Consider the following 72,089-nt stretch of genomic DNA (forward strand, 5'->3'; position numbering starts at 1 on the left):
TACCAAGCATTTATAGAATTAATTCCTGTTCTGAAACTGTTCCAAAAAATAGAAATTTAAGGAAAACTTCCAAACTCATTTTATGAGACCAGCATTACCTTGATCCCAAAACCAAAGACCCCATCAAAAAAGAGAACTACAGACAAATCCTTGTTCACATCACAACACAGATGCAAATATTCTCACCAAAATACTAGCCAATAGGATCTAACAGTACATTAAAAGGATTATTTACCACTACCAAGTGGGATTTATTCCTGGGCTGCAAGTTTGGTTCAGCATCCACAAATCAATCAATGTTATACAATACATTAATAAAGGAAAGAACAAGAACCATGTGATACTCTCAATAGATGCTGAAAAAAAAAGCATTTGACAAAGTACAGCATCGTTTCTTGATCAAAGTGTAGGGACAGAGAGTACGTACCTCAATATCATTAAAGCCATCTATGATAAACCTACCACGAATATCATTCTCAATGCAGAAAAATTGAGAACTTTTCCCCTAAAGTCAGGAACATGGCAGGGATGTCCATTATCACCACTGCTATTTAACATAGTACTAGAAGTCCTAGCCTAAGCAATCAGACAACAAAAATAAATTAAAGGCATCCAAATCAGCAAAGAAGAAGTCAAACTCTCACTCTTTGTAGATGATAACAACAGTATATGTGGAAAACCCAAAAGACTCCATTCCAAATACACTAGAACTTGTACGGAAATTCAGTAAAGTGTCAGGATATAAAATCAAAGCACAGAAATCAGTTGCATTTCTTTACACCAACAATAAGACAAAAGAAAGAGAAATTAAGGAGTCAATCCCATTTACAATTGCACCCAAAACCATAAGATACCTAGGAATAAATCTAATCAAAGAGGCAAAGAATCTATACTCAGAAAACTATAAAGTACTCATGAAAGAAATTAAGGAAGACACACAAAAAAATGGAAAAATGTTCCATGCTCATGGATTGGAAGAACAAATATTGTGAAAATGTCTATGCTACCTAAAGCAATCTACACATTTAATGCAATCCCTATCAAAATACCATCTATTTTTTTTTCAAAGAAATGGAACAAATAATCCTGAAATTTATATGGAACCAGAAAAGACATTGAAGAGCCAGAATAATGTTGAAAAAGAAAGCCAAAGTTGGTGGCATCACAACTCCAGACTTCAAGCTCTATTACATAGCTGTCATCATCAAGACAGTATGGTATTGGCACAAAAGCAGACACATAGATATGTGAGAGCCCAGAACTACAACTCTACAGTCAACTAATCTTTGACAAAGCAGGAAAGAATATCCAATGGAAAAAAGACAGTCTCTTCAACAAATGGTGTTGGGAAAATTGGACAGCCACATGTAGAAAAATGAAATTGGACCATTTCCTTACACCTCACATGAAAATAGACTCCAAATGGATGAAGGACCTCAATGTGAGAAGGGAATCCATCAAAATCCTTGAGGAGAACACAGGCAGCAACCTCTTTGACCTCAGCCACAGCAACTTCTTCCTAGAAACATCGCCAAAGGCAAGGGAAGCAAGGGCAAAAATGAACTATTGGGACTTCATCAAGTTCAAAAGCTTTTGCGCAGCAAAGGAAACAGTCAACAAAACCAAAAGACAACTGACAGAATGGGAGAAGATATTCACAAACGACATATCAGATAAAGGGCTAGTATCCAAAATCTATAAAGAACTTACCAAATTCCACAGCCAAAGAACAAATAATCCAATCTAGAAATGGGCAGAGGACATGAATAGACATTTCTGCAAAGAAGACATCCAGATGGCCAACAGACACATGAAAAAAGCTCCACATCACTCGGCATCAGGGAAATACAAATCAAAACCACAATGAGATATCACCTCACACCAGTCAGAATGGCTAAAATTAACAAGTCAGGAAATGACAGATGCTGGTGAGGATGTGCAGAAAGGGGAACCTCCCTACATGCTGGTAGGAATGCAAGCTGGTGCAACCACTCTGGAAAACAGCATGGAGGTTCCTCAAAACATTGAGAATAGAGCTACCCTATGACCTAGCAATTGCACTACTGGGTATTTACCCTAAAGATACAGATGTAGTGATCCAAAAGGGCACGTGCACCTGAATGCTCATAGCAGCAATGTCCACAATAGCCAAACTATGGAAAGAACCTAGACGTCCATCAACAGAAGAATGGATAAAGAAGAGGTGCTATCTATCTATCTATAGATAGATAGATATGTACATGTATGTGTGTGTGTGTGTGTGTGTGTGTGTGTGTATGTATGTATGTATACATACAGTGGAATACTATGCAACCATCAAAAGAAATAAAATCTTGTTATTTGCGACAATGTGGATGGAACTAGAGGGTATTATGCTTAGCGAAATAAGTCAATCAGAGAAAGACAATTATCATATGATCTCTCTGATATGAGGAATTTGAGAAGCAATGTGGGGGGTTTGGGGGCAGGTAAAAAAAAGGAAACCAAATAGTATTGGGAGGGAGACAAACCATAAGAGACTCAATCTCACAAAACAAACTGAGGGTTTCTGGGGGTGGAGGGTAGGGAGAGGGTGGTTGGGTTATGAACATTGGGGAAGGTATGTGCTATGGTGAGTACTGTGAAGTGTGTAAGCCTGATGATTCACAAACCTGTACCCCTGGGGCTAATAATACATTATATGTTAATTAAAAATATGATTATCCACTTAAAAAAATGAATCACTAATACCATCTTAGCTCAAATAGCAGAACACAGATTTCAGGAATGTCTGGGAGGCTCAGTTAAGCATCATGGTTAATTCATGGGTTGATTCATGGGTTGTGAGACCAAACTCTCAGGCTCCACACTCAGCAGGGAGTCTGTTGAGATTCTCTCCCTCTCCCTCTGTGCCCCCTCCCAAATAATAAAAAAATAATTTTTTTAAAAAAAGGAGAAAGAGGGGCGCCTGGGTGGCTCAGTGGATTAAGCTGCTGCCTTCGGCTCAGGTCATGATTTTTGGGTGCTGGGATCGAGCCCCGCATCGGGCTCTCTGCTCCGCGGGGAGCCTGCTTCCTCCTCTCTCTCTGCCTGCCTCTCTGCCTACTTGTGATCTCTCTCTCTGTCAAATAAATAAATAAATAAATAAATAAAATAAAATCTTTAAAAATCTTAAAAAAAAAAAAGGAGAAAGAACACAGACTTCTGTCTGGGAACTTAATCATCTTACTAATGAATGGAGGCTACCCAGGCAGAATTTAAATATGCAATTCTCTTTTCTTCAGCACACACAAATATATTCCCATGATCTTATAATGACATTTCCCTAATAGTTTTACTATTAGATATTCAATCCAAGATGAACTCAGGAGAGAAAATAAGTCTATGGGAATGCTGCACATTCTGCTAGCCTCTTCCAGAGTCCCAGGCATATATTTTTCAGTGCCTCCCTAAGCTGGAGAGTCTTTCAGTCTTGGACTCCAACTCTCCTCTGCTTTATTCCCCTGGAGAGGAACCTTCAATGTATCTGTTTATAGATGAGTTTCTCCAGGACCTAATTATGTCTAACTGTTTTTCTAATCATTCTAATCAAATTAAAAAAGTGTTCTTTTATTCTATTGACCCACCAGAATAGAATAGTTAGTTTGGGTCAGAGGTGGAAAACCTTTGAAATAATATACTTCTGTCAAAACATCATAAATAAATAAATAAATAAATAAATAAATAAATAAATAATAACATCATAAACACATATGTCATCTAAAATTTTGGAAAAAGGAAAAATACCTAAAGTTTTCTGAAATACATTTATGTTTTGTAGTTCTATATTTAATTACAGATCACACTGAAAGTCTGAACAATACCATGTGAGGCAGGTAGACTAATAGCACCCAACAACCAACATCTAACAACAACCAACAAACATCCTAATTTTCAGAACCTAGGAATACATTATGTTATGTGGCAATGGGGAATAGAGGTAACAGATGGAATTGAATCAAGGTTCCTAGTCAGCCGACCTTAAAATAAGGAGATAATTTTCAGATTATGTGAGTGGTACCAACATAATCACAAAAGCCTTTAAATGTGAAAGATGGAAGCTGGAGTCAAATGCAAGAATGAGACACTGTGAGGAGGACTCATTCTGTTGCTGGCTTAGAAGATGGAGGATGAGGGTCATAAGCCAATGAGTGCAGACATCTTCTAAGAGCTGGAGAAAACAAGGATCTCCTCTGGAGCCTTCAGAAAGGAGTGCAGTGCTGCTGACAAATTGATTTTAGCCTAGTAAGACCATCATTAGACTTCTGAGACACAAAAATACAAGATAAATTTCTGTTGTTTTAAACCACTAAGTTTGTGGCAATTTGTCAGAACAATGGTGGGAAAACTAGTATGCCATGATAACTAAATCTATAAAGTAAAACCTATTTTGAGAAATATTTAAAAATACTAATTTTTCAAGCTCTCTGTTAGTTTTCCAGAATATTAATGAAATCATTTTCCATAGTATGAATTGCAAGAATATTGTTGCTGTTTTTCTTGATTTCCCCATACCCTCTTCCCCCTCTCCCCCCTCTTCCCCCTCTCCCCCTCACAATGTTATTGTCAGTTGTAATTTAAGGTTAAGTTGAAAGACCACAAAATGGAAAGCTGTTATAAGTGGTTCTCTCAAATTTCCTGGACTTTAGGAAGCAGAACATGTGACTGCTTTATGGTTTGACCTAGTTAATTCTCCCTCATTGGTAGCCTCTGAATTCTTTATTATGAACATACAAGGTAATAACCACTTTATATTTTTTCATTGTTAATAGATTATGAGTCAAAGTAAAAGACAAATTCTTATGCATTAAAACTTCTCTTACAATGAAAAAAAAAAAACTTTTTCAAGCCCATTTTTTTAAAATCATTTTCTTCATCCTGTGTTTTGCAGTGATTTTTGGAGGAGGGGCTATTTTAGTTTTTTGTCTTTCAATTTTGGTTAGGCTAAGAACTCAACCTTAAGCAAATCAAATGCAGTCAAATGCTCTACCCTTAAGCAAATCAAATGTAAGAAAATAAATCAAGGTTAAAAAGAGCTCATTAGACACATGTCACCAAAAACAATTGGTAAATACTTTTTTTTTTCCCTTTTTCTTCCTAGTGTTAATTGTGCATTTAACTTGTCTTCTAACCCGGGTTATATCTTTGAAAAATATATGTAGACTTCTCAAGTCTCAAATGTCAGGGCAAAGAGCCAAATTATCATCTCTGGTTAAAACATTTACTTAAAACTAAAGTATAGTCTTGGGCATAAAAGACAAAAATTAATTTGCTCATTTAATCAAAATAAGAAATGTCAAGGCCTTCTTGAAAAAAAACATTATTTTTCCATAACCAAGAAATAATGAATACGTTGTCATTTTACACACTGCAGAGCTCAACTGTAAGTGTGAGGTGTGTGATCTTGGTTGGTACAGCAGTGTCAGTCTGGCAGGAGACCATTGGGGAATGGTACCACAGGAACAAGTTCCATGACTGGGCAGGGACAACCCACTGCTGTATCCCTGGCACCTACAGGGCTGATGCACAGGTGAATGGTTGCCATCTATTGAAGGAGGAGCAAGTTATCAGCAGGCTGAGTGAGATGCTACAGGCAGTTAAGGCTGGTCGGGACAGGAGACAGTGCAGGGGATAGAACAGCAGGGCTGGCATGGGTAAGGAACAAGCAACATTTCAAACATCCAGACAAATCTTCAAGCTTAAAGAGCTTGGCAGAAAAAATGGTATTAGAATTTGATTGTGTTCAATTTGAAGCCCAGAAAAGAATTGGAACAGAAATGTTCAACCTGTATTTGTAAATGAGGATGAGGGGTTCCAACCATAGGTAATATCAATATGGAAGTGAGAATTAAAGCCATAGCAAGACAATCCTTCAGAAAGAGAACATGGGGGTGGGCAGGAGGAGATGAAGCTTCCTTGCTAACAAGGTGAACCAACCCTACAATAAAAAGAGAGAAGGCAGGAATAAGCCCGGAGAGGAAAAAGCAAGACCCAGGCAATGGTATGCATTTCTGAGAGAACAGCACATTTTCCTGAAGTGTTCTCAGGAATTTCTCTTGGTTTTCATGCTTTGGGGAGTGCTAACCAGAAGTTGAAACTAATTATATTCCTTTCTCTGAGGTTTCTGAGACAGCACACGTTTTGTATTTGCAAAGTAAAACCACAGATGTCAGAAAATGTGAATGGTAAGGTGGAAATGGTCCCCACTCCACCTTTTATCCACACCTTTCTTTTTCAGATGAATTTTTTTGCTTTCATATGAGAGATCTTAACATATTAATAGCTTCCTCAAAGATGTTCTTGAATATGCACAAGTTTTCAAGAATTTGAAGAGAAAGACATAGATATGCCTGTGAAAAATTTAGAATGTAATGAGATTTAATGCAGTTTATGACAAGAAAAATTTTGGGAAGCATTATGCATCTATACCTTAATCACACAGACATACATGTGCTGAATAGAGACAGTGCAAAGAGACAGTTTGGGGCTGTGATCAAGAAGTACCACCGTGTTTTTCAAAATGACTTCTCCCACACTGTTTCAAGAGGTTATTCTTCTACGGTGTGTTTGTTCTATAATTCTGAAATCTATTTTCTTTCTTGTCAACTGTTTATCTGTCTCAGATTTCACTATATTACAACATTTTTGTTTCATGCATTTGAATTCATCTTTATTACATGACAAATATTTACAGATTTTTTAACAGCCTCAGTAAATATGGCCCTTAAAAGGACAAAGCAAGAACTCAAACATTATATTTATTATACATACACACATACAGCTCCGTTGACTTTGAAAATTAGCTTCAACTCCTCACCTGTAGTATAGATCTCAAGTAATCTCATTGGACACTGCCACCATGAAGTCATCTTTAGACATTTCTAAATCTTATTATCAAAAGCAGAAAAAGAATAAAGGAAGGAAAGTCGGAGTTCTGTAAGTAATAAATGCACAGCAATGTTTATCTATACAATTGAAATATGAAGGCAATCCTCTTCCAGGCACCCTCTTAGAACACCAAGATTAGAAAGCCCTAAAACCCAAAACTCAAATAATAAGAGACAGTGCTTCCTACTAGCCACACTGTTCTGACCTCTGCCCCTAATACCTTTGCTAAAAGATTTCACCAATCTGGCCCCATATTGAGAGCCCAGGATTTGGACAAGGTATACCTGGAGCTATGGCTTCACCAACCATTGACTGTGCAACTTGGGTTGGCCACGTCACCCCTGTCCATGTACGTGTAAGACAGTTTACACACAGCCTGGAACATTGTCAGTGCTTAAAGAAAGTTAGTCATCCATAGCAATACAGTAAAAATAATTCTCCTAAAGGCATTCTTAGTAAATGTTCTGCGTGTGAAGAAGAGATAGATGTGTTTCAGTAACAGCATTGCCTTTCCTCTGAGTTTCTGGCCCTCTAAGGAGCCCAGCTTCAGCAACATCAAAGGCCACTAACATTCATGCCCCCAGAATCATGGGCCAGGTAAAAATACTGAGTCCTCAGTTATGAAGCCACATGGGCAAAGCCCTCTGTAGTCACACCAGCCCTTGGAGAAGAGTGACCTTGGGTCCTGGTCTTCCCACCGATACTGCTCAGCCATTGTATTTCCTGAAGGACATGAGAGTACTCTAACATTCTTGGTGAGTGCTGCTAGGTTTCTGAGGTCTCTTATCCTACCAGGACATGACCACAAAATCTTCATAGCTCTGCAAATTCTGGCTCTTTTACACCCGATAAGAACCTCTCAGCTACTTCTCCTTCTGGTGTCTCTGAGGAGATGCCACATGCTTGGCACCAAAAACCTGGTGCTAGGTTTAAGAAAAAATGGAGAGCAGCTTCACATGTCCAAATTCCAGGCAAGATGAATATGGCAGGTGCTACAGTTAAGCCAGAGATATTGAAAAAGAGTTTAAGTAATGGAAGAACCCAGCAGTAGCATTAAAACTCAAAAGGATGATATTTCTTATCCTCTGCATATGATGTCTTCAAAGAATAAATATATTAACCTAACCTAAAGGATGTATAATACAACAAAAATAAAAATACCAAAAAAATTATAATTGCATATAATTATATGTTTTGGATACTATCCTGAGAGACTTATAGACATTTTATTTTTCACAACAACCCAATGAAGCAGGTATTATTTTTAATTTTACAGCTGAGAAAGCTGAGGCTGAAAGAATGGGGTAATTTGCCCAAGAATACAGCTAGGAAGTCACAGAGTTAAAATTCACATCTAGGATGTCAGTAGGGTCTGTGGCCTTACTCTGCCAGAATGTGATATGATGGCCTCTCCCCTGGAATTTTCATATAAGTGAATAAGACTAAACACTTCACTAGTGAAAAATTACATCAAGAAGCATGAGGAAGGAAAAATGGGATTGTCGGCTCAAACTTACCTGATTCCCATAGACCATTCATGAATACAGACTCATCCATCACCCAACTAAATCCAAATGTGGCTATTTACTCTTTGGTGCTAACCACAGTTTTGCACTGGAAATTTTCTGATACAGATTGAAAGAAATGCAATCCTAGAATGAGAAGAGAGAGGAGCCTGTCCCTGGTTTACCTGAGTGTCAAAGGGTCAAGTTCAGAGTTCCAGAAGCAAAACACGGGCCCAAGGGTAATAAGAATTTAGGCTGGCCGTGCTGGATGGAACCAGGGAGATGCAGACCACAACCTAATATATTGTGAATCTGAAATTAGAGCAATGCACTCTGACCCACAGGTCAAAGGTCAAAGTCAAACTTCACTTAGCTGTACAAAGACAAAATTTTGTTTTTAAAATATATACTTAGTTTGCTAGTTTTTTAGTCAACCAGTATTAAATCCATATACATTCAAAACATACTAAAACTTTGATAAGACTTGTGAAACTACCTCTTCATATAGACAGCAAGTAACAATGAATGAGCATGACCCTTGTTGTTGAATAGATATAGTTTGAGTCCCAGAGCTGCTACTTGCCAATTTTGTGACACCCAAGTTACTTACTTCACTCAGTCTGCCCCTGTACTAACAAGAAGATTGACAATACCTGCCTGTAAAAGTGAGACTGAAAGAGATGACACATATGGTTATGTCCGGGCCACAGTGCTCAGACATATGTGCTCCTTTTCCCCTACTCACCCAATCTGAAACCAGATTGACCATGTGTCTGGCTCAAGTCCATGTACCCAACGTCAAAACAAAAGCAGCCTCCCAGCATGAAACCCTGAGACTTAAATGCTGCACAATCTACTCCAACCTGGTGCTATGGAATCCCACCCCGACATACTTAGATGTCGTAAGTTCTTGTGGTTCCATGTGCTTGGCTAAACCCACCTCAGTCTATAACTACCTCCTTCATTATAATTTAAGAAACTGGCATTTAATAAGCACCAACACTAGCCAAACTGTTATTAAGACTGAATCACTAGAAACCTTTGTTTTCCACAATTTGGAGTTTGGATGGGAAGAGTCCAGCATAAAGATACTCAGTGCACCAGGGTTTAGCCCAGAGGGATGTTTTTTCCATCTGAAAATTGAGGGCAAACTATCTGACTGTTTTAAAAGCTAAAAATAAATACAGCTTACTGGTTGCAAACACTCTTTGTGGTAATACAACTCCAAGACATTTTAGTCTGAAAACAAGTTACATTTGGCATGCAGTTAGGCCATAAAAGGGTCTAATTGCTTTTTCAATTTTAAATAACAAAATAAAAAACAGACACAAAGTATTCTGATTAATAAATTAACAGCTATACAGTTAATTCTCATGCATTTTAATAAGGAAATTAATAACTTAGATGGAGCCTAAGAGATGATCTCTTCAGCCACAGAAAATTACCCAACCAACCACAGTATTTTACCAAACATTTCAGAAATCAACATGTGGCATTTACTCAAATGACTGTTCAAGTCAGGAGAGAAATTAGATTGAGATCCTACACAGGGCTCTCTATTCAATGCTACACAAAATAAATTGAACAAATGGTTTCTGTCTACTAGAAGCTTACCAAGGAAGAAGGAAGAGATTTAAAACATGGATTAACAAATGTAAATTAAATAGTTGGACATTGTAAGTGTCTAAGCTAGTATATAACATTTGCTTAACCTTGAAGTCAGAGATCCAGCCGACACTAGCTTCACCATTCCATGTGCACTAAACCACCCAAGGGGCTGGCAGCACCCACCACTGCCCTACTCTTCCTTCCCTCCCTCCATGGGACCCAGAGCTGCCAGAGCAGTAACTCTTCACGGCAGCTACCCTCTCCCCCATCAGACTTAGCCCCGGCTGTCCTGACACACTATTTCAGCAGCACTGCACAGCCTTGGCCCAGCACACAGCCCACCACCAATTGCACTTGGTGCTCCCCACTGGCACCTAACTCAGCCTCAGTTGTCCTGCACTTCCCACCCCCTCCACGTGCCCACCCACCTCACTACATGTGACCAGCTTCCCACACTGGGGGAAGAGATGGGGTTGCTCTGAGTAGCCCTCCTGATGCCCCCAGAGACCTGGCATCTTCTCTTGGCCACCTTGTGCTAATAGAATACCTGACATTGTTCTGTAGTTAGTGATAAGTCAATGCTTACCAAAGCCTTGTGCTAGACAGAGGTGGCAGAGGCTTTGGCCTCCATGGTAAGACTTCTGGTAATGAATACAGGTGCCTAGTGCTCAAGACCTCAAGACTCAGTAAACCTAGAAGATCATTTCTACCAATAACACCCATACACATAGACACTCACATATGCACACACACCACACATACACTTTCACATACATGCACACATACACACACATCCCAAAAACTTCATGATCCCTCCTCACTTATCCCATCTAGCCCAGCAAACTTCTGCACTAAGTTCACAAATAACCCTCTAGGTCCTTAAGGGTTGTATCTATATCAATCACTCCTCAGTTCCTGCCACATGCATATTCACTGAAGTTTCTTCCTGGCTTTAAGGAGAAGACAGAACCATGAAATGAGCAGCATCTTTACTTTTAAAAAAAGTAAAGAATCAAAGTCAATTTCTCCTAATTGTGAGAAAATAAATACTTCAGCACTTTCAGAAACTACTCACATTCTTTCACTGATACATTCCTGATGCATTCTTTGAAAATAATAACACAAAAGTAAATTTATAATGCAAATTGGTGTATGATTTTGCCAAATTGACTATTTTAGGGTATGATATTGCCAAATAACTATTAAGATGACTTTTGTAGTTTATCTTACTTACAGTTTATAAAACACTTTCGCACACATCATCCCATTGACCTTCACAAAAGTTCTGTACTATACATAGAATAAGTATTATAATTTCCATTTTTCAGATTCAGAAGCAGAAGCTCAGAGTGGAGTTGGGATAAGAATCCCAGCATAGGGGCGCCTGGGTGGCTCAGTGGGTTAAAGCCTCTGCCTTCGGCTTGGGTCATGATCTCAGGGTCCTGGGATCGAGCCCCACATCAGGCTCTCTGCTCAAGCTGGGAGCCTACTTCCTCCTCTCTCTCTCCGCCTGCCTCTCTGCCTACTTGTGGTCTCTGTCTGTCAAATAAATAAATAAAAATCTTTATTAAAAAAAATAAAGAGGGGTGCCTGGGTGGCTCAGAGGGTTAAAGCCTCTGCCTTGGGCTCAGGTCATGATCCCAGGGTCCTGGGATTGAGACCCGATTCAGGCTCTCTGCTCCGTGGGGAGCCTGCTTCCTCCTCTCTCTCTGCCTGCCTCTCTGCCTGCCTCTCTGCCTGCCTCTCTGCCTAGTTGTGATTTCTCTCTGTCAAATAAATAAAAAAATATATTAAAAAAAAAAAAGAATCCCAGCATAGCCAACTCAGATCAAGGCTATTTCCTCTATATACTCATAAATCTTTTCTGTTGTACCTTAAAACAAAAATATAGTTCATGTCAAAAGAGCAAAGTTAAAAAAAAATCCAAAAGTCCGAAATAATTCTGGAATCTGATGTCCATACTTATTTAATTTATGATAAAAATGGACTTCTCCCACTTGAAAAAGTGATTGCTTGAATGAGAATCTGCATAATTAATAAGCTCAATAATCTTAGTCATTAAAACACTAGCAAAAGCTTGATACAGAAAAATGTCAGCATGAGTAAAGACAGGTCAACTGACCCATTCACCATAAATACTTTGACTATATAATCATTTTCCATCAGCTGCTCAAAACCACTTTCAAAACTTGGCAGGGGTCAGGGAGGAGACATGACAACTCAGCATATTGTAGAATTGCTTTATGAAAATAAATTTTGTCTATGGTTATGTTATGAACTGCATGTTTATCTCTTCCAAAATTCATATGTTGAAGTCCAAATTCATAATGCAATATCAGGAGTTGGGGACTTTGGGAGGTAATTATGTCTTGAAGTTGGACCCCTCATGAATGGGATCAATGCCCTTATAGGAAAAGATACAAGATCATATCTCATTGTGGTTTTGATTTGCATTTCCCTAATGATTAGTGGTAAGAAGGTAGAGTGGTGCAATCACTGTGGAAAACAATATGGACATTCCTCAAAAATTAAAAATAAGGACACCTGGGTGGTGCAGTCTGTCCAGCTCTTGGTTTCAACTCAGGTTGTGATCTTGGGGGTTGTGGAATCAAGTCCGACATCAGTCCCCACATTCATCATGGACTCTGCATAAGATTCCCTCTCCCTCTTTGTCTTCCCCACCTCCTATAAATAAATAATAAATAATAAATGAATAAATATCTTTTAAAAAATTAGAAATAGAGTACCATATGTCCTAATAATTCCACTACTGGAGAGTTACCCAAAAAAAATGAAAGCACTAATTCAAAAAGATATACACATCCCTGTGTTATTGCAACATTATTTACAATAGCCAAGATACAGAGACAACCTAAGTGTCCATCCATTGATGAATGGTTAAAGAAAATGTGAGATAGATAGATGATAGATAGATAACAGATAGATAGATGATAGACAGATGATAGATTAAAGTTGATAGATATCATGAACAATATAAATCTTACATGTGAGTGTATATATATATATATATTATATATATATAATCCAGACATAAAGAAAGATGAGATTATGCCATTTGTAATGACATGGATGGACTTAGAAGATATTATGTTAAGTAAAATGTTAGTCAGAGGAAGACAAATATTATATAATTTCACTTATATGTGGAATTCAAAAAAACAAAACAAGTGAAAAACAGACAAAAAGAAAAATCAAACCTATAAATATAGAGAAACTAGTTGTTGCCGAAGAGGGTGTAGAGGGATGAGCCAAATGGGTGGAGGAGAGTGGGAAGTATAGGCTTCCAGTTATGGAATGAACAAATCACAGGGGTGAAAGGTACAGCACAAGGAATAGAGTGGATAGTATTGTAACAGTGCTGAATGGTGACAGAGGCTAGTTACACATGTGGTAAGCATACAAAACATATAGAGATGTTGAAACTAATGTAACACTGTGTGTCAACTATACTCAAATTTTTTAAATTGTTTTTAAAAAAGGCACAAGAGAGTTTGCTTCTTCTGTAACCCTTATCTCCCCTTTCCCCCCTCCCTACCTCCCCACTCCACTCTGGTCTCTGCCAGTGAGGACACAGCAAGAAAGTAGCCATCTACAAACCAGTAAGAGAGCTCTCACCAGAACCTGACAATGCTGGCACCCTCTTGATCTTGGACTTCCCAGCCTCCAGATCTGTAAGAAATAAGTTTCTGTTCTTAAGCCACCAGCCTATGGTATTCTGTTATAACAGCCTGAAGAAAGACAGGCTGTCACCCGAACTACACCTGGATTAATTTTACAAACACACACCTGATCCTGTGATTGCCATCCTTCCACCAGCTTTTCTGTAAAGTTAGATGTGAATACTGGTGAGGATAGAAATGCCACTCATGTCCCAGAGCTACCAGACCCAAACTTCCCTGACAAAGAAAAAGGAAGAAAAGGGGTGAGCTGAGCCCTTCTTATATGCAGGCCCTTCATTCAACAAGCATCTACAGTGAGAGATGACAAAATGCTTCAAGGGATTTAGAGGGAGCCTGGACTGGAAGATGAGAACCAGACAATGGGGGACCAATCCAGAGACCCCTTTGGGGAGGAAGCTCCAGAAGCAATCAGTTGTTAGTGAAGGCCAGACCCTGAAACAATTGTTCTAATTTAAATGAACTTCAACAAGGCATTTAATGAGTAAGTTTGGACCAGAATAGTGAGCCAAGAATAGAACCCCTCTCCAAAGCTTGGCCAACATCTAAGAAAGAAGACCTATTAAGCCCGCTACTCCAATCACAGGTGGTGGCTATAGAGCTGAACAAAGCAGGAAGAGGAGTGGGAAGGACAGCTTAAGGCAAAAAGGCAGGCGGATGCCCCAGTGGTTGGCCCCAAAAAGAAAAAGCATTTTACCAACCTGTTCACATTCATAAGTTTTTCCAAATGGAAGGTGTTATGAAATGCCAAGACAAACATTCTGAATTCTTTCTGAACCTATCAAACAATATAGGAAAAGTCTCTGCAGTTTATAGCTAGGGGCCAAGCTTTTAACTGTGTTTTTATGTTATCGTATCCAAGACATTTTTTTCTTCTCAAAAATTAATATTTCCTTAAGCAATGCAGCTGTTTACTTTGGATGGGTGTAAATTGAAACCTGTCTCCCATGCAAAATCAATGTATCAGAGTTATATCGTGACATCTAGGGGATTTCAGAGCTTACTGCAGCCCAGCGTAGACAGTTCTCTGAGCCTCATTTCTTCCTTTGATTATTTTCTCTTGTCAGTCTTGGCAGCTCAGCACTAATTTGCTTTTCCCTAGAGATGGCACTTAGAAACTCAGGCATCTGTGGAAATGAATGCAATAAATAATATGAACAGTATCAACTTTTCTGCATAGTAATATTTTGTACCCTATTCCCATTTTTCAGACCTTTCTTTTGTTCCTGGCTTTGTATAGCAACCATGTAGGAATCCAAGAGCAGAAGACCTGTATCCCCTAGAAGCCATGGCAATGACAATGAAGGCAAAATACATGGATTAAGCTAAAGAGAGCTGGAGCAGCCCTGTGTTTGACATGATGCATAAAAAAAACAAAAACAGGGGCACCTGGGTGGCTCAGTGGGTTAAGCCTCTGCCTTCAGCTCAGGTCATGATCCCAGAGTTCTGGGATCGAGCCCCACATGGGGCTCTCTGCTCAGCGGGGAGCCTGCTTCCTCCTCTCTCTCTGCCTGCTTCTCTGCCTACTTGTGATCTCTCTCTGTCAAATAAATAAATAAACAAACGAACAAAAAACAAAAACAAAAACAAAAAAACTGAGAGAGAGACAAATATTACCTAGAATATGGAGTCCATGATGGATATTGGGGATGGTATGTGCTATGATGAGTGCTGTGAATTGTGTAAGACTGATGAATCACAGATATGTAGCCCTGAAACAAATAATACAGTATATGTTAACTTAAAAAAAAGAATATGGAGTCCAGAGTTGCTATAAGAAGAGTTGCTATAAGAAGACATGGGGAGATGGAGAGGAGAAGGGAGTTGAGGGAAATTGGAAGGGGAGATGAACCATGAGAGACTATGGACTCTGAAAAACAATCAGAGGGTTATGAAGGGGCGGCGGGGGGGGCGGGGGGGGGGCTGGGGGGAGGGTTGAGGAACCAGTTGGTGGGTAATAGGGAGGGCACGTACTGCATGGAGCACTGGGTGTGATACCAAAACAATGAACACTGTTATGCTGTAAATAAAAAAATAAAAATAAATAAATAAATTTAAAAAAAAAAAAAAGAAAGAAAGTGTGAGTGTGGGGGCGCCTGGATGGCTCAGTGGGTTAAGCCGCTGCCTTCGGCTCAGGTCATGATCTCAGGGTCCTGGGATCGAGTCCCGCATCGGGCTCTCTGCTCAGCAGGGAGCCTGCTTCCCTCTCTCTCTCTGCCTGCCTCTCTGCCTACCTGTGATCTCTCTCTGTCAAATAAATAAATAACATCTTAAAAAAAAAAAAGAAAAAGAAAAAATAACACTAAATATATAGGTTAATAACCTTCACGTATAAAGCCCTAGAAAATAGATCAGAAAAATATAAATATAAATATAAAATATATAAATTTATATATATTTATATAACATATTTATAATATAATTATATTTAATTTATATTATATGTTATATATTTATAAATTTATTCTATATATAAAATACAAAAATATAAAGATCAGAAAAGTCTTTGGAATTCAATTTTTTAAGTGGGTAAAGGACAGCAGCAGACAATTCACAAAAGGTCAAACACAAATAATTAAAACATTTGGGAAATGTTCAATGTCCTTAATTAATGAGGAAAATATTTTTCATATATCAAACTTGCAAAAAGTATTGTAAACTCTAATGCAATGCTAATGCTATCCAAGGAGCAAGAAATAAAAGTGAGCACAACCCACTGAGAATCTGCCAAAGGAAGAGGGCATCAAGAGGAACTTCAGAGAAAGCAACTGGCCCAGATGGACCTTTAAAATATTTAGAGCCCTTGCCCTAGGAATTCCACTTCCAAGAATCCAATCTAAGGAAATAAACTAACTCATAAGAAAGATTATTGGATTTTTTAAATTTAATAAACACATATAGTTCTCATTATGTTTCTGACTAAGTGCTCTAAAATATTAATTCATCACATTAATTTCACCACTGGAACATAACTATTATTACCCCCATTTTTGTAAATGAGGAAACTCAGGCACAAAGAAGTTAAATAATTTGCCTAAAGATCCACAGAGAAGAGCAGGATTTGAACCTAGATCCCCCTGGGTCTGGAGTATGTGCTCCTAGGCACTAAGACTCTGGATCCTTCTGTTCTGTCCCAGTGCAATTATAATAGTGAAGAATCCAAGAGAACTGGATGTTCAACAGTTGGACACCGGTGACATCAATACAGAATCTTCACAGAATGGTCTATTAATGCATCATTAAAATCATTGTCCACACACACTTTTAAGACCGTGAGAAAATGTTTTGATAAAATTAGTAAAAATATAAGATACAAAAGCCATTTCTAAATATCATTTTAACTTTGCTTAATTGCATAAAAAAAGGATACCAACATGGAAATTTTTCAAGGTGATGGATATGTCTATTACCTTATTGTGGTCAAGGTTTTACAGTGTATGCATATGCCCAAACCCATCAAATTGTTATTAAATATGTGCATTAAATATGTGCAGGGTTTTTGTAAAGTATCAATAATACTTCATTAAAGCTGGTTTTTTTAATAAGAAAATATGTGAAGATGTTTACCCCAGCTCCTTTGTGAAGATGGGATAATGAGAGTTTTTTTTTCCTGCAATTTTATACTTTTCTGTTCTTTCTTACACTGTGTATTTGTTGTTTTTGAAATCTGAAATAAATGGCCTTTTGCTGTGTGCACAGGTGGTATATATAATTGTGGAACAGGTATGTCCCTTGACCCACTGAGGCCACCTCTATATTTTCAGGGAGGTTGTTTTAACTGGATTACCATTTATTTCCCTACATTCAAAAGTGACTATGGTTTAACAGTTATCTTCACCAACAGTTTTTCTTGCTGCCTATCTCAATCCAAGCATCCTGATGAACCCATGATCGCACATTCTGGGGCATGGGAAAGACAGGGCCATGGCAGTAAAGATGTATGCATACCCACCTACATGCCCCTTATATATACATACACACATGTGGATGTGCACAGTGGCACAGGCAGAGAGGGTACCCACAAGAGTTTCAGTCAGCCTGGCCCACTGGCTGTCTGCCTGGGACTGTGGAGCTCCCAGTCCTGTCCCTGGAGACCTGAGTGGGCACCTTAGCTCATGCAGCTGGCCCTGAATTATGCCTTTCTTACACTCCCACAGAACCTCCATGAGCCTCTGAGCTGCTTCCTTGAGCCAGTATTGCACACCTGTGTGTCTGTCACCCTCCAGGAGCACAGACAACTTGCATGGATCTCCTAGCTAGTTTGCTCAGTTATTCTCCCTTCATCCTCTGGTTCCCCTGGCCCAGGACATGCCCCCAAGTCCCTTGTCCAGCACCTCCTCCAGATGGCCCCCTATAATGCAATGATCTGCTCTCAGTGACCCAGAATTTTTGAAGCTTTATTCACTCTTCTTCATTCTTTTTTCTTTTTTCTCCTCTGACTGGAAAATTTCTAGTGGTCTCACTTCCGGTTTGCTGATCCTTTCTTCTGTTTTGCTGATCCAGTCTTTTGTTAAACCTCTCTAGTGAAAGTTCCAGTTCAGTTATGTGTTCTTCAGGTCAAAGATTTCAGCTTGGTATATTTTCTTCATATTTTTTTGGTTGAAATCCTTGTTTTGTTCACATATTATTCTCCCACCCTCATTAAATATCTTTATTATGGTTATTTGGAAAATCTGCCAGGTAAATTATATATCTCCATTTCTTTAGGGTCAGTTTCTAAAGATTTATCTTTGTCTGGGACACATTTCCCTCTTTCTTCCTCTTCCTTTTTGTTGGTATCTGCACATTAAAAACAAACAAATGAACAAACAAACAAAAAACAGCTACCTCTCCTAGTGTTCATAGTGACCTCATACAGAGGTCTTGCTTACTCTGTGATAAGCGGGGGGAGGGACAACTGTTTTTGTGCCATTCCAGACTGTTGTCTTTATTCTCTCTGATCCTGGGCATCTAGAGTGTCTCTATCAGCACTTCAAGACATCTAAGACAGAAACTAGTCCTTCAGGCACCCCTGGAAAAGTTGGAACTCTGGATGTGTCGGTCATCCAACTTTTTCTCCCTTGAGGAAGAAGCATTTTCTAAAGGGTCCCTTCTTATTGTATGGCACTATGCAAGGGGTAAGGATTATGGAAAAGGATGTCTCAAATATTGCCACCAGCTTTGATGTAGCTGATTTCATACTTGCCTGGGGTGCAGAAGCCTCTCAACTAGTTTCTGAATTTTACACAGAGAGAACATGTCCATATATTGTTATTGAATCAGAGAGTTGAGGGCTGAGGTAGGGAGGACCCAGGGATTCCTATTTCATCATTTTGATGACATTATCCTTTGTCAGATAATTCCAACATCTTTATCATCTTGGTTTTGGCATATATTGTCTTTTGTCATCCATCATCAGGCTCTTGGTATGATGAATGATCTTTTTATTAAACATCGGACCATTTTTATATCATATCATTTTTATATGGTATCATTATTATATCATAAGACTCTGAATCCCATTGAAGCTCTATTTTAGCTGGATGTCTCTGACACCAATCCAGCAAGGTGCTGGAATTGCACCATGATTGGAAGATAGAAGTCCAGGTTCACTACTTGGTCACCCTTGACACACAAGTTGAAGAAGCATTCCTTATTACTGCTGGATGGGGTTGCAGTAAGCTGGTTTCCAGCTTACTGTCTACACTAACACTACTGGAGAGTGGTTTCACTGAGCAATGGGTAAAGTCCTGACTCTTTACCTGCCTCCTTTGACAATACCCAGCAGGCAGAGGAAGGGACACTAGTTACTGTCAAGTGGGAGTGAGACTCCAGGTTCTCCATGTGGCCTCCACTGACAGTGCAGTGTGAGGGGAGCTCCTTATCAGCTGGAATGTTAGATACCTCATTAGAGCTTCATGAGGGTAGACATTTTAGCTCCCCACTCAGCCTTTCTGGCATGGGTGTCCATGGCGCCACAGTTTTTTCTGTCCTGTTTGGCCAGAGTAAAGTAAATGTTGTCCAACAGTGTTTTTGTCTTGCTGAAGTGCCCATTCCCTGGTGCTTTGATTGCGGATGGTAGGATTTCATTTGGGTTTTTATTTTGTCTGCACTCATTGTCATTTCCAAGTTGCTGTCCTCTTCAGCTACAAGTCTAGGACATATGAAGCAGAAAGAGAATCCAGGGAACTCACCATCATGTTGTTCCTTGGGTTCTGAAGTTCCTATCCAGGGAGTTTTCCCTCTTTCAGAGCCTTCTTGTGTTTGTTTTACATACACTGTGCAATGCTTTTAGTTCCAGTTAGTAGGAGGAATAGGGGGAAGTACATCTACTCCATCTCTATGAAAGCAGAAGTTCATGGGAGGTTTTTTCAAAGATACCTACACATGGACTCCTCCTCTAAAGACTCTGATTTAATTGGCAGGAATGGTACCTAGACATAAGAAATTTAAAAGCTTTCCAGGTGACTCCGACGTGCACCCACAGCCAAGACCTGCCATAGATGGCCTCATCTCTCAATTGTCATCTGTAAGCCAGTTCATAATTCCCAAGTTATACCTTTTTTTAATTAAATTTATTTTTTTTCAGCATAACAGTATTCATTGTTTTTGCACAACACCCAGTGCTCCATGCAATACGTGCCCTCCTTATTACCCACCACCTGGTTCCCCCAACCTCCCACCCCTGCCCCTTCAAAACCCTTGGGTTGTTTTTCAGAGTCCATAGTCTCTTATGGTTCGCCTCCCCTTCCAATTTTTTTTTATAAACATATAATGTATTTTTATCCTCAGTGGTACAGGTCTGTGAATCACCAGGTTTACACACTTCACAGCACTCACGATAGCACATACCCTCCCCAATGTCCAAAACCCCCTCCCCCTCTCGCAACCCCACCTCCCCCCAGCAACCCCCAGTTTGTTTTGTGAGATTAAGAGTCATTTATGGTTTGTCTCCCTCCCAATCCCATCTTGTTTCATTTATTCTTCTCCTATACCCCTAATCCCCCATGTTGCATCTCCATGTCCTCATATCAGGGAGATCATATGATACTTGTCTTTCTCTGATTGACTTATTTCACTAAGCATGATACCCTCTAGTTCCATCCACATCGTCGCAAATGGCAAGATTTCATTTCTTTTGATGGCTGCATAGTATTCTATTGTGTATATGTACCACATCTTCTTTATCCATTCATCTGTTGATGGACATCTAGGTTCTTTCCATAGTTTGGCTATTGTAGACATTGCTGCTATAAACATTCGGGTACACGTGCCCATTCGGATCACTACGTTTGTATCTTTAGGGTAAATACACAGTAGTGCAATTGCTGGGTCATAGGGTAGCTCTATTTTCAATATTTTGAGGAACCTCCATGCTGTTTTCCAGAGTGGTTGCACCAGCTTGCATTCCCACCAACAGTGTAGGAGGGTTCCCCTTTCTCCGCATCCTCGCCAGCATCTGTCATTTCCTGACTTGTTAATTTTAGCCATTCTGACTGGTGTGAGGAGATATCTCATTGTGGTTTTGATTTGTATTTCCCTGATGCCGAGTGATGTGGAGCACTTTTTCATGTGTCTGTTGGCCATCTGGATGTCTTCTTTGCAGAAATGTCTATTCATGTCCTCTGCCTATTTCTTGATTGGGTTATTTGTTCTTTGGGTGTTGAGTTTGCTAAGTTCCTTATAAATTTTGGATACTAGCCCTTTATCTGATATGTCATTTACAAATATCTTCTCCCATTCTGTCAGTTGTCTTTTGGTTTTGTTAACCGTTTCCTTTGCTGTGCAAAAGCTTTTGATCTTAATGAAATCCCAATAGTTCATCTTTGCCCTTGTTTCCCTTGCCTTTGCCGATGTTCCTAGGAAGATGTTGCTGCGGCTGAGGTCGAAGAGATTGCTGCCTGTGTTCTCCTCAAGGATTTGGATGGATTCCTTTCTCACATTGAGGTCCTTCATCCATTTGGAGTCTATTTTCGTGTGTGGTGTAAGGAAGTGGTCCAATTTCATTTTTCTGCATGTGGCTGTCCAATTTTCCCAGCACCATTTATTGAAGAGGCTGTCTTTTTTCCATTGGACATTCTTTCCTGCTTTGTCGAAGATGAGTTGACCATAGAGTTGAGGGTCTATTTCTGGGCTCTCTATTCTGTTCCATTGATCTATGTGTCTGTTTTTGTGCCAGTACCATGCTGTCTTGATGATGACAGCTTTGTAATAGAGCTTGAGGTCTGGAATTCTGATGCCAACTTTGGCTTTCTTTTTCAATATTCCTTTGGCTATTCGAGGTCTTTTCTGGCTCCATATAAATTTTAGGCTTATTTGTTCCATTTCTTTGAAAAAAAATGGATGGTATTTTGATAGGGATTGCATTAAGTGTGTATCCTGCTTTAGGTAGCATAGAAATTTTCACAATATTTATTCTTCCAATCCAGGAGCATGGAACATTTTTCCATTTCTTTGTGTCTTCCTCAATTTCTTTCATGAGTACTTTATAGTTTTCTGAGTATAGATTCTTTTTTTTTTATTTATTTACAGCATAACAATGTTCATTGTTTTGGCATCACACCCAGTGCTCCATGCAGTACGTGCCCTCCCTATTACCCACCACCTTGTTCCTAAACCTCGCACCCCCCCCCCGCCCCTTCAAAACCCTCTGGTTGTTTTTCAGAGTCCATAGTCTCTCATGGTTCATCTCCCCTTCCAGTTTCCCTCAACTCCCTCTCCTCTCCATCTCCCCATGTCCTCCATGTTATTTGTTATGCTCCACAAATAAGTGAGACCATGTGATACTTGACTCTCTCTGCTTGACTTATTTCGCTCAGCATAATCTCTTCCAGTCCCATCCATGTTGCTACAAAAGTTGGGTATTCATCCTTTCTGATGGAAGCATAATACTCCATTGTGTATATGGACCACATCTTCCTTATCCATTCTTTACCTCTTTGGTTAGGTTTATTCCTAGATATCTTATGGTTTGGGGTGCAATTGTAAATGGGATTGTCTCCTTAATTTCTCTTTCTTCTGTCTTGTTGTTGGTGTAAAGAAATGCTACTGATTTCGGTGCTTTGATTTTATATCCTGACACTTTATTGAATTCCTGTACGAGTTCTAACAGATTTGGAGTGTAGTCTTTTGGGTTTTCCACATAAAGTATCATATCATCTGCAAAGAGTGATAGTTTGACTTTTTCTTGCTGATTTGGACACCTTTAATATCTTTTTGTTTTCTGAGTGCTGAGGCTAGGACTTCTAGTACTATGTTGAAAAGCAGTGGTGATAATGGACATCCCTGCCATGTTCCTGACCTTAGTGGGAAAGCTCTCAGTTTTTCTCCATTGAGAATGATATTCGCTGTGAGTTTTTCATAGATGGCTTTGATGATATTTAGGTATGTGCCCTCTATCCCTACACTTTGAAGAGTCTTGATCGGGAAAGGATGCTGTACTTTGTCAAATGCTTTTTCAGCATCTATTCAGAGTATCATATGGTTCTTGTTCGTTCCTTTATTAATGTATTGTATCACATCAATTGATTTGTGGATGTTGAACCAAACTTGCAACCCTGGAATAAATCCCACTTGGTCATTGTAAATAATCTTTTTAATGTACTGTTAGATCCTATTGGCTAGTATTTTGGTAAGAATGTTCGCATCTGTGTTCATCAAGGATATTGGTCTCTAGTTCTCTTTTTTGATGGGATCCTTGTCTGGTTCTGGGATCAAGGTAATGCTGGCCTCATAAAATGAGTTTGGAAGCTTTCCTTCCATTTCTATTTTTTGGAACAGTTTCAGGAGAATAAGAATTCTTCTTAAAATGTTTGGTAGAATTCCCCTGGGAAGCCGTCTGGCCCTGGGCTCTTGTTTGTTGAGAGATTTTTGATGATGGCTTCAATCTCCTTACTGATTATGGGTCTGTTCAGGTTTTCTCTTTCTTCCTGGTTCAGTTGTGGTAGTTTATGTTTTTAGGAATGCATCCATTTCTTCCAGATTGTCAAATTTGCTGACATATAGTTGCTCATAATATGTTCTTAAAATTCTTTGTATTTCTTTGGTGTTAGTTGTGATCTCTCCTCTTTCAATCATGATTTTATTTGGGTCCTTTCTCTTTTCTTTTTGATAAATGGTTTATCAATCTTACTAATTCTTTCAAACATAGCCAGGGGTTTATCAATCTTATTAATGCTTTCAAACAACTGCCTCCTAGTTTCATTGACTTGTTCTATTGTTTTTTGGTTTCTATTTCATTGATTTCTTCTCTGATCTTTATTATTTCTCTTCTCCTGCTGGATTTAGGCTTTCTTTGCTGTTCCTTCTCCAGCTCCTTTAGGTGTAGGGTTAGGTTGTGTACTTCAGACCTTTCTTATTTCTTCAGAAAGGCCTGTATCGCTATATATTTTCCTCTCAGGACTGCCTTTGGTGTGTCTCACAGATTCTGAACATTTGTATTTTCATTATCACTTGTTTCCATGAATTTTTTTCAATTCTTCTTGAATTTCCTGGTTGACCCATTCATTCTTTAGAAGGGTGCTGTTTAGTCTCCATGTATTTGGGTTCTTTCCAAATTTCCTCTCGTGATTGAGTTCTAGGTTCAGAACACTGTGGTCTGAAAATATGCAGGGAATGATTCCAATTTTTTGGTACTGGTTGAGACCTGATTTATGACCCAGGATGCGATCTATTCTGGAGAATGTTCCATGTGCACCAGAGAAGAATGTGTATTCTGTTGTTTTGGGATGGAATGTTCTGAATATATCTGTGATGTCCACCTGGTCCAGTGTATCATTTAAGGCCCCTATTTCCTCGTTGATCTTTTGCTTGGATGATCTGTCCATTTCAGTGAGGGGGGGGGTGTTAAAGTCCCCTACTACAATATGTATTATTGTCAATGTGTTTCTTTGATTTTGTTATTAATTGGTTTGTGTAGTTGGCTGCTCCCATGTTAGGGGCATAGATATTTAAAATTGTTAGATCTTCTTGTTGCATAGACCCTTTGAGTATGACATAGTGTCCCTTCTCATCTCTTATTATAGTCTTTGGCTTAAAATCTAATTGATCTGATATAAGGATTGCCACCCCAGCTTTCTTTTGATGTCTATTAGCATGGTAAATTGTTTTCCACCTGCTCAGTTTAAATCCGGAGGTGTCTTTGGCTCTAAAATAAGTTTCTTGTAGACAGCATACTGATCTTTTTTAATCCATTCTGATACCCTGCATCTTTTGATTGGGGCATTTAACCCATTTACATTCAGGGTACCTATTGAGAGATATGAATTTAGTGTCATTGTATTGCCTGTAAGGTGACTGTTACTGTATATTGTCTCTGTTCCTTTCTGATCTGCTACTTTTAGGTTCTCTCTTTGCTTAGAGGAGCACTTTCAATATTTCCCGTAGAGCTGGTTTGGTGTTTACAAATTCTTTTCTTTTTTTTTGTCCTGGAAGCTTTTTAATCTCTCCTTCTATTATCAATGATAGCCTAGCTGGATATAGTATTTTTGGCTGCATGTTTTTCTGGTTTAGTGCTCTGAATATATCATGCCAGTTCTTTCTGGCCTAAAAGGTCTCTGTGGTAAGTCTGCTGCCAATCTAATATTTTTAGCATTGTATGTTACAGACTTCTTGTCCCAGGCTGCTTTCAGGATTTTCTCTTTGTCACTAAGACTTGTAAATTTTACTAATAGATGACAGGGTGTGAACTTATTCTTATTTATTTTGAGGGAGGTTTTCTGCGCTTCCTGAATTTTGATGCTTGTTCCCTTTGCCATATTATGGAAATTCTCTACAATAATTCTCTCCAATATACCTTCTGCTCCCCTCTCTTTTTCTTATTCTTCTGGAATCCCAATTATTCTAATGTTGTTTTGTCTTATGGTGTCACTTATCTCTCTAATTCTCCCCTCATGGTAGTAGTTGTTTGTCTCTCTTTTGCTCAGCTTCTTTATTCTCTGTCACCTGGTTTTCCATATCACTAATTCTCTCTTCTGCCTCATTTATCCAAGTAGTTAGAGCCACCATTTTTTATTGCACGTCATTAATAGCTTTTTTGATTTCAACCTGGTTAAATTTCAGTTCTTTTATTTCTCCAAAAAAGCTTTTATTTCTCCAGACAGGGTTTCTCTAATATCTTCCATGCCTTTTTTGAACCATCATTCTGAACTCTAGATCTGACATATTACCAATGCCCATATTGATTAGATCCCTAGCTGCTGCTTGCAGTCGGCGAACAGGAGAAGAATTAGGCACAAACAAGTCAGCTGCAAGAGATTGGGAGCAGGGGACAATGATCGAAAAGACTGCTGCCCCAAGCAACTCCACAGTCTCACTTTTATTAGATAGAAACAATAGCCAACAGAAGAACCAATGAAGGTCAAACATTAGTCACATGTCTTGTGCACAAACAAGAAGGAGGATAAAGTTTATAGTTAACCAAGCACATTCAAAGGACTCATCTAACTAACAATGGGCACTTCTGGGAAGAGAAAACAGCGATAACAGAAAAGGGAAGCAGGCGGTATTTTGTTCTGCCCTGAGCTGACTGGGTGTTCCCAGCTGCTCTGCTTCCCGGAAGCAGGCAGAATTCCACCCTGAGCGGGCGGGCATTCCCAGCTGCTCGGCTTCTGTGAAGGGGTGGCGTTCCACCCTGAGCGAGATAGGCATTCCCAGCTGCCCAGCTTCATGGTCGTATATCGTCCTTCTCCCAAAGTCCTGTTGTGAGTATACGTTTTTCTTAAGGCCATATCTAAATGTGCTTGGTAACTAGTAAAATCCTCCAGGGGTTATAGTTTAAGTAACACATTGTTCTGAGGAGCAGTTGCACCTAGCCTTTGGTACTGCCTCTTGTTCTTTTTTTTGTGGTGAGTTTTTCCACCTTGTCATTTTATCCAGATAACAATATATGAAGGAGCAAATAAAATACTGAAAGGGTGGCAAAGACCCCAGGAAAATGAGTTTTAACCAAATCAGAAGAGACCCCAAATTTTGGGGGGAAGAAAGGAGGTAAAAAGAAGTTCAGGAAAAAAAATTTTAAAAAGGAAAAATATAAAAAAGAAAATATATATATTAGGCTGGTGAATAGAACAGAGTCACCCACTTAATTTGGGGAGTATTTTGGTCTCTTAGAAGAAACTACCTCCCAAAATTTTAAAGAATGAAAAAAAAAACTCATATATATATATATGTGTGTGTGTGTGTGTGTGTGTGTGTGTGTATGTATATGAATATATGTATTTACACAAAATAAGGGTAAACATGATGAAGGGATGGACTATGACTGTAAAGATGAAATTTTTTTTAATTTCTAAAAAGGGAGTTGATAAGATAAGTTGGTTGAGAAAATAAAGAAAAATAAAGTGGAGAGAAGTGGCTCAGGCTGGAGAATGGAACAAAGCCTTGTGCTAGATTTAGGGTATATTTTGATCTATTAGAAGTTGTATCCCAAATTCTTTTAGAAGAAAAAACTCTATGTGTATGCAAAAAATAAAGTTAGATCAATGAAAGATAAAATATGACTATAATACTGAAGGCTCAAAAAAGATTTTTTTAATGAAAGGTATTGTTATGATAAACTAGTTAAAATGTTAAAAAAAGGGAGAATAAAAGTTAAAAAATTTTAGCATAAGAAAAAATAAAATTAAAAAAAATTAATTAACTTTGCAGGACTAAAGAATCATGGGGAGAAAGCCATGAATTCCATGCTTTGCTTTCTCCTCCTCTGGAATTCTGCTGTTCTTGGTAAGTGAACTTGATCTTGGCTAGATTTCTTGCTGATCTTTTGGGCGAGGGGCCTGTTGTAGTGATTCTCAAGTGTCTTTGCCTGAGGTGGAATTGCACCGCCCTTACCAGGGGCTGGGCTAAGTAATCTACTCGGGTTTGCTTTCAGGAGTTTTGTTCCCTGAATGCTTTCTGCAGAGATCTGGAGGACAGGAATGAAAATGGCAACCTCCCAATCTCTGGCCCAGAGGAGCTGAGAGCTCAGGGCCCCATTCCTCAGTGTGTCCTCAGAGAAAAGTGCTCAATCACTCCCAGCTCCCTGGCTTCTGGCCACGCTCCAAGCTCACCCAGCCTGTGACCAAGCATCTCTGCCTCTCGCACACAGCCCCACCTGGAGTCTCCAAACCCAGCAGATCCCTGTGCTTTTCCAGGAGGGTCTCCCCGGATCTTGTGGGGTCTCTGCTCACAGAGCAGAAGTTAAGGTAACCCAAGTTGAGAGGTCATTCCTCGGCTCCATCTCTGTAGCCAGCTTCCCTGCTCTAATACCTATGGGCTCTGTGACACTCAGACACCCCCAATCCTTCTGTGACCCCCATGGGACCTGTTCTGTCCCCACAGGGGCTTCACCCCGGCTTAGCCTCTGGAGCAATGTCCCCCAGTGGAGCAGACTTTTAAAAGTTCTGATTTTGTGGTCTGTTGCTCCACTGCTTGCTGGGAGTCAGCCTCTCCCCTGCAGTCTATCTTCCTGACACTTTGGATTCACTTCTCCGCAGGTCCTACCTTTCAGAAAGTGGTCAATTTTCCATTTCTAGAATTACTGTTCTTCTTCCCTTTGATCTCCTGTTGGGATTGTAGGTGTTCAGAATGGCTTGATAACTATCTAGCTGATCTCCTGCTACCTGATATCATCTCAGCCTGCTACTTCTCCGCCATCTTGACTCCTCTGAAATCTTCTTTACAGAAGTGTCTCTTCATGTTTTCTGCCCATTTTTTGACATGATTATCTTTTTTCTGAGTGTTGAGTTAGAGGAGTTCTTTACAGATCTTGGATATCAGCCCTTTGTCTGTAGTGTCAGTTGTGAATATCTTCTCCCATTCTGTGGGTTGCCTCTCTGTTTTGTTGACTATTACCTTTGCTGTGCAGAAGATTTTGATCTTGATGAAATCCCAAAAGTTCATTTTCACTTTTGTTTCCTTTGCCTTTGGAGACATGTCTTGAAACTTGCTGTGGCAGATGCTTCTCCAAAGACGACATACAAATGGCTAGACTTTTCATAGTTTGTTCATCCTAAAAGTAGTTTCTTTTTTTTTTTTAAAGATTTTATTTATTTGGCAGACAGAGATCACAAGTAGGCAGAGAGGCAGGCAGAGAAAGAGAGGAAGGGAAGCAGGCTCCCTGCTGAGCAGAGAGCCCAATGTGTTGCTCGATCCCAGGACCCTGGGATCATGACCTGAGCTGAAGGCAGAGGCTTTAAACCCACTGAGCCACCCAGACGCCCCATCCTAGAAGTAGTTTCTTAAGATTTTGTTTATTTGTCAGAGAGAGAGAGAGAGAGCACAAGCAGGGGGGAGTGGCAGGCAGAGGGAGAGGGAGAAGTAGACTCCATGCTGATCAAGAAGCCCAAAGCAGGACTCCATCCCAGGACCCTGGGATCATGACCTGAGCCAAAGGCAGGCACTTAACTGACTGAACCACCCAGGCATCTCCATCTTGGGAGTCTTTTTGCATCAATATTGATTTCTTTAAATATTACATTATTTATTTTGATTACTTGGTTTTTGATACCTCTTAAACTTTGTGCCTGAAGCAAGTGCTTCATTCACTTCCTCATAATCACAGTACTGACCTATTCATTAGCATGATTCTTAAAGGGCAAAAATTCCCAACAGCCATACAAGAATTCAGTGGGCCTGGTCCTGTGCCTATCCTTCCAGGTGCCACATCCCAGGTGCCACTGTCCTTGTCCTCTCTGCTACTGTCATTTGGCCTCTAATGCACTTCCTCCCATCCACAGCCTCTGCACACATTCTTCTCTCACCACAGAAGGCTCTATCTCCCTGCAACACCTTCCTCTGACTCCCCTTTACACATTGACTTCCTTTTTTGAACATTACTATAGAACAGTTTTCTTCATAGTTCTTATCTAAGTTTTTGATTGTAGATTTACTTTGATTATTTATTAATCCCTGGAGAGTCTAGAAGGCCATAAAGGTCATACTATCAAAATATGCCTATATCACTGACTGTAGCACTCCCAGTGCCAAGTACAGGGCCTAGTGCTGGGCAGATATTCCATTACTATTCATAGAATGAATGAGTGAATGGATTAACATGCAATTTGGACTCTAGCACATGAGATAAATCAGGCCTACGGTTTGTCCCAAGGTGTACTCAGCACTAATTTAATAGGATAATAACACAGGTGCAAAGTGGAATACAGTCCTGTGAACAAATAACTTGGAAAAAAATCTGGGTTTAATGAAATTCGGCCTAACTTTCAACCCAGATGCTTAAAATGAGTTACTGAATTTCTAGATTGGAAACTTCTAGCTGAATTTCCCAAATTATTTGCCCATGTAACCATTTTTTCATGGAATAACTTATGGTGCTAGTTTCACAACTGAGTCTGTTAGGAACAGAAGAATTGGTGAGGAGGTTTAATCATCGCTCAAGGGAAGGGGAAGGAAGTTTCTGTCAAATAAAATGTTTGTTCTTTATAATAATTATTTCACAATCATAAAATCACTTTTTAATTGTGCTATGGTATGACATCATTGTAGATTTATAAAACTTTGTCGCTTGTGTACTTTAAGCATTCTCCTATATTTGTCCAGATTTATTGAAGTATAACTGACAAACAAAATTATATGTATTTGAAGTGCACATTGTGGTGATTTGATATACATATATATTGTGAAATGATTACCATAGTCAAGTTAATTAACACATACATCACCACGTCATAATTATTTTTGTGTGTAGTGAGAACACTTAAGATCAAATATAACAGTATTATCAACAATAGTCACCATACTATTAATTAGCTCCTCAAAATTTATTCCTCTTATAACTGAAAGTTGGTACACATTTCCCTCATCCCCCAGCCACTGCAGTCACCATTCTTCTCTCCGCTTCTATGAATTAGACTTTTTCAGATTCTACCTTAAGTGAGATTAAATATTTGTCTTTCTGTGTCTGCTTTATATCATTTTAGCATAATGTCCTCCAAGTTCATCTGTGTGGTTGCAAACAGCGAAATTTCCTCCTTTTACATGGCTGGAAAATATTCCATTTTATGCATATATATATATACCATGTTTTCTTTATCCATTTGTTTTCCAAAACTATAGTAATCAAAACAGTATGGTACTGGCATAAAAACATGTAGACCAATACAATAGAATAGGAAACCCAGAAATAAACCTACACATATGTGGTCAACTAATCTTTCTTTTTCTTTTTTTTTTTTAAGTTGAGGAGTTTATTAGGGAAATATGAGAGGCAAAGATACCCCAAGTGACAGAAAGAAAATTCTGAAAATGTCCCTTCAAGCCAAGTGGGGGCCTGGCCTTTACCTCCCCAAAAGGACAAGAAACTGGTGGGTTAGCAACAACATTCTCTGGCGGCCACCTTGCCAGGGCATAAGTGTCTCCACCAGGACTGCCTCCCGACCCCCACCAAAGGTGAAAAGGAGACAAAGACTGTTTCTAGAATCAATGCAGAGGCAATGAGAGCTGTAAGGAAAGTCTGAAAGAAAGAGAGGTAGGGAGGACCTTAACAAAGAGTCCCAGGCGTCTGACTCTGAGCACCTCATACACTGACGGATAGTTCTATAAAATGTTACTTAAAAGATAAAATGCCTAATGTTGGTTCCAAGAGCTTCCCTGGACGTCTTCCCACATGCCACATCACACACCGACATACATGGCAGAACCCAAAGGCCACGCTTTTGGGGAAAAAAAAACAACCCAGAAACCAAAAACAAAAATAAGCCCTGTTGCTCTTTAAGGAGAGAAGAAGGAGCTGAGGCTGCTGGACGTTTCCCATGTCAACCTGTGTTCCATGAAGCAACTTCCCAGCAGCAGCATGGCGTAGCTATAGGTGAGGGTCTCACCTTTTGTCACCCGCACTTCAATGTACTCTATTCTCCATTCGAGGGCTGTCAATTTCTCGTTTAGTGTTGCAAGTCTTGAACGACGAGTCATATCAAACGAGTTGAGAAAGTTGCGATTTTCTTGATGCTGCAGGTGATGACCTCAATGTATTCTCGGTTCGCCCAGTCCTGGTGCATCTCCCGCTGCACTGGATCCTCTTGACACACCATGGCTGCCGCCTGACAACGCACCACAACTAATCTTTAACAATGATGGCAAGAAGACATGATGGAGAAAGGATAGTCTTTCTAATGTGGTGTTGGGGAAACTGAACATCCATATCAAATGAAAATGAATAAAATTATACCACATACAAAAATTAACTTAAAATAGTTTAAAGACTGGCAAGGCCTCAGTGTCTCCATCAGTTAAGCACCTGGTTCTTAATTTCAGCTCAGGTCATGATCTCAGAGTTGTGAGATCAAGTTCTGCATCAGGCTCTGCACTAGTTGTGGAACCTGCCTAAGAGTCTTTCTCTCCCTCTCTCTCAGCTCTCTCTCTCTCTACCTCCTTTCCTACTTCCATCCTTTCCTTTAAAAAGGAGGTGGGGGGCTAAAGACTTAAATGTAAGACTTGATATCTTAAAACTCCTAGAAGAAAACATAGGTTAGAATCTTGACACTGGTTTTGGCAATGATTTTTTTGGATATGATACCAAAGCACAAGCAACAAAAGCAAAAATAAACATGTTGGGACTACATCAAACTGAAAGGTTTCAAAGGAAGCCATCAACAAAATGAAAAAGTGACCTATAGAATGGTTAAAAAAATATTTGCAAATCACATATCTGATAAAGATTTAGTACCCTCAAATGAGTTGTACTCATACTGCTCAACTACAACAACAACAACAAAATTAAATAACCTGATTTTAAAATGGGCAAAGGGCTTAACAGACATTTTTTCCAAAGAAGATATACTGATGGCCAATATGTACAAGAAATGTGTTTGTTACTTCCTATTTAAAGTTGTTCTAAGTTTTAAAAAAAAAAGCACAATTTTTAATTATTAGAATGAATTTTACCACTCCTCTTTATGTTATAGAATGCCAGTTTTAAATGCAAATACAGGTGCATTTAACTCATATGTAGAAATTACACAATTTACATTTTGTAACTTGTATGTACACATGTACTTTATTCTTACATGTTACTGTGGCAACACTACACAAAACAAATTGAACTGCTTTTTTTTTTAAGATTTATTTATTTGACAGATAGAGATCACAAGTAGGCAGAGAGGCAGGCAGAGAGAGAGAGAGGAGGAAGCAGGCTCCCAGCCAAGCAGAGAGCCCAATGCGGGGCTCGATCCCAGGACCCTGGGATCATGACCTGAGCCGAAGGCAGAGGCTTTAACCTGCTGAGCCACCCAGGCGCCCCAATTGAACTGCTTTTAATTGTGCTTCTTGATATGTGTACATTCTACCAACCCTCTACCTTTGGCTTACTGATGAGAAAGGAAGGATTTTCTCCTTCAATGCTATTTTCACCAAATACAGGGAAGAGCACAAGAAATGGTATGATAGAGTTTCTTGGTCATTTGTGCCTCCTGGCACCTCATTGCTTTCTTTCTGTGTTCTCAGCAAGCTCTGATTTGATCAGCAAGTGTAGCCTCTGGGGCCATGGGTAATAGGTAAAATATGCTTATTGTGTCCTCACTTCAAGTGGGTCCACTGAGATTCTGCATTCATGGGGCATGTCGAAACTGTCTGCAAGGAAGAGCCCCAAATTCCTTTGCTCACAAGTACATTCCATCATCCCATCAATAGAAATCTATTAATTTCAGGACAATGTCACCTTGGAGCCTGAGCTCCTTCTGAAAGTGGGGCTTTATAGCCACCCTGACTTCTGTGTCTCACTGTGGGTTATCTCTTGACCTGTGAGCCTGAGCCACTAATTTGAGGGTCACCTGAGCCCTCCTCTGACCTCTCCCCACATAGGATCCCAAGCAAAGCCTGCCACATGTGTCTTCTCTCTTCTTCCCTCCTAAGTCGATTCTACTTTGGAGACCCTATAACTTTCAGGTCCCCCAGTTCCACTCCTACTCTCTGCCCATCTAGCCTCTCAATAGGAGCCAATGATCATTCTAAAATGCAAATTGTTGGAGTGACTGAGTGTCTCACTGTGGCTCTGTACATTAACCATCTGCCTTCAGCTCAGGTCATGATCCCAGAGTCCTCAGATAGAACCTTCTGTTAGGCTCCCTGCTTAGTGGAAACTCTGCCTCTTCCTCTCTCTCTGCCCCTCCCCCCACTCATTCTCTCTCTCTCTTTCTCTCTCTCTCTCTCTCAAATAAACAAAATCTTTAAAAAGCCGTGAGAGACTGTGGACTCCAAGGAACAAACTGAGGGGTTTAGAGGGGAGAAGGGTTGAGGATGGGTGAGCCTGGTGGTGGGTATTAAGGAGGACATGTATTGCATGGACCATTGGGTGTTATATGTAAACAAAGAATCTTAGAACACTATACCAAAAACTAATGATATATTCTATGGTGACTAACATAAATAAATAAATAATATGCAATTGTTGTCACAAACACATACACACCAAGGGAAATCCTCCAGCTTTTGTAAGGTTCCCTCCACACTCATCAGCACTCCCTTATGGCCTCTAGCTCTTCCTGGCACTTCCCTTAGTCTCTCCCTTCTAGCTCCACACCTCTCCTTCTCCTCTGCCCATCTCTTCGCCAGCCTTCCAGGCTCAGTGCAGGGCTGATGGCTCTCAATGACCTTAAACACATTCACCTTAATTAAGTGCCCCTCCTCTGGGCTAACATCAATCACAGAGTTCATTAAACTGTATATCATTGATTTACTTCCTAATTTCTTCCCCAAAAAGCAATGAACAACGTGGGGACAGGGACAGCGATTTTCATGCTTTGTTTCTAGCGCCAAGCTTAAGGGACTCACACAGAGCAATGTTCATAAATGGTTTCACAGGGAAAGTGCCCAGATGACATGGGAACCGGGGCAGGCAGAAAGGCCCTCCCTTTGGCTCCAGCCTGCAGAAAGCTCACCCATGAAATCTTTCATTTTCACACTGAAAGTATTTTGATGTCAAAAATATAATCATGAGGGGCTCCTGGGTGGCTCAATGGGTTAAGCCTCTGCCTTCAGCTCAGATCATGATCTCAGGGTCCTGGGATCGAGTCCCGAATCGGACCTTCTGCTCAGCAGGGAGCCTGCTTCCCCCTCTCTCTCCCTGCCCCTCTGCCTACTTGTGATCTCTGTCTGTCAAATAAATAAATAAAAATCTTTTTTAAAAATATAATCATGAAAAGATTTTATTCAAGCCATTTAATTTTACTTTCTCATGAGAGCTTTCCTAAAAGACTACAGGGTAGCAAAACGGTAAAAAGTACTCCTCTGAATGTCAGGAGAAATGGCTCTGTTCTTGAGTGCTGCCATTAAATGCTCTGTGTTGTTAGGCAAATCATCTAAATTTGGGGGGCTTTGGTGCATTTATCTTTCAAATAAAGACTGTACTAACTGGTGATAATAATGTATGCACTCACTATAGCCACCTGCTACATTTCAGTCTTCATTCAACATATGATCTCATTCCCCACCCAAAACAACCCCTTTTCCAAACAACTAAAGTGAGACTCAGAGGCTAAATATCTGTACCATCTTTCTGGTAAAGCAGTGCTTGGGAAAGTGGCACACACTGTTGTACCTCACTCCTCCTCTCTGTACATCACTAAAATTCCATTTCAAAAAACTGCTACTTTACTAATCTCCCCAAAGCTATGAAGAGGCTGACAGTCCAGGTGTCAACACTTGATGGTCAAATTGTGCCAGGCCTCCCAGGTCAGTCTGATTCCGTTAATTCAGCTCCTTCCTCTCTGCAATTCTGTCTAAAAGGAACTCACAACTCTGAAATCCCATGGTTCTTATATAATCCCTGAATAATTCTTATTCAGTCTTTTGCCCCAACCCTTCATACTTTATCTCAAAACCCAGGATGGAGACACAGAATGGTATGGGGTGGAAATTTCCAATTTCCTAGAAATTGCACAACTCAAAAATAGCCTGAGCCAAGTATGCATCCCAATTTTCCTAGGTGTGAGTCAGCCAGTAGGAATGGCTGAGCCTGGGAAAGAGCAAGAGGAAGTGAGGATCCAACCTCCACAACAAACTCTAAACTCTGGGTTTAAGGCAATATTGCCATGCAAGGCAGGAGACTTTTAGGTGGGCAAGCACAGTGTTTGAACAAGCCTCTCCAACCCTTGAAAACCATGGTTTTGTTCTCACACTGACCTCAATGCAAGGAAACTGAAGCCACAGCCAAGGAAATGGAACATCTTGGCAGCTCCCATCATTGGTTTCTCAGAATTGCTGTGTCTTCTTCCAGATGAACCTCAGGAGAACCACAATTTTAAAACTTACTTCATCTGGGAGAGTCAAAATTATTTTGGCAGTTCTCTGGAAGGGGAAAAAAAGACAACTAATCCCTTCCCTACTCCCTCCCCATGACAAAAAGAAAAGTTACAACATAAGGCATATTGGAGCCAATTACAGAAATACATTTGAAGATCTGCAGTGTTGCACAATGTGCAAATTTGGAGAAGTAATTTTGATGCTAAATAAATGTCTGGAGCCTTTATTTAAAATGCCCCTTTGTCTTTGCGCAGCCAATCTGGCACCTCAGGATCACAGAAGACGCCTTTGTTTCCTTCATGACATCAGAATGCTCTGGGTGCAAAGAGCAACCATCAGGGAATATTAGATGAGCAGAGAGGTTATTTCTATTTTAGGGGCCTAAGGATGCACCTTTACTTCCTGCAGGGTTAGAGAGGCATTAAGCGGGCTGTACCCTATAGGTTGCCTTAGTTAAATATATATATTCAGCATGATTAATATACAGGTTACTCCTTTGACAAGCCTCCCCATAATTTATCTGCAGCAAAATCTCAAGCTTGCATAATATTATCATGCATTTGCATCTATAATGCCATACCATTTCATGTTACTACACATTAAGAAAAGTATATCAAAACTGGAAGTATCCCAAGGAGGTCAATTAAAGTATTGAGAAGGACTTTCATATGACAATAACTAGGAAAAATGATGACAGAGCACAAACAATTAAAATATATAATATCACAAAGGCTAATAGGAGCCAAATGTGAACATGTTCACCAAGTTTCAGAATGCTTAGGCAGAGGGATGAACTGTGAACACCAAAGAGGTCATTTAGCATAAGTAAAAGAAGTAGATAACAAATAACAAATACAGGACACACAAAGTTCGGAACATTCAGACTGTGTTCAGACCTCTGGTCCTGCTCATTTACCCACTCATCTGTCCATCTTTGTATTGAGTCAGCAAATATTTATAGAGGGAGTACAGTCCCTGCCCTCAAGGAGTTCAGGATCTCAGGAGAAACAGAGTTCAAGTCAATTGTACAAACATTTGGGACACCTACTAACTGCTGGGAGCTCTACCAGGGAATGCTCACAGGAGAGGTGCATGGGATCACATAGAATCAGATAGAAATGATCAACAGAGCCAGAGGAGGTATGCCAGTAGGTTCCAGAAGGGCTTCAGGGGGAGGCCATGTCTGAATAGAATTTCAAAGGATGATTAGAAAATACTCCAGTGAGGGGGCAGGGAGTTGGAAACTTCAATGGATGGAGCACTTCTGCTGACTTTTGGCATACAACTAAACCCAGAGACAGAGGCACCCAGACTTCTCAACTACTCCCAGAAGCCAACCCTGAGTAGTGACTTTTCTCCCATCCTCTTAGACCTTTGCTTTCATCTCTTCCTGCAGTTGCACAAAGCACTCTTTACAATGAATCTTTTATTCCAAATCATGGATAATGGGGCTGCTTCTTTGATAAAACTCTGACTGATAGCAATTGTATATGATCTCTTGCTTTCCCTTCTACCCAATATACCCCAATAAGAATTTTGTTTTCCTCTCTCCATAGAAAAGATTTTGAAAGTCACCAGCAGCCTCAAATTTTCAACCTCTGATCTATTGTTTGTTTGCATAGAACTTGTTGTGAATCATTGAACACTACATCAAAAACTAATGAGGTATTATATATTGGCTAACTGAACATAATTTTAAAAATGATGATTATAATGTAGATGGCCTTATTGTTCAGCTGCCTCTTGCAGAACATACTGATGAGACAAACATCTGCAATAGTGTTTCTCCAAAGATGCTGATGGTTTTATGTAATTAATGTAGAGCAAATATGTTACCAGTGGTCCCATGGGGTGTCTGGGAAATAATTATGTGAATGGACATTCCAACCCTCGGGAAGAATGTGGTCGTGGTTGGGAGGTCAAAAAATGTTCTAATGCCCATTGCAATACTACTACAGATAGATGGGGCATGTGAATACCCTGGAGGTGATGCCACTATTACAATATTCATTAGTACACTCCCAAAGTGCAAATGAAGAAACATACAGTTCTTGAAGACATTGTAGTCTCTGATGCAGGCATTCCCAATCTGATCACAGCAGATATGATCAAGGAGGGCATTGCACTGATCAATGTGAAAATAAAAAGAGTTCAAGATCCCATCATGACTAAAGCCACCTTGGTTGGAGATGTGGATTTTGAAGGAATCAGAAAAAAAAGCTGCTTATAGCATTCCAGTCCATAGGGATACTGGTCCCATGACAATGACTATGTTAACAAAGAATACCATTATTTCAGCAAAAATGTGCTGAGGCTTGAAGAGTAGGAACTATTGAAGCCCAGGGAGTGTGGGGTACCAACTAATTAACTAATTAACTCCGGTGTCTTCTGTCATGAACAACACTCCAAGCCAGTTCAAGAGGCAAAGCAGACCAATAGAAAAGCAATAATTTTTTTTTTATTTTTTTTACTGATATGGTTTAAGATGATCCTTTTTTTTAATTGAAAGCTTGAGTGGCTGGGTGTTTGCGCACATAGCTCTGCAGTACTTCACCATGGAGCATGCCAGTATCATGCTGGGTCATGTGATCCAGCCAAGAGAAGCCATTAACCTACTGATTAACCTGGAGGACATTGTCCCATTGAGAACAAACACTTGACTTTGTCCTGTCAGTTCAGTTAAAATTTGCCTTTTATCCAACATACGTTGTTTCCTGTCTTGCTAATTTTGGCCATTCCAACTGGTGTAAGGTGGTATCTCAATGTGGTTTTAATTTGAATCTCCCTGATGGCTAGTGATAATGAACATTTTTTCATGTGTCTGATAGCCATTTGTATGTCTTCATTGGAGAAGTGTCTGTTCATGTCTTCTGCCCATTTTTTGACATGATTATCTGTTTTGTGTGTTGGAGAGGATGTGGAGAAAGGGGAACCCCTTATACTGTTGGTGGGAATGCAAGTTGGTGCAGTCAATTTGGAGAACAGTGTGAAGATTCCTTAAGAAATTAAAAATAGAGCTTCCCTATGACCCTGCAATTGCACTGCTGGGTATTTACCCCAAAGATACAGATGTAGTGAAAAGAAGGGCCATCTGTACCCCAATGTTCATAGCAGCAATGACCACGGTTGCCAAACTGTGGAAAGGACCAAGATGCCCTTCAACAGATGAATGGATAAGGAAGATGTGGTCCATATACACTATGGAGTATTATGCCTCCATCAGAAAGGATGAATACCCAACTTTTGTAGCAACATGGATGGGACTGGAAGAGATTATGCTGAGTGAAATAAGTCAAGCAGAGAGAGTCAATTATCATATGGTTTCACTTATTTGTGGAGCATAAGAAATAGCATGGAGGACATGGGGAGATGAAAGAAGGGAAATTGGAAGGGGAGATGAACAATGAGAGACTATGGACTCTGAAAAACAATCTGAGGGTTTTGAAGGGGTGGGTGGTAGGAGGTTGGGTGAGCCTGGTGGTGGGTATTATGGAGAGCATGTATTGCATGGAGCACTGGACGTGGTGCATAAACAATGAATTCTGCTACACTGAAATTAGATTAAATATTTTTTTTAAAATTTGCCTTTTCTAGGGTTGCATTTCCCAAATACTATTCCAGTAAGAGTTGGTACTCACGTTAGGTTCCAAAACTTTTGGATTCAACTGATCAAACCAAGGGAAACATGTTGCTAGAGAAAATTAAGGAAAAGGGAAAAGGGAAGAAATGGTAATTGAGTAGAAAAAAATTACTGTAATTTAAATACATATTATATATGAATACTACCTGTTAATGGTCATCATTTTGTGTTTTAGTTAGTCAATGGGGAAATATTTAGGATAGTTCCATTTGTTGTTAGTCCTTGTTCCTTGTGTTTTACATTCATGAAGTTTCCCTATTTTTTCCTAGGATTAAATGATTTATTTTATTTTATAGATTGTTTGTGTGTATTGTCATAGATGGCTTCTCCTCTATCCTTAAACTTCATTGTTACATCCTTGCACTGTTGGGGGTGTCTGTATGGTTTTCTTGGTATATATTGAGACCTATTTTTGAAAAACAAAATTTGAGCTTGATAATCATTGGGATAGCTTGTATACCTATGCAACTTACTTTTCCACCAAAGACTTGTCAGCAGTTTCCTGCTTTTCTTTGACACACCTGCTGACTTTCTCCAATGGATTTTTGAGAACTTTAATATTAAATTTAATCAGACTTCCAATTAAAAGGTTTTTTTTTGCATTTGTTTCATATTTTTTAAAATAAAACACTTCTAACTGGTGTGGGGGAGAAAAAAAAGGAGCACAATACAACACTGTACAGCATATTCAAGAGAAACAAGAGGGAGAATGTTGTAACTGGGTGATGGACATTAAGGAGGGCACCTGATGTAATGAGCACTGGATGTTATAAGCACCTGATGAATCACTAAACTCTACCTCTGAAACTGAGAAAGAGAAACAAGACTGGAGATTATTCAGAAAACTATTTCACTAGCCAAACCCTAAAAATGTGGCCCAAACTAAGACAGTGACTTTGGGATTAGATGACACATGATAGATTCAGTTCATGAGACATTAGTAACAAGGAATTTGCAGGGCTTCATCTCCCACTGATATAAAATACAAAATGTAGACAATTTCCTGTTTTCTGAAAGGACAGAAGGTGTTGCCAATAATGAAGATGGGGACTAGAGAAGGGAGAACAGATCTGGGTTTAGGGAAAATGAGTCTAATTCTTAATATTTTGAATTTGAGATGCTTATGACACCACATGATGAGGATGGTCAGTTCCAGCTAGAGGTATAGTTTGGAGTTCAAAAGCACAGTTTGTGCTGGAAATATAGTGTGTAGATTGGATTTAAAACACAAGAGTGAATGGGGTCATGTGGGAAGATTGTGAAGAACACAGAAAGTAGGAAAAGAAGTCAGAGACAAATCCTAAAGAAAATTAACATCTAAGGAATAGGAAGAGAGTAACGGCAAAGAGACAGAAAACAGCAGAGAGGTAGAAAGCCAGTGTGTAATTTCATGGAAGTTAAGAGAATGTTTCAAAAGGTAGAGAGTGGCAATGATACTGCTTTAAAGTCAAGTGACATGAGAATTAAGTTCCAATTTGATTAAGGAGCTAGGAAGTTGTTGGCAATCTTAGCAAAATAGTTTCAAGGGATAGTGAGAACAAAACTCCAGATCACAGGGGATTAAGAAGATGAGGAAGGGAGGCAATCCCCTTTCTGTAATTCAGTAGGAGCCAGTATTCTTCTTTTATTAGTTTCAGAGGTAGAATTTAGTGATTCATCAGTTGCATATAATACCCAGTGCTCATTACATCCAGAGTCCTGCTGAAGGCCCATCACCCAATTATCCCTTCCCACCACCAACCTTCCCTCCAACAACCCTCAGGTTGTTTCCTAGAGTTCAGCATTTCTAATGGTATGCCTCCCTCTCTGTTTTCATTTTGTTTTAGTTTTTCTTCCTTTCCCCTATGTTCCTCTTGTTTTTTTTTTCTTTTATCTTAAATTCCACATATGAATGAAATCATATGGTATTTGTCTTTCTCTGGCTGACTTATTTCACTTAACATAATACTCTCTAGTTCCATCCATGCTGTTGCACATGACACGATTTCATTCTTTTTGATGACTGTATAATAGTTTTATATATATATGTATATATATATATATACATACATATATATGTATATATATATACATATACATGTATATATATATATATATATATATATATACACATACATATATATGTATATATATATACAACACATCTTTTGTTTTAAAAAAGATTTTATCTATTTATTAGACAAAGAGAGAAATCACAAGTAGTCAGAGAGGCAGGCAGAGAGAGAGGGGGAAGCAGGCTCTTTCCTGAGCAGAGAGCCCAATGAGGGGCTCAATCCCAGGACCCAGAGACCATGACCTGAGCTGAAGGCAAAGGCTTAACCCACTGAGCCACCCAGGTGCTCCCCCATCTTCTTTATTTATTCATCTGTTTATGGATCGGGGCTATTTCCATCTGTTGGCTGTTGTGGACATTGCTGTTATATGCAGTGGGGTGCCCCTTTGAATCACTATGTTCATATCCTTTGGATAAATACCTCATAGCACAATTGATGAGTCATAGTATAGCTGTATTTTTAACTCTTTAAGGAACCTCCATACTGTTTTCCAGATTGGCTGCACCAGCTTGCATTTCCACCAACAGTGTAAGAGGTTCCTCTTTCTCCGCAACCTTACCAACATCTGTTTTTTTCCTGAGTTGTTCATTTTAGCCATTCTGATCACTGTGAGGTGGTGAGTGATGTTCAATATCTTTTCATGTGTCTATCAGCCATTTGTAGGTGCTCCTTGGAGAAATGTCTGTTCATGTCTTTTGCCCATGTCTTGACTGGGTTTTTTTGGTTTTGGGGTACTGATTTTGATAAGTTCTTTGTAGATTTTGGATACTAGCCACTTATCTAATAAGGTATTTGAAAATATCTTCTCCCATTCCATAGGTTGCCTTTTAGTTTTGTTGACTGTTTCCTTTGCAAAAGCTTTTTAACATGATGATATCCAAATCGTTCATTATTTATTTTGTTTCTCCTGCCTTGAGAGACATGTCTAGCAAGAAGTTGTTGGCCAAGGTCAAAGAGGTTGCTGCCTGTGTTCTGCTCTAGGATTCCTGTCTTACATTTAGGTCTTTCATTGATTTTTGAGTTTATTTTTGTGTATGGTGTAAGAAAGTGTCCAAATTTCATTCTTCTGCATGTGGCTGTCTGATTTTTTCCAACACCTTTTGTTGAAGACATTGTCTTTTTTCCATATTCTTTCCTGTTTTGTTGAAGAATAGTTGACCAAAGAGTTAAGGACCCATTTCTGGGTTCTTTATTCTGTTCCATTGATTTATGTGTCTGTTTTTGTGCCAGTACCATACTGTCTTGATGATGACAGCTTTGTAATGCAGCTTGAAGTCTGGAATTCTGATGCCTCCAGCTTTGCTTTCTTTTTCATCATTCCTTTGGCTATTCAGGGTCTTTTCTTGTTCCATACAAATTTTAGGATTGTTTTTTTCAGCCCTATGAAAAATGCTGATGATATTTTGATAAGGATTGCTTTGAATGTGTAGATTGCTTTGAGTAGCATAGACATTTTAACAGTATTTGTTTCTGCAATTCATGAGCATGAAATGTTTTTCCATTTCTTTGTGTCATCTTCAATTTCTTTCCTAAGGTTCTATAGTTTTCAGAATACAGATCTCTTACCTCTTTGGTTAGGTTTATTCCTAGGTATCTCGTGGTTTGGGGTGCAATTGTAAATGGGATTGATTCCTTGGTTTCTCTTTCTTCTGCCTCATTGTTAGTGTGTAGAAATGCAACCGACTTCTGTGCGTTGATGTCATATCCTGTGACTTTGCTGAATTCCTATCACTTCTAGCAATATTTGGGTGGAGTCTTCTGGGTTTTCTGCATAGAGTATCATGGTGTCTGCAAAGAGTGAGAGTTTGACTTCTTTTTTGCCTATTTGGATGCTTTTTATTTCTTTTCGTTGTCTTATTGCTGTTGTTAGGACTTCTAGTACTATGTTGAACAAAAGTGGCAGGAGCTGACATCCCTATCATGTTCCTGACCTTAAGGGAAAAGTTCTCAGTTTTTCCCCACTGAGGATGATAGTTGCTGTACATTTTTCCAATATGGTTTTTATGAGATGGAGGTATGAGGAACTAGCATTTTTAACCCCAGTCCTTACATCTTTGAGATTCACTTCCCACCGATAGTACAGGGAATATATTTGCTGAGAAATCATTTGCAACATTATGCTAGGCACAAATTTTAACTGTACAGTTTTTTTTACTTTAAATTATACTTATCCATACACTGTGGCATCAATAATCAAATGGCAAAATGTGTCCAGCATCCCAGAAGACAACCCCATGCTCCTTCCAGTCAACAGCCCCTCTGTCACCCCACCACTGAAAAATGTTTTTGGGATCTATTTCACAAGTTACTTTTGCTTGTATTTTAATTAGCTTCATATAAACTTAATATTATACCTGTGTGATTAATTCATTTGTTATGCTAATAAATACTACTTAAATATTATAATAATAACAACGACAAAGCAATAAAAAAGACAACCTAATATTTCCACACCTAAGAAATCATCTTCACTGTATAGATGGCAGTGAAATCACTCCCTTTGGAGAAGGCACAACTTCTTCAAAACTACCATGAAATAAACATGCAAAAAATAGAAAGATGTATTCAGTGTTATGTCTAAGTGCACCTTTGCTTCTTTCCCAAATCCTAAATCCCTATGCCTTCTCTATTGGTGACTGCTCTCCACACTTTGTCACATGTCCTTCCCGAACTTTTTCTATACATTACATATGTTTCATTCAACAAATAATTATTGAGTGCCTACTATCTGTGAGATCCTTTATATTACAGATTTTTTGGTACTGTTTTTGAGATAAAACAAATTTCACTGGATATACATTGGAGAATTTTCTGTCTGTATCTAAACATCTAACTTACATTTGTAATGCCTCATCATATTTCATAAGATATATATATGCCAAAAATTGTTTACTAGTCCCCTGCAAATGAACATTCAGGTTGATTCCAATTTTCACTGTGCAACAATGCAGAGTATATTAATTTTTATTTATCTTGTGTCCATATGCAAGTATTCATGTAAGCTGTATTCCAAAAATGGAATTGCTGGTCAAAATATGCACTTTTAATTTTTCTAGATCTTGCCAGCTTTTGATAGCTATTGTAAATATACCATCAAAATGGCTGCAGTAATATGCATCACAGGATATGAGTGCATGTTTCCTTGTGTCCCTCACCAGCTCCAGATATGATCTCTTATCTTCTTAACTTTTGTCAATCTAACTAGTAAAATATGGCATCTTGCTGATGTTTTAGTTTATGTTCCCCTGATTATTAGGGAGGTTGAGCATCTTTTCAGTACTTAGAGGTCATTGTTGTTGTTTATCTGGGACTTTATCCCTCCTTCTGTCAAATGCCTTTTTCTTACTGATTTGCATGAATTCTTTATTATGACTGTAACTCATTCTTTTCTCTGTGCAGCAAATATTTTCTTCTGATCTTTGACTCTTGTTTTAACTTCGCTTACCATGTCTTTCACTACTCAGTAGTGGTTTGAATGGTTTTTGTTTTATTTTGTTTTGGTTTTGTTGGTCAGATCTGTCAATCAATTCCTTGCTTAGTAAACTCTTCATGACCCCAAGGTGATGAAAAAATCCCTCTATAGGTTTTCTTTTAGCACCTTTTAAAATTAGGCTTTAGAAATATGTTTTAGAAATATGTTTCATCTAGAGTTTACTTTTGTGTTTGGTGAAAGGCAGGACTCTAATTATTTCTTCATCAGGTAGGCAGTTGTCCCAAATGCCCTTATCAGATTGTTCGTCCTTTCCCTATTTCTCATTGCATACCTTCTTCCTCAATCACATATAGCCATAGGAACTGATTTCCCATGGATATATCCAGTTACAGGTGCTCAGCCACATCATTTTAAAAAAAAAGGTGAATATAAAATGTTTCATGATATAAATATATTTCCAAGTCTTACTAGAAGCTCACTAATGGTTTCCAGGCTCTATCAACTTCCCTGCAACTTCAAAACACTTTCTCCTCAACTAGAAAAGCTTGGCTGGGAAAGGTGGCTTAATTGCCATATTAATAAAGCAGGTTGCCACAGAGGTTGCTGCTCTCCACAGTGGAGGGGCCCAGGGACATCTGGCACAATGACAGCCCCAAGGAAAGGCCCCATGAAATTACCACATCTCCATTAATTTTCCTCCAAGGAAGCGTCTTTGTAAAGTCCTTTTGTGCTTTCACTGATGTTTGTGAGTTATCATGGCTTAACGTAAAAAAAAAGTATATTTCAAAACAAAAAGACTTTCTTCTTGATAATAGTTAAGAGAGTTGGGAGAGATTAGCTAAATCATAGTATTCTAGAGATGGCATGTCATGGCTTTCATCATTTTTTCAAAAGTAAAGAAAATGTTTTATTACTGTGAACTGATGGGTAGATCAAACCGAAGTGCTGCGGTTCACTTCTGTTTTGTAATTGTCCTTAATGCATGACTGCCACCTGGCCAAGTTTCCTTTGCACAGGGAACAGATCAGATATTCTTTCAACAAGTATGGAAATAACTTTGTTTCAGATCTTATTGGTATAGTTGATATGGATATAATTCTCTTTATTTTTATTGTAATTTTTTTCCCTTTTTATTAATTTTTTCAGCGTAACAGTATTCATTCTTTTTGCACAACACCCAGTGCTCCATGCAAAACGTGCCCTCCCCATCACCCACCACCTGTTCCCCCAACCTCCCACCCCTGACCCTTCAAAACCCTCAGGTTGTTTTTCAGAGTCCATAGTCTCTTATGGTTCGCCTCCCCTCCCCAATGTCCATAGCCCGCTCCCCCTCTCCCAATCCCACCTCCCCCCAGCAACCCCCAGTTTGTTTTGTGAGATTAAGAGTCATTTATGGTTTGTCTCCCTCCCAATCCCATCTTGTTTCATTTATTCTTCTCCTATCCCCCTACCCCCCCATGTTGCTTCTCCATGTCCTCATATCAGGGAGATCATATGATAGTTGTCTTTCTCCGATTGACTTATTTCACTAAGCATGATACGCTCTAGTTCCATCCATGTCGTCGCAAATGGCAAGATTTCATTTCTTTTGATGGCTGCATAGTATTCCATTGTGTATATATACCACATCTTCTTGATCCATTCATCTGTTGATGGACATCTAGGTTCTTTCCATAGTCTGGCTATTGTAGACATTGCTGCTATAAACATTCGGGTACACGTGCCCCTTCGGATCACTATGTTTGTATCTTTAGGGTAAATACCCAGTAGTGCAATTGCTGGGTCATAGGGTAGTTCTATTTTCAACATTTTGAGGAACCTCCATGCTGTTTTCCAGAGTGGTTGGACCAGCTTGCATTCCCACCAACAGTGGAGGAGGGTTCCCCTTTCTCCACATCCTCTCCAGCATCTGTCATTTCCTGACTTGTTCATTTTAGCCATTCTGACTGGTGTGAGGTGATATCTCATTGTGGTTTTGATTTGTATTTCCCTGATGCCGAGTGACGTGGAGCACTTTTTCATGTGTCTGTTGGCCATCTGGATGTCTTCTTTGCAGAAATGTCTGTTCATGTCCTCTGCCCATTTCTTGATTGGATTGTTTGTTCTTTGGGTGTTGAGTTTGCTAAGTTCCTTATAGATTTTGGATACTAGCCCTTTATCTGATATGTCGTTTGCAAATATCTTCTCCCATTCTGTCAGCTGTCTTTTGGTTTTGTTAACTGTTTCCTTTGCTGTGCAAAAGCTTTTGATCTTGATGAAATCCCAATAGTTCATTTTCGCCCTTGCTTCCCTTGCCTTTGCCGTTGTTCCTAGGAAGATGTTGCTGCGGCTGAGGTCGAAGAGGTTGCTGCCTGCGTTCTCCTCAAGGATTTTGATGGATTCCTTTCTCACATTGAGGTCCTTCATCCATTTGGAGTCTATTTTCGTGTGTGGTGTAAGGAAGTGGTCCAATTTCATTTTTCTGCATGTGGCTGTCCAATTTTCCCAGCACCATTTATTGAAGAGGCTGTCTTTTTTCCATTGGACATTCTTTCCTGCTTTGTCGAAGATGAGTTGACCATAGAGTTGAGGGTCGATTTCTGGGCTCTCTATTCTGTTCCACTGGTCTATGTGTCTGTTTTTGTGCCAGTACCATGCTGTCTTGATGATGACAGCTTTGTAATAGAGCTTGAAGTCCGGAATTGTGATGCCACCAACTTTGGCTTTGTTCTTCAATATTCCTTTGGCTATTCGAGGTCTTTTCTGGTTCCATATAAATTTGAGGATTATTTGTTCCATTTCTTTGAAAAAAATGGATGGTATTTTGATAGGGATACAGACAATTATAAGAACATACTATGAGCAACTCTACGCCAACAAATTGGCCAATCTGGAAGAAATGGATGCATTCCTAGAGACATATAAACTACCACAACTGAACCAGGAAGAAATAGAAAACCTGAACAGGCCCATAACCAGTAAGGAGATTGAAACAGTCATCAAAAATCTCCAAACAAACAAAAGCCCAGGGCCAGACGGCTTCCCAGGGGAATTCTACCAAACATTTAAAGAAGAACTCATTCCTATTCTCCTGAAACTGTTCCAAAAAATAGAAATGGAAGGAAAACTTCCAAACTCATTTTATGAGGCCAGCATCACCTTGATCCCAAAACCAGACAAGGATCCCACCAAAAAAGAGAACTACAGACCAATATCCTTGATGAACACAGACGCAAAAATTCTCGCCAAAATACTAGCCAATAGGATTCAACAGTACATTAAAAGGATTATTCACCACGATCAAGTGGGATTTATTCCAGGGCTGCTGGGTTGGTTCAACATCCGCAAATCAATCAATGTGATAGAACACATTAATAAAAGAAAGAACAAGAACCATATGATACTCTCAATAGATGCTGAAAAGGCATTTGACAAAGTACAGCATCCCTTCCTGATCAAAACTCTTCAAAGTGTAGGGATAGAGGGCACATACCTCAATATTATCAAAGCCATCTATGAAAAACCCACCGCAAATATCATTCTCAATGGAGAAAAACTGAAAGCTTTTCCATTAAGGTCAGGAACACGGCAGGGATGTCCATTATCACCACTGCTATTCAACATAGTATTAGAAGTCCTAGCCTCAGCAATCAGACAACAAAAAGAAATTAAAGGCATCCAAATTGGTAAAGAAGAAGTCAAACTATCACTCTTCGCAGATGATAGGATACTATATGTGGAAAACCCAAAAGACTCCACTCCAAAACTGCTAGAACTTGTACAGGAATTCAGTAAAGTGTCAGGATATAAAATCAATGCACAGAAATCAGTTGCATTTCTGTACACCAACAACAAGACTGAAGAAAGAGAAATTAAGGAGTCAATCCCATTCACAATTGTACCCAAAACTATAAGATACCTAGGAATAAACCTAACCAAAGAGACTAAGAATCTATACACAGAAAATTATAAAGTACTCATGAAAGAAATTGAGGAAGACACAAAAAAAATGGAAAAATGTTCCATGCTCCTGGATTGGAAGAATAAATATTGTGAAAATGTCTATGCTACCTAAAGCAATCTACACATTTAATGCAATCCCTTTATTGTAATTTTTAATTCCTCAAATGCATGATCCATGCTATCCAAGGTTCATTGTGTCTATGTGCAGTTTTTTAATTATACCTTCTTTAAGAGACCTGCCATTAACCAGATAACACACATGAATTTGAATAAATGATTCAAAATGAGCATTTGCATTCCAGACCTTTGATATGGCACAAATTACCAAAATAGACCACATACATAAACAGTTTAAACTTCTATTGAGCCAAAAACTGTTAGAGACATTAAGTTCCAGATTCTAACCTGCCCACCCACTGTCTGTAGAACATGCACTTACAGATGATCTTGCTAGTATTGACAGTGATCCCTCACTCATTGTGACTAAGCATGAGACATTGCCTGAAATAAGGAGTTAGGCTCTTCCAATGTGGAGCAGAGTTTGTCTCTAGGCCAAGGTGGTTTGCATTTTTACATTAACACAGAATCTTTCTCTGATCAGCTGGGTAAAGTAGCTCAGAGCACAACTGACACCAGAGCTCATGGGGGAGATGAGTCCCCTGCCCAAATCAAAGATTCAGGATTAGCTACAATTTCTAAGGATATGATTCACTCAATTCAACTTTTTAGCAAAAGCAGGGCGCCATAGACGGTAGTTACACAGATGTTCCCTTAATATTTTTCCTTTATTTGTGGGTTCTTTTTGTTGTTGTTGTTGTTGTTGTTGTTGTTGTTGTTTTGTATTGTTTTGTTTTGGTTCTTTGCATGGAGCACTAGATGTGGTGCATAAACAGTGAATCTTGGAACACTGGAAAAATAAAATTAAATTAAAAAATAATAAATAAATAGTTATTTTAGATTCTATTTAAATAAAGAAATATTGGAAGGGGAGGTGAACCATGAGAAACTATGGACTCTGAAAAACAACCTGAGGGTCTAGAAGGGGTGGGGGCTGGGAGGTTGGGGAAAAAAGGTGGTGGGTATTAGTGAGGGCACATGTTGCATGGAGCACTGGGTGTGGTGCAAAAATAATGAACACTGTTTATGCTGAAAAGAAATTTTTTAAAAAAGGAGAAAAAAATAAAAAAGAAAATAAATAAATAAATAATTTTTAAAAGACTATTTTTTCAAGATCTTTCTAGGCCAGTTGCTTTCAAAATTCACAGTACAAAACTTCACATGCAGTAATTTGTGAAAATGCCAATCCAGACTTGTCCCAGGTCTGTTAACTCAGGAGCTCAGAGCAAGCTGCAGACTCTAGCCTGGGACCCTGCAGCCAGTGATCTGTTGGCTTGGCTTGGACACTCACTGGTGCCATCATGTTAGATGAAAGGTGCAAGGCATAAGAGAAAGACAGACTGGACAGAGTGTGACAGCACAGGGTTGATGCTACACAGCATGGCACACCAGCACAGCTCCAAGTGGGAGACTGAGGACTACAATGAGTATGAGAACATTCCAATAACACATTCCATGAGAGAGATTCCATAGTCCAAAAGGACAGCAGCCATCATTTTCTTCATGCTTCCTAAAGTCAAAAAGAGCCTCCAACTTCCTGCATTTGCCTTAAATTTGTTTGTGCAGATTTGTTAGTCACCAGGTGAGTTTACTATATAGAGATGACAAATATTCCCTAGGCAGTGACAGCAACAATGCATCAAATCCTTCTTCTGCCACCAGTGAAGGAAAGCTCTCTGCTTTTAAGGGTTAATCCAGGTATACTGGACCCACAGAGATAATCCAGTTAATTTTCTTAATTTAAGGTCAACTGTGCCATATAACATAAGGCAATTAAGGGAGAGATATCTCATCACATTACACATTCTGGGGAACAGGGTAGGGCAGCTGGGGGGGTGGCATTTCAGAAATTCTGTTTACTGCAGCTATAAACACTGCCTGTATGCTGGTATTCTGGTGGCCTTGTTGTGTTTCATTAAGTTCCCAAATTGGCAGTTTCCTTTCCAGAGAATTTGGGATAATGACCCTTCTTCAGGATTCAGTAGACCATGAGAATGATTGCAAATTCAGGCCAATATTTGTTTGCAAATATTTCATTGCTATATCAAATATCCTCAGCAGGTATAATATACTGTGTTGTCCTTAATACACAAAGATAATGCTACTGATCTCCCTGCCTTGCCATTGAAAGAGGTTGTTTTCTTTTTTTTTAATTTATTTTTTATTTATTTGAAAGAAAGAGAGAGAGTATGTGAGAGCAGCAGAGGAAGAGGGAAGAAGAAAACTCCCTGCTAAACAGAAAGCCTGATGTGGGACTCACTCTCAGGACCTCAGGATCATGACCTGAGCTGAAGGCAGACATTTAACCAACAGAGCCACCCAGGCACCCCAAAAGGGGTTATGTTCTTAATGTGCTTCCTGGGAGTGATGGTGGCTTAATCTGCTCTTTCTCACTTATTTCATCCACTTGCAATAATGTCAGTGGTTACAGTTGAGGTTTGGGGATAACTGAGAAGAACTTAATAAAAGGAATAATAAGATTTGACCAGACATATATAACAACAGCAGGAGGTCATTACTTCTGGGTCAGAGGGTCAAGGGAAGGAGTGGTTACAAGATCACTGAGGTCTTAGGTAGAGGAACACAGACATCTCCAACCTACAGCCTGGCAAGGAAGAAGCCAGGGGATAAGTACTCTGAGCTTTCTTTCCTCCCCTCTCCAATCATCTACCAGTGCCTCCTATCAGTTGAACCCAACCAGAGCCAGAAAAAAAAGGAAGCCTGGTGGATACAGTCAATAGAGATCAGCATCCAAGAGTACAGAACATAGTGAGAAAATTGAAAATATAGACTTTGATATCAAAGAAGGGGAATGTATTAGTCACAACAAATTAAGTTTTGCTGTGACAACAAATGATCCAAAACCCTAGTGGCTTTCAATAATGGTCACACGTTCATCCAGGTCCAACTGCTACTCTGCTTCATGTCATCTTCCCTCCAGAATGGAGGCCAGTGGAGCACCATCATGTGATGCATGTCCAATCTTATAGAAAGAATAAAGGAAGCAATCCTGGTACCAGCTAAAAAAGAATCTGTCTAGAAATGGCACACATTAATTCTGTCCTCATTTCAATGGCTAAAGCTCATCACATGGCCATTCTTGGCTTATTAAATATATGGCAATGTATAACTTCCCACTGTGATGTGTATCATTCAGGGGGAAAACTGGAATATCTAACAAACAGAAACACAATGTAACAGAAAATGGATGAGTGGATATGGGTAAGCAAACTGCAGTCTATCACAGTCCACCTTTGGCTATCCAATATCCACATCTACCCTTCCTTTTTTTATTCCTTTTTGGTATTGTGTTATGTTAGTCACCATAAAATACACCATTAGTTTTTGATGCAGTGTTCCAAGATTCATTGTTTACATACAACACCCAGTGTTCCAAGCAATATGTGCCCTCACATCTACCCTTCTAATACAGAGAATACCCTCAGTCCTTACCCATAGGACTTCAACTCTGAGGACTCACCCATTATTTCATCCAGCTTGAAGTCCAAGAATTCTGGGAGATATCCTCATCATTATGTCCAAAGGTGGTTTCTCAAGGCCTAGTGACTTACAAACTTATGATCTAAAAAGCTATCTTCCTCATTAATACATCCAATATGCATAACTGCAATAAAAACTCACTCCCACTGGGAAAGGAGGAGAATAGGAATTATGCAGCAGCCATGAGCCTATAGTCATTATCAAACCCTCCTAGAAAAAATGTTGTGTATAAATGTGAGTTTTTCTAAGGAAACCATCCATAACTGATTTAAAAATCTTAAAAGAATTCTGAATTTGAGAAAAGTTAGGAACCACTGAAATAAAAAGAAATTATATTATTGAGAACTAAAATGTTTCTGCTGTAGGAGAATTTTCCTGGAACAGAAACACAATTAGAACTCATTTCTAGATTATAGAAGTTGAATGTAAAAGAGAGATAACCCCTTACTTCTCTGAAGTAAGATGAAAACCATTCTACATTCAGTAGAGAAGAGCTTTCTCAGCCCCTGGATTATTTTGTATGTATAATTTTATTTCCATAAGTGATTTAGGAGTATAGTTATATTTTCTATCAGGAGCTGGAAAATTGAAGTAAAATGGGATACATAAGCAGGACATAACCATTTCAATTCAGTTTAGATTTACCACAGTTAGCTTGCAAAGTGCTCATAATTAATTACTTCCTATGAGAAAGTAATTATTTCATAGAAGAACAGAAAAATAGTTCATTATGGTAAATACATTTTAATGAGATCTCTGAAGCCAGCTCTCCTCTTACATGAGTCTCAGTGCATGCTGATGTCAGAGACTATTTGTCAAGTGGATTTCTGTAATTCCTTTGACTTTATCCTTTTCCCTTCCAGTGGAATTGGAAAGTAAATTGATGTGGTCTTCCACTTTCTCAAAGATTAAGTCTCCAGATTCTAAAAAAAAAAAAAAAAAAAAAGACAAAGATGTCATTAGGGAAACTGGCATGAAGAGTATGTTACTGAGAAACTGCGGTGAAAGCTATAGAGAGACTTCTAAGTGCACCATCTAAAATAATCTATATATTAGTATCTGGAAAATTGTGACAAAACTATCTTTTTAAAGACAGCCAATAATTATCTGTGACCGAATTCTAAATTCGAGAGCCGAGATGACAAATACAGAACACATATGCTTCCAATACAATTACTACATACCAGTCAATCCGAGAAACTTAAAATCTCTGGATATCTCTGCCCAGAAAATTCAAAGCTATGCCACTTTCTTTTTTATTATTATTACTATCAGTTATATACTACTTTCTTTTAAAAGTAGTGATGTGATGATAATGATGATGAGGATGAGGATGATAAAAAAAATAATCCTGGGGGTTCAAAGGTCAAGATTTTAGCAAAATATTTTAATGCCATTCCAATAAAAATTCCACACGTATTTTTCAAAGAGATAGAGCAAATAACCCCAAAATTTGTATGGAATCAGAAGAGACCCCGAATTGCTAAGGAAATGCTGAAAAACAAAAACAAAACTGGCGGCATCACTTTACCTGATTTCAAGCCTTACTACAAAGCTGTGATCACAAAGACAGCATGGCACTGGCATAAAAACAGACACATAGACAAGTGGAACAGAGTAGAGAGCCCAGATATGGACCTTTAACTCTATGGTCAAATAATCTTCAACAAAACAGGAAAAAATATACAATGGAAAAAAGACAGTCTCTTTGATAAATGGTGCTGGGAAAATTGGACAGCGATATGTAGAAGTATGAAACTCGACCATTCTCTTACACCGTACACAAAGATAAACTTGAAATGGATAAAAGACCTCAATGTGAGACAGGAATCCATCAGAATCCTAGAGGAAAATATAGGCAGTAACCTCTTCGATATCAGCCACAGCAACTTCTTCCAAGATATGTCTCCAAAGGCAAGGGAAACAAAAGTGAAAATGAACTTTTGGGACTTCATCAAGATCAAAAGCTTCTGCACAGCAAAGGAAACAGTCAACAAAACAGAGAGGCAACCCACGGAATGGGAGAAGATATTTGCAAATGACAGTACAGACAAAAGGTTGATATCCAGGATCTATAAAGAACTCCTCAAACTCAACACACAAAAAACAGATAATCATATCAAAAAATGGGCAGAAGATATGAACAGACACTTCTCCAATGAAGACATACAAATGGCTATCAGACACATGAAAAAATGTTCATCATCACTAGCCATCAGGGAGATTCAAATTAAAACCACATTGAGATATCACCTTACACCAGTTAGAATGGCCAAAATTAGCAAGATAGGAAATAACATGTGTTGGAGAGGATGTGGGGAAAGGGGAACCCTCTTACACTGTTGGTGGGAATGCAAGTTGGTGCAGCCACTTTGGAGAACAGTGTGGAGATTCCTCAAGAAATTAAAAATAGAGCTTCCCTATGACCCTGCAATTGCACTACTGGGTATTTACCCCAAAGATACAGATGTAGTGGAAAGAAGGGCCATCTGTACCCCAATGTTCATAGCAGCAATGGCCACAGTCGCCAAACTGAGGAAAGAACCAAGATACCCTTCAATGGACAAATGGATAAGGAAGATGTGGTCCATATACACTATGGAGTATTATGCCTCCATCAGTAGGGATGAATACCCAACTTTCGTAGCAACATGGACAGAGCTGGAAGAGATTATGCTGAGTGAAATAAGTCAATCAGAGAGAGTCAATTATCATATGGTTTCAGTTATTTGTGGAGCGTAACAAATAACATGGAGGGCATGGGGAGATGGAGAGGAGAAGGGAGTTGAGGGAAATTGGAAAGGGAGATGAACCATGAGAGACTATGGACTCTGAAAAACAACCTGAGGGTTTTGAAGAGGCGGGAGGTGGGAGGTTGGGGGAACCAGGTGGTGGGTAATAGGGAGGGCACGTATTGCATAGAGCACTGGGTGTGGTGCAAAAACAATGAATACTGTTACACTGAAAAGAAATAAGAAAAAAAAATTTAGCAAAATAGAGTGGGCCAATTTATGGAGAAATAATGAGAAATTCTTCTGGTAAAAATGTGAACAAATGTAGTTACACAAGTTGGTGATAGGGGATCTGCAGGTGAGATTATGTAGAATAAATTCTAGGGAAATGACAATTGTCATCCACTAGAAAATTTGCACCAGAAATAAGAAAAAAGTGAACTAGTTGGTTGGTTTTTTCCTATAAGCAAGTCTTTGAGGAAAGATGAAGCCTCCATAGAAACCTGCCTTCCTGGGAGACATCTTGTAAATGTTACAAGAATTAATTTTTAAAAATCCTCAAATTTCTATAGCCACCTTAGAATCCAAGGAAGGGACCCGATCTATTTGATGCTATGGTAGATCTCAACAAAAAAATCTACAGTGCTGTTTTTTCTTACTTCTGGGAAATAAAAATAATTCTGAGCAATATAGTCAGATATTTATTATAAGAATACTAGCCACATGAGCCAATATCTAATTATTTTCTGAGATAATTCAAGTGTAGCCATAGTTGTTACAAGATACAGAACCACAACTTTATAAAAGAAGTAAGATGAAGTGTCATTTGCAAATACCTTCTTTCATTCCGTGGGTTGCCTCTTAGTTTTCTTGACTATTTCCTTTATTGTACAGAAGCTTTTGATCTTGAAGTCCCAAAAGTTCATTTTTGCTTTTGTTTCCTTTGCCTTTGGAGACATGTTTTGAAAGAAGTTGCTATGGCCTATGTTGAAGAGGTTACTGCCTATGTTCTCCTCGAGGATTTTGATAGATTCCTGCCTCACATTGAGGTCTTTTATCCATTTTGAGTTTATCTTTGTGTATGGTGTAAAAGAACTGTTGAGTTTCATTGTTCTCTGCATAGATATCCAATTTTCCAAACACCATTTATTGAAGAGTCTGTTTTTTTCCCTCTGTATATTTTTCCTACTTTATCAAAGATTATTTGACCATAGAGTTGCAGGTCCATATCTGGGTTCTCTACTCTGTTCCACTGGTCTATATGCCTGTTTTTGTGCCAGTACCATGCTGTCTTGGTGATCACAGCTTTGTATAAATCTTGAAATCAGGCAACATGATGTCCCTAGTTTTGTTTTTCTTTTTCAACACTTCCTTAGCAAGTCAGGGGCTCTTCTGGTTCCACAAAAATTTTAGGATTGTTTGTTCCAGAACTTTGAACAAAGTCAGTGGAATTTTGATCGAGATGGCATTGAAAGCATAGATTGCTCTCAGTAGTTTAGACATTTTAACAATGTTTATTCTTCTGATCCATGAGCATGGAATGCTTTTCCATCTTTTTGTGTGTTCTTCAATTTCTTTCATGAGTGTTTGGTAGTTCCTTGAATACAGATCCATTACCTATTTGGTTGGGTTTATTCCCAAGTATCTTATGGTTCTTGGTGCTATAGTAAATGGAATTGATTCTCTCATTTCCCTTTCTATACTTTCATTGTTAGTGTTTAAGAAAGTAACTGATTTCTGTACATTGATTTTGTATCCTGCCACATTACTGGTTTGCTGTATGATTTCTAGTAGTTTGGAGGTGGAGTCTTTTGGGTTTTCCATAGGAAGTATAATGTCATCTGAGAAAAGAGAGAGTTGACTTCTTCTGTGCCAATTTGATACCTTTTATTTCTTTTTGTTGTCTGATTGCTGTCGCTAGGACTTCTAGTACTGTATTGAACAACATTGGTGAGAGTAGGCATCCCTGTCATGTTCCTTATATCAAAGGGAAGGCCGTCAGTTTTTCCCATTGAGAATGATATTCACTGTGGGTTTTTCATAGATAGATTTTATGACACTACAGACAAATGGCTGATATCCAAAATCTATAAAGAACTACTCAAACTCAACACTCAAAAAACAGATAATCACATCAAAAAATGGTCAGAAGAGATGAGCAGACACTTCTCCAAAGAAGACATACAAATGGTTAACAGACAGATGAAAAACTGTTCATCATCATTAGTCATCAGGGAGATTCAAATCAAAACCACACTGAGGTGCCACCTTATACCAGTTAGAATGGCCAAAATTAACAAGAGAGTAAACAACGTGTGTTGGAGAGGATGTGAGAAGGGAACGCTCTTACACTGTTGGTGGGAATGCAAGTTGGTGGAGCCACTTTGGAAAACAGTGTGGAGATTCCTTAAGAAATTAAAACAGAGCTACCTTATGACCCTGCAATTGCACTACTGGTATTTACCCCAAAGATACAGATGTACTGAAAAGAAGGGCCGTCTGCACCCCTATGTTCATAGCAACAATGGCCACAATCACCAAACTGTGGAAAGAACCAAGATGCCCTTCAACAGACGAATAAAGAAGATATGGTCCATATATACAATGGAGTGTTATGCCTCCATCAGAAAAGATAAATACCCAATTTTTGTGTCAACATGTACGGGACTGGAGGAGATGATGCTGAGTGAAATAAGTCAAGCAGAAAGAGTCAATTATCATATGGTTTCACTTACTTGTGGAGCATAAGGAATAACACGGAGGACATTGGGAGAAGGAGAGGAGAAGGGAGTTGGGGGAAATCAGATGGGGGAGATGAATCAGGAGAGACTGTGGACTCTGTGAAACAAACTGAAGGCTTTAGAGGAGAGGGAGGCAGGGTATTAGGTGATCCTGGTGGTGGGTATTAAGGAGGGCATGTATTGCATGGAGCACTGGATATGATGCATAAACAGTGAATCTTGGAACACTGAAAAAATAAAATAAAGTTTAAAAATTTAAAAAATGAGTAATAAAGGAAGCTAGCCTTAAAAAAAAGAAAAAGAAAGAAGAAGTAAGCTGAAAAGATGATATAAATATCTGTGATCTAAACTGTGTCCATTTGTCTCAGCATAACTGAAAATGATACAAACATTTGCAATTTTTATTTTTTGCAGTGTTTATTCAGTGAAATCTTAGAAATTTTATAATCAAAAACTGATTCAACAGAAAATAAAAACCTGGTAATACTTTTATCATTAAATAAATTGAAATAGTAGTTTACAATCTTCTCATAAAAAAAAACACCAGCTATATAAGATTTTACCAGGAAGCTCTAGCACATATTGAAGGAATAAATAATTCAAATGTTATACAACTATTTCAGAAAAAAGATGATATGGATTTATAACCATAATGTAGGGTTAATCTATTATTAGAAAAACAATTAATGTAATTTACTACATTGACCAATAAAAACAAATAACATATAACCATCTGTATAAATGCAAAGAAAATTTGTGGGAAACCATATCCATTCATGATTTTAAAACAAAATAAAATTCTTAACACGCTGAAAACTTCCTTAATCCCAAAATCCAAAAAACAGTCTCTAAAAAAACCATAGCACACTGATGTTTAACTAAAGATCAGAAATATCTGCCTGCTTTCTGTCATACTATACTAGAAATCTTGGACACCACAGCAAAGCTGGAAAAAGAAAAAGGTAAAAGAGGTAGAAATAAAGGATCAGAAAAGCATTTTCCACATGTACAAATGATAGAGCTGTATACATAAAAAATTACAAAGAATCTACACATAATTATAATTAATGGTAGAAATTAACAAGACTTTTGGGTACAAATTCAATTTTTTAAAAATTCCCTTTGAAGACTCTCTTTCAGAAAGATGGAGTAGACATACTTACTCTCATTCCTCTCATTAAGTACAGCTAAAACCCTCTTATGTATAACTCAAAAAAAAAAAAAAAAGACTGAAAGGTGTAGAGAAGAATGCAAACTAAGTTGGAAAACCTGGACCTAATAAACAACATGATGCTGAGTTCCTCGGGTTTCCTTTGCCTCATATATCCCAGACTGGTGTTAGAGAAGCTAGCAACATGGAAATTTCAATGGGTACAGACACACAAAAGCACCAAGAAAATCCTGTTCTCTTTAGCCTAAGGACCAGGAATTGGGCAGCTTAACAAGACAAAAACTTTTAGATGGTAACTGCTCTATTCCAGACCCCATCTCTACATTTGGCATCAAAGGATTAATTCAGAGGCTAGACTTGGTGAGCCTGACCCTCACTAAGCTGTGATTGAGGCATCCCAACTCCAATGATATTGGAGGCAGTCAGAGAAGACCAAGAGAGGATGAAAAAATGAAAATATAGTAAGTCTCAGCAAAAAAAAAGAAAAGTATAAAGAAAAACCAAATAGATATTTTATACCTAAAAATATGATTTAAAAAAATCTTAAAACCCAATGAATGTGTACAAATTACTGGTGGGAATGCAAATTTTGGAAGAAATTTTGGCATCTTTTTATAAAGCTAGATATAGTCTTATCATATAATCCAACAATGACACTTCTAGACATTTGTCCAGTAGATTTTAAAACATGTCCATATGAAATTCTTCATGTAAATATTTATAACAAATTTATTCACAAAACTGTGAAGTCAACCAAGATGTCCTTCAATAGGTAAATGAAAAAACAAACTATGATACACCATATAATAAAATATTATTCTTTTCTATAAAAAAGAATGAATTATGAAGTTATGCAAAGATATGAATGAAACTTAAATGCATATTGCTACAAACACACACACACACACACACACACACACACACAGTCTCCAAAGACTACATAATTTATGATTCCACTTATATAATATTCTGGGAAAGGCAAAACTATACAGATGGTAAAGACATTAGCATTTCTCAGGACTGGTAAGCACAGGTGATTTTTTTTTTCAAAGATTTATTTATTTGACAGATAGAGATTACAAGTAGGCAGAGAGGCAGGCAGAGAGAGAGAGAGGAGGAAGCAGGCTCCCAGCCAAGCAGAGAGCCCGATGCGGGGCTCGATCCCAGGACCCTGGGATCATGACCTGAGCTGAAGGCAGAGGCTTTAACCCGCTGAGCCACCCAGACGCCCCAGCACAGGTGATTTTTTGAGCAAAGAAATTATTCTTTATGATACTGTAATAATGGATCCATACAACAGCAGAAAGAATGCACCTTAATGTATGTACATTTTTAAAAAACCATTTAGTATATAAGAGGAATCTCAAGATGGAAAGCAAACTATGACAAAAGAATTCAACAGTGTTACCTATATATGAAATAACCTTACTGAGGAGGGATAGGAGTGGGAAGGGTAATGACCTAAGTTTTTTTCCATTAGGGGTATGGATAAAGAATTTTGAAGCCACAATTTATGTATACTATAATTGAACAGTATATAAGTGTATGGCATATGAAGAGGGACAGATTTTGCAACACTGAAGTGGGAGATTAAAGAGAAGTAAGGGGAGAAGACTAGAATAACCCATGTGGTAATGAATTAAAGTTTGAGACATCACAATGAGCTCCTCTTAGTTTAATATAGATGAATATGATTATACATAGAAAGGTTTATAGATTTGTGTGTATACAGGTTAATAAACAAACGTGTTTGTTTGTTTGTTTGCTCTGTCAGTTTACAGGGACTATTAGCATCGAACACAGCTAGCACCCAGATCTTAGTTCCTTAATATCCTTCTCTGATAAAAGGAATCAGGGCTCCACAGTGACATGGCTGATCCTAGGACTAAAATATACAGGATAACCCAGGAGAATTGTGTAATGCAGAAAGTAAGTGCTAAAACAACAACAACAACAACAACAACAATAATAATAAAAACACTGATGGAAGTATGTCAAAGGGACATGAAACCAATTGAAAGGGTCCCTAATGGCCAAAGTTGGAATAATTTGAGCAAAAAAATAGATAACATAGCATTAGGTTAGAACACAATGTATAAAATAAACATTCATGAACCCATACTAATATAGGTAAATGAACAGATGATTGATAGGATGGATGAGGGTAGCTCATAGATGATGATGACAGATGATGATGATGATGATGATAGGTGATAGATGATAGATAATAGATGAAAATAGATGATAGATATAGATAGATAAGTAGATAGATGATAGATAGATAGATAATAGATGATAAATAGATGATAGATAAAAGAACAAAAGAATGAAGAAAGAAAGAAAAAGAGAAAGAAAGAAAGAAAGAGAGAAGAAAGAAAGAAAGAAAGAAAGAAAGAAAGAAAGAAAGAAAGAAAAGCAAAGACAAATCTCTCATGGAGAAGACTTTCTAATGCTTTATGTAAATACTCTGTGTTCAAGGGGTTATAGCATAAATCCCCCTTCCTTAAGTACTGGCTGCACATATTACAAAGAACACAGGATGAATTAGGGGGAAAAGAGAAACTTTACAGTAGAGAGAGATGACAAATACCATCTCAGCCAAGTGATCAATACTAACATCAACAGTCATGTTGATGGTATATTGATAGTATGCCCCTTGAGAGGATGCGATGAGAATGGCATTTTGCCTCTGTGACCTTCCTTCACAAAACCCACAGTACCAGTCTAATCATAAGAAAAACACCAGAAAGGACCCAATTAAGGAACAATATACAAAATATCTGGTAAGTATTTCTCAAAACCATCAGGGTCATCAAAAACAAGGAAAGTCTGAGAAAATTTCACAATGAAAGTAGCCTAAAGGGACATGGTGACTAAAGGTAATGTGGTATCATGGAATGGGCTTCTGGAACATAAAAGGAACACTAGGTTAAAAACTAAGAAAGTGTATAAAGTATGGACTTTACTTAATGTATCAATATAGGCTTATACATATGGACAAGTAAACCATACCATACTGATGCAAACTGTATGTCTAGATCTATTCTAGATCTTAAGTCTAGATCTATTCTAAAGTAGTCTATTAAAAAGTAAGTTTAAAAATCAATGGATGGGGGCACCTGGGTGGCTCGGTTGGTTGAGTGACTGTCTTTGGCTCAAGTCATGATCCTGGACTTCCAGGATCAAGTTCTGCATCAGGCTCCCAGCTCCTTGGGGAGTCCACTTCTCCCTCTGACTTTCTCCTCTCTCATGTTCTCTCTCACTCATTCTCTCTCAAATAAATAAATAAAATCCTTTTTTTAAAAAAATCAATGGATGGGTGGCACCTGGGTGGCTCAGTGGGTTAAGGCCTCTGCCTTCAGCTCAGGTCGTGATTCCAGGGTCCTGGGATCGAGCCCCGCATTGGGCTCTCTGCTCAGCAGGGAGCCTGCTTCCTCCACTCTCTCTCTCTGCCTACCTCTCTGCCTACTTGTGATCTCTGTCTGTCAAATAAATAAATAAAAATCTTAAAAAAAATAAATAAAAGTCAATGGATGGGCTTATTACCAGAATAGAGAAAACAAAGGAAAGAATTGGTAAACCAGAAGATAGAAATCACCCAAACTGAAAATAAAGAAAAATGTATTTTTTAAGATTTTATTTATTTATTTGTTGGAGAAAGAAAGAGCACATGAAGGGGGAGCAGCAAGCAGAGGGAGAAGCAGGCTCCCTGCTGAGCAAGGAGCCTGATGTGGCACTTGATCCCAGGACCTGGGAACATGACCTCAGCTGAAGGCAGAGGCTTAGCAGACTGAGTCACCCAGGCATTCCAAAAAATAGATTTTTTTTTAAAAACGAACAGAGCCTTAGGACCTGTGGAACTATAACAAAATATCTAACATTCATAACATCAGAATTTTAGAAGAGAAATTGGAATGGGAAAAATTTTTCCAAATTTGGCAAAAGACACAAACCTACATATTTAAAAAGTTGAGCAAACATAGGGTAAACACAAAGAAACCCATGCCAAGATTTATTATAACTGAACTTCTTAAAAACGAAAAACAAGGAGAAAAATCTTAAAAGCAGTCAGTGAGAAATCTGCTACCAGATTTCTCTGATATCTGATTTGTCAGAAATCTCTCTATCAGAAAAAAGTAAACCCAAATTTTATATTTCTCATCAGAAACCAGGGAGGCCACCAAAAAATACCTAAAAAAAAAAAAAATTAAGAGCCATCAACTCAGAATTGCATATCCAGGTAAGTTTTTCTTCAGAAATGAAAAAATATATGAAAAACTTCTCAAATGAAGGAAAACTAAAACCATTTGTTGAAAGCAGATCTACCTATTCATTTATTCAAGTGAATAAATATAATCTTTTAAAAAATCTACCCTTAAAGAAATAACTGAAAGAAGTTACCTAAGGAGAAAGCTTATCAAAGTAGGAAATGGAACATCAGGAAGAAAAAAGAGAACAATAAGAGAAAAGAAAAAAGGGGGGAGGCGGGCAAATGAGTAAACTTTTCTTCTCTTGTAGAGTTTTCTAAATTATATTCAGAGCTGAAGCAAAAATTATAACAATTGGATGATGTGGCTCTCAATGTATGCAAAAGTTAATATTTAAGATACTATAAATGAAAGAAGATAAAGAAAGTGAAAGGAGGTGAAATTTCTATACTTTACTAAAACTGATAAAATAATGACACAAGCAAATTGATAAATATATATATATATATATATGCTCATGGAAATCACTAAAAAGGTAACAAAACAATACACTGAAAAACACTATAGATAAAAAAAAAAAAACAGACAGAAAAAATAAAATGTCAGACTTAAGTACTCTAACTACATTAGCCAAAAGGCAGAGATTGGTAGCTTGAATTAAAAACATGATCCATTTATACTCTGTCTATACTCTTTCTTATAAGAAAGGAAGTTGATAGTAAAAGGAAGCAAGATATGTCATACAGACATTAATCAAAAGGAAGCAGGAGTAGCTATATTAACATCAGAAAAAGTATACTTCAGACCAAAGAAAATTACCAGGGACAAAGAGGGACATTACCTAATGATAAAAGGGTCAATCAACCTTGGTGAAATAGCAATTCAAAATATGTATGCACCAAAAAACAGCTGCAAAATATGTGAAGAAAAAAATGACAAAAACAAAAGAAGAAATACATAATTCCATAACGGTAGCTGTAGATTTCAATACCCTGCTCTCCACAATTGACAGAACAATTGGACAAAAAAATTGGCAAGGATATGGAAATTTAACAACAGATACAAGGTGTACCATATCTTGGGTGATAAAACAAACCACAACAAATGTAAAATAATAGAAATAATGAATAACTTATTCTCCAGCTACAATGAATTCAAACTAAAAATTAATAACATTCTTTGGTCTCAGTCACAGAAACAAGATAACAAAGGGGACATCATTATTTGGAAAACCTTGCAATAAGACACACACATTGTGCTGCCACTTGACTCTAAGATCTACCACCTTCAGAAGTCAACTTGTGGCAAGCAAAGAGAAATTATAACTGGAGTGCCAAGTCTAAAAATGAAGATGATGGGGTAAGATAACCCGAAACTCACCTCATCCCACAGATAAAACTAGATAACATTGGCATCAGAACAAACAACCCAGAAATGGACCCAAAAGATCGTCCAAACAAATGCAACTAAATATAAAGAAGAAGTCACATCAAAGAGAATAGGAAGGGCAAGGACTCAGTGGGAACACAATCTCCATAAGTCTGACCACCAGAGAGAAGACATGGGCACAGAGAGTGGCAAGAAACAAGCACACCAAGGAGCCCACAAGGGAAAGAGAAATACCCATAGCACTTGGCTTGGAAAATCAGAGGGACTGAATTTCATGAGTTCCTACAGCCAGCAGGAATTAAAGCCTGGAACTTGTTTTTTTTTTTTCTTTAAGATTTTATTTATTTATTTGAGAGAGAACACACAAGCAAGGAGGAGGAGAACAGAGAGAGAGAGAGAGGAGCAGACTCCCCACTGAGCAGGGAGCAGGGAGCCCAGTGCAGGGCTTGATTCCAGGACGCTAAGAACCTAAGGCAGATGCTTAACCAAATGAGCCATCCAAGTGACCCAAAGCCTGGAACTTTAAAAATCAGTGGGCTTGGCTCTGAGAGAGCTTGGTGGGAGACAGGAAGCTGGACCCTTGCCCTTAAAGACACAGCACAGCAAACAGCTTGTGGAGATGCAGTTTGAAAGGTACCTGGGCCTTATAGGAGTTAGTGACTAATCTCTGAGTTCACTGAGGACTTCTCCAGGTAGGCACCATTTCCCTCTCCCACCCCTCATAATAAACACATAGCCACCTGTGAGAACCAGGACAGCACTGGCACTCATACCCCACTTGCTTACACCATGCCCTCCCCCCTCCAGCCAGATCTGCCTCAGTCCTGGTGATGCAGATCCCCTCCCCCAGGAGACCAACACAAACCTTGCCAACACTGCAACTCCCAACCTCGTCACAGGACATGTGCACCTTGTTAAAATTGCACCCAACTACCACACACTTTGTGGAATGGCCCCAACTAGCCCAGATCTCCACGATGGCTGTGAAGGAGAACCAGTACCACATAGTTAAAAGTGCAAGTCCCACCCACTACTTTCAAGAGCAAGAGATATAGCCTACCTTCCTAACATAGAGGAAAAAAACAGAGAGCTAAGCAAAATGAGGGGACAGGAATATGTCCCAAATGAAAAAAGAGAACAAAATCACAGCAGAAGATCTAAGCAAATAGTATCATAGAGATACTCACTGGACTTCAGAAAAGAGTGGAGGACATCATTGAAACCCTAAACAAAGACATAAAAAATAACACATCAGATATTAAGAACTCAGTAAATGAAGCTAAAAATACACTTGGTGGAATATACCAGGCTGGAAGAAGCAGAGAAGGAATTAATGAACTAGGACACAGAGTAATGAAAGTAATCAAGCTATATAAATGAGTGAAGAAAGAATTATGCAAGATAAATAGACTGAGGGAACTTATCAACTCCAGCAAGCATGAAAACATTTGCATTATAAACATCCCAGAAGGAGAAGAGAGAGAAAAGGGGACAGAAAGTTTACTTTAAGAAATAATAGCTGAAAATGTCCCTAATCTAGGGAAGAAAACAGATATCCAGAAAGCATAAAGATCCCCCCAAAATTTCAACCCACGGAGGTCCACATCAAGACATACAGTAATTAAAATGGCAAAAAGTAACAATAAAGAAAAAAAAAAAACAGCAAGAAAAAGAAGGCATTTACATACAAGGATAAACACCATAAGGCTATCAGCAGATTTTTCAGAAGAAACTTTGTAGGCCCGAAGGTAGTGGCAGTATATATTTGGAGTACTAAAAGGGAAAAATCTATAGCCAAGAATATTCTATCTAGCAAGGCTATCATTCAGAATAGAGAGATAGAGTTTCTCATACAAACAAAAACTAAAGGAGTTCATGACCACTAAATCGGCCCTATGAGAAATATTAAAGGGGACTCCAAGTGGAAAGGAAAGACTATAAGAGAGAGTATGAAAAGTAAAAGACACAAAAGCAGTAATAATAAATAAATATTTATTTATATTATATTATTAATAATAATTATTAATAATAATTATTAATATATTTTATATTAATATATTAAATATGTTTGATATATTTTATATTAATATATTTAATATATTTTATATATTTAATATAATTAATTATAATTATTATTTAATAATTAATATAAATAATTAATGATCGTTTGATTATTAATAATTATATTATAATTATTAATATATTTATATATTGATTATATTATGATTATTATGATATAATATATTATATTATATTAATATATAATTTATTAAAAAATAAATATTTATGTAAAAGCCAGTCAAGAGATTCACAAAATAAAAAGATGTAAAATATGACACCATATACCTAAAATATGGGGGGAGGGAGTAAGGAAGGGATTCAAACCTAAGCAACCATCAACTTTGAATTACTGATAACTTGAACATAAATTTACTAAGTGCTCCAATGAAAAGACATAGGGTCACAGAGTGGATAAAAAAAAAAAAAAAACAAGACCCATCTAAATGCTGCCTACCAGAGATTCATTTCAGGCAAAAAGATATCCACAAACTGAAAGTGAGGGAATGGAGAAATATTTATCATGCAAATGGATATCAAAAGAAAGCAATAGTTGGATCAGATGAAATAGACTTTAAAACAAAGGTTGTAATAAGAGAGAAAGATGGACACTATACAGTAACAAAGGAGACAGCCAACAAGAATATCTAACATTTGTAAATATTCACCCAACATGCAGGCAACCAAATACATAAAATGGTTAATTACGAACATAATATAACTAATAGATATTAATACAATAATAGTAGGGGACTTTAACACCCCCACTTAACTCGATGGACAGATCACAGAAAAATCAGAACATCAACAAACAGAAAATCAACAAAGAAACAGTGGCACTCAATGCCACACTGGATCAGGTGGTTTTAACAGACATATTGAGAACGTTCCATCCTAAAACAGCAGAATACACGTTCTTTTCAAGTGCACATAGGGACATTTTCTGGAATATATCATGTATCAGACCACAAAACAAGTCATGGCAAATTCAAAAAGACTAAAGTCATACCATGCATCTTTTCTGACCACAACACTATGAAATTAGAAATTAGTCACCAGAAAAAATCTGGAAGAGCACAAATACATGGAAGTTAAACAATGAATGGGTCAACCAAGAAGAAATGAAAAATTACATAGAAATGAAAATGAAAACAGAACAGTCCAAAATCTTTGGGATCCAGCAAATGTGGCTCTAAAGGGGAACTCTGTAGCAATAGAGACCTACCTCAAGAAGCAAAAGAAAATATCAAACAGCCTACCCTAACACCTAAAAGAGCTAGAAAAAGAATAACAAACAAAACCCAAAGCCAGCAAAAGGAAGGAAATAATAAAGAATAGAGCAGAAATATGTGATTGGAAACTTAAAAAAAAGAGCAAATCAATGAATCAGTAATCAAAAAATCAAAGAAATCCCAACAGAGAAAAGGTTAGGACCAGATGGTGTCACAGGTGAATTCTAAAATTTGAAGAATTAACATCAATCTTTCTCAAACCCTTTTTAAAAATAGAAAAGGCGGGTTCCTGAGTGGCTCACTCAGTTAAGGGCTGACTTTTTATTTGGGCTCAGATCATGAGCTCAGGGTTGTGAGGTGGAACTCCACATGATGCTCTGTGCTGGGCATGGAGCCTGCTTAGACTTCTCCATCTCCTCTCCCTCTGCTTCTCTCACCTTCCCAAAAAAATAAAAATAAAAATAGAAAAAATAAATTTAAAATAATAGAAGAGGAGGGAAATTTTCTTCATTTTATGAAGGGAACATCACCCTGATACCAAACCCAGTGAAGGACATGGCATGAAAAGAAAACTATAGGCTAATATCCCCAGAAATATATAGATGCGAAAATACTCAACAAAACTCTGTAAATCAAATTTAACAGTATATTGAAAGATATGTACCATGGATATGTATCAAAGGATTATTCCTGGTCTACAAGGATAGTTCAACACATACAAATCAATAAATGAGATACACCACATTAATAGAGTGAAAGATAAAAATCTCTCTGATTAGTAGGATGGAGTTAAGATGGCAGAGAGTAGGGGACCCTTAATTTGTCTCATCCCTCAAATACAGCTATATAGTTATCAAAACATACTGGACACCTGCAAAATCAATCAGAGATCTGAGAAAAGAAATGCTGCAACTTTACAATTAGAAAAGTAACCACTTTTTGGAAGGTAAGAGGTGTGGAAACTTGAATCCAGGGAGCTATACCTGAGGAAACGGCCAAGGGGAGGGCATCTGCTTAAGGAGGCTACTGCAAAGTATTATAAGCAGTGGAGCACAAAATCAGAACTTCTAGAATTCTGCTGCAATGTGGTAAGTCCCTAGCTTAAAGGTGCTCAGGTGGTGAAGCTGAGTGGAAGCACAGATGGGACAGTGTGGTCTCAGGATCCCTGGGGTCACAAGAAGAACAGGGGTTCCTGATTGTGGCAGAGTTCCCAGGCACAAGATGGGGAAGCTGGCTGAAAACAGCAAGCCTAGATGCGAGCTTTCTGCTGTGTTTCCATAAATAGCAAACTGCTGCACAGTCATGTGACCACTTTTCTGGCTGGCATCCAGCAAAAGGCAGAGGTGTTCCACAAGACCCCTCCCTTCCCTGGGAGGAATATCACAGGTCCAGACCTCAGGAGTCTGTAAAATTTGGACTTTTGAAACTCAGTCTCCTGCCTGACATAAAAATGCTCAATCACAGAAAGGTGAACAAAGAGTTCTGACAGAAAATAGAGACAAGAGGGGCACCTGGGTGGCTCAGTGGGTTAAAGCCTCTGCCTTCCGCTCAGATCATGATCCCAGCATACAGCAGGGAGCCTGCTTCCACCTCTCTCTATCTGCCTGCCTCTGCCTACTTGTGATATATGCCTGTCAAATAAATAATTAAAATATTTTTTAAAGAGAGAGAGAGAGAAGAGTGATTAACTGCTTTTCTGTGAGGGCTTACTGAAAAGTGAAGAGCACAAGCTTTCAGCCTCAGGGCTAGAGAGTGGGCCACAGCAATATTCATCTTGCCATCCGTGCTGAAAGCCTTCAGGGAGCAAAATAGTGCCACATAGTAGAATCTGAAGCCACTTACACTGAGCCCTGCCTCCCTGTGCACTGGAGGCTCATTTCCATTAGGACAAGTGTGCCTGAGAATCAGTGCAACAGGCCGCTCCCTGAGAAGACCAGCATAAACAAATGGCTCGCTCTGAGTTTACTGATTAGAGATGGCTGCAGAGTTCTTGGGGAAAACAGTATATAGCATTCATTGTTGGGTTGTGGTTTTTTGTTTTTTTTTATTCTATAGTCTTTTGGTATTATTTTTCAGGTATTGTCCTATTTTTTCAATTCTTTTTTTAAATTTTATTTATACATATATTATACATATATTTTATTTTTTGTTTCCTTTCATTTAATTTAATTTTATTTTATTTTCTATATATATAAATTTTTATTTCCTTCTTCTTTTGGAATATATCTTCTTTTAACAAGCAAACCAAGACACACCCAGGATCTGGTTTTTCTTTTGTTTTGTTTTTGCTTGCTTTCTTTTTTTGTTTCTGTTTTGTTTTGGTTTGGGTTTTTATCTGAGTTTTGGTGGTCTGTTTGTTTGCTTCTTTTTGTTGTCATTGTTGCACTATTGATGTTTCTCTTTCTTTCTTCAATTCTTTTCTGGAAAAAAAAAAGACAAAATAGAGAAATATACTCCAAAGGAAAAAAACAGGAGTTAGCACTCACTGTCAGGGATTTAATCAATATGGATATAAGTAAGATATCTGAAATGACATTTAAAACAACAATTAAAAAAATACTAGCTGGGCTTGAAAAAAGCATAAAAGACACTAGAGAAGAATTTTCTGTAGAAGTAAAATAACTAAAATCTAGTCAGACCAAATTTGAAAAAGTTGTTACAGAGATCCAGTCCCAAATGGAGACTGTAAAAACAAGGATGAACAAGGCAGAAGAATGAATCAGTGATACAGAAGATTAAATGATGGAAAATAAGGCAGCAGAAAAGAAGAAAGGAAGAAAGCTACTGGATCACAAAGGGAGATGTAGAGAACTCAGTGACTCCATGAAGTGAAATAATATCCAGATAATTGTGGTCCCAGAAAACACAGAATGCGAGAGAGGAGCAGAAGGCTTATTTAAACAAATTATAGCTGAGAACTTCCCTAATCTGGAAGGAAACAGACATTCAAGAGTGGGAGACAAAGAGAACCCTCCTCAAAATCAATAAAAATAGGTCAGTACCTCAACGTATGATAGTGAAGCTTGCAAATTTCAAAGATAAAGAGAAATCCTGAAAGCAGCTTGGGACAAAAGGTCCTTAACCTACAAAGGTAGAAACATAAGGCTGGCAGCAGACCTGTCCACACAGACCTGATGGACCAGAAAAGACTGGCATGATATATTCAATGTGTTAAACAAGAAAAATATGCAGTCAAGAATACCTTGTTCAGAAGACTGTCATTCAGAATGGAATGAGAGATAAAGAGTTTCCAAACAGGGGGCACCTGGGTGGCTCAGTGGGTTAAAGCCTCTGCCTTCGGCTCAGGTCGTGATCCCAGGGTCCTGGGATCAAGCCCCACATCGGGCTCTCTGCTCTGTGGGGAGCCTGCTTCCTCCTCTCTCTCTGCCTGCCTCTCTGCCTAGCTGTGATTTCTCTCTGTCAAATAAATAAAATATTTTTTAAAAAAAGAGTTTCCAAACAAATACTAAACAAATTTGTGAACACTAAAACAGCTCTGCAAGAAATACTAAAGGGAATCCTTTCAGAGAAAAGAGAGCCCAAAAGTTACATACACCAGAAAGGAACCGAGACAATTTATAGGAACAATGACTTGACAGCAATACAATAGCACTAATTTCATATCTTTCAAGAATTATTCTGAATGTAAGTGGACTAAATGCTCCAGTCAAAACACATAGGGTATCAGAATGGATAAAAAAACAAAACTGGGATAGAGGTCAAGATGGCAGAGAAGTAGCAGGCTGAGACGACATCAGGTAGCAGAAGATCAGCTAGATAGCTTATCAAACCATTGTGAACACCTACAAATCCAACAAGAGATTGAAGAGAAGAAGAGCAACAATTCTAGAAACAGAAAATCGATAACTTTCTGAAAGGTAGGACCAGCAGAGAAATGAATCCAAAGCAACTTGAAGATAGACCACAGGGGAAGGGGTCGGC

At 38.5% G+C, this 72,089-nt stretch overlaps 1 long non-coding RNA gene and 1 pseudogene across 1 annotated transcript; one reads left to right on the top strand and one right to left on the bottom strand.

Annotated features, from left to right (window-relative positions):
• Positions 1 to 14,538: 14,538 nt before the first annotated feature.
• On the bottom strand, positions 14,539 to 31,442 carry LOC123953736. The gene is made up of 3 exons (XR_006820961.1): positions 31,375 to 31,442; positions 15,279 to 15,312; positions 14,539 to 14,552 (listed from the first exon to the last, which is right to left on the bottom strand). It is a non-coding gene; the product is annotated as an uncharacterized LOC123953736 (long non-coding RNA).
• Positions 31,443 to 37,629: 6,187 nt separating this feature from the next.
• LOC123948432 lies at positions 37,630 to 38,297 on the top strand (annotated as a pseudogene).
• Positions 38,298 to 72,089: the final 33,792 nt, after the last annotated feature.

The sequence above is a fragment of the Meles meles genome, chromosome 1 (genome assembly GCF_922984935.1).
Source record: "Meles meles chromosome 1, mMelMel3.1 paternal haplotype, whole genome shotgun sequence".
NCBI lineage: Eukaryota > Metazoa > Chordata > Mammalia > Carnivora > Mustelidae > Meles > Meles meles.